Source organism: Protopterus annectens, chromosome 8.part0 (genome assembly GCF_019279795.1).
Source record: "Protopterus annectens isolate FY-2018-M chromosome 8.part0, PAN1.0, whole genome shotgun sequence".
Classification (NCBI taxonomy): Eukaryota; Metazoa; Chordata; order Ceratodontiformes; family Protopteridae; genus Protopterus; species Protopterus annectens.
Window position 1 is genome coordinate 1,268,494,803 of NC_056741.1, and position 72,089 is coordinate 1,268,566,891.

Below are 72,089 nucleotides of genomic sequence, written 5' to 3' on the forward strand. Positions count from 1 at the left end.
AGCATTAATTTTCTGAAGGGTATGAAGTCTGAAACTCAAATGTCTGTCATTGTTTTCTAACTTCAATCTTTAATGATTTGCCTCTAATTTGCCAGAAAGTCACAATTTTATGAAAAAACGGACCAAAAATATAAGGCAAAAATCTGGACATTAGTTTAGTGAGTTTATCTAAAACCTATGGTTCTAGAATATTTGTGTGAGTTGTTATCCTATAACCTTTGTTAGTCTTCCTTTAAGAGTCATTTTTGTTCTATAGATCCCCCTTTCTTCCTGTCCACAAGAAAAGTAGATTATGAAAGGATTTTTACATATCTGTCCACCTAGAAAACAGGAGGCTCCTCTTTGGGATTTTAACTTTATGCTTGAAATAGTAACACTGCTTCTGTTTGATCCAGCTAACCAGCTGATTTGAGGTTATTGACTTGGAAAATGTACTCATTACTGTGACTTCTGCCAGAAGAGTATGTAAGTTACAAGCTCTTATGGTGAGTCAAGCCTACCTCATTTTCCTCAAAGATAGGGTTTCTTTGAGAATACATCTTTCTTTTATGCATAAAGTTTTCCAGAGTCTACCTTGAGCCAGTCTATTAATTTTCTTGTATTCTTTCCAGATGCTAAAAACAAGGGGGGGGGGGTCTTACATACTCTGTATGTCTACAGGCAGCTCAGATACTACTTAGACAGAGCAAATCCTTCAGGGTGGCTGGCAGCTATTTGTTTCCTATGAAGGTACAAAAAAAGGACAGCCAGTGTCAGTGTAGACAATTTCTAGATGGTTGTCAAATGCTATTTCTTTCTGCTGTTCTTACCTTAACAAACCACTTCCAGGCAGGCTTGGGGCTCACTGTACCAGGGCTTTGGGTTCTTCTGTGGATTTTTGGAAAGGAGTGGACTCTAAAAGTATTTTAGAGGCTGCAACTTTCTTTTCCAGGTCTAGAACAGGCCTTGCTAGGACTATTCTCTTGGGGCTCCTGGTTTCTTAAATTCCTTCCACCTCCTTATATAACCTTAAGATTTGGTAATTTGCCCACACACTTTAGGCTACAGTAACAGTGATCTGCAAGTTGAACATTGTACAGTTGTGTAAATAAACTTACCATAACAATACATGTTTCAGTAGCTGTCCCCTCCCAACACCCCTTGTTTTGTTTAAAATTTATTACCAGGGTGTAGATGTATATACTCCTTTGTTTAATTTTGCTTTCGTCTATTTGTGTTCCTTTCTAGCATTTATCTTTCAGAGCTTCTCTTTTTGAGGCAAGAAATTTCTGAAGGTTTTGATGCCCTAACCACTGCTTTTATACCGCTTTCCTCGAACTCCACTATGGTTTGGGTAAACAGAAGTTGCCATGAAACTTTGAATGCTGGCTGGTGGTCATATCCTTGGCAGGATATAATCCATGCAATTTAGGCTATTGCAATAGTGGTCTATTAGAACATCTACTGTTATAGTTACTATATTTGTGAACTTTGGAGTTTATTGGTACAGCCCAGTTACAACTCTATGCATATATGGTTGTTGCTTTTAATTACAAATATATTACAACTCTAACTTAATGTAAAGAGACATACGTACATGTGATGTCATTTTTATGGACAGAATGTTATAAGATTGTATCGAAATAAGCTGATATACGCAATAAAGATCTTCTGTGTTGCAGAGTGTAATAGCATTAGGACAGAAAACAGACTTGCTGCTCTATTGCATCTTCTTACTTAATTTTGTTTTCAGAAAACAATGACTTAGCATAGATAATAAGGAACCTTGTATTGGGTTGGAATTGCACAGCATTCATTCCATAGTTCATGAAGTAGGTTCCTAAGGTTAGTATATGTAATGTTTGGACTTGGGTTATTAGTACTTACAAAAGTTATGAACCTGTTTTTATAAGGGCTCCTATTTGCTTGTAGTTTCTACATCTTTCATTATTTTGGGCTGAACTGCTACCTTATGAACCACCTTCATCTTACAGTTATGTCTGAATAGGGCTTATTGTGGTGTTTACACAGTCAGCCTTCAGGGTGAAGGTTTATAATAACCATGTCCAGTTCATAAATGGATTCATATATTTAAGCCCCCAAGGTAAACATGCATAATTATTATATTAATATTCAAGGAGTGGGTTAGTCACAATGATTAAGGTCTTAACCTCATAGACACAATATACAGGATTTTTTTCTGACCTTGGGTTATTGGCTAGGCTTAAAATGGCCCTTCAGGGCAGTTAGCCTAGTATTCACCTATGAATCTATAAATGATGTCTGATTTCTTCTAGGATGCACAGAGGGAAAGTAAGGCTGGGACTTGCTTGGCTATGAAGGAGCAAACATTAAAGTGAAACCACTGCCTGTGATGCTACTGATTTGTCTTCTGTAGAGCAGTTTGCCAGTTGAGACATTTTTCATATCCCTACAGCAAAGAAAGATCTTGACAGTTGATCAAATAAGGCTACAGTACGCCTGACACAAGTGAAAATGAGGCAACTGGAGGCTCTTATCTGGGTTTGTACTTAATGATTTTTCCAGTATCGATTGTCACTCTTAGCCAAGTTTACCATTTTGTTACACGACTTAAACCGGGAGACTTAAGCTGCAGCCTATTTATAGGCCTACAGCCCTACACTAATCCCTGCGCCCTACATGTGGAACATGCCTTGCAACACTAAATTCAAAGATTCTGGGGACGTCTTTACAAAAATGGGGACAGATTTTAAATATTCCTTTTTTAACCTTAGAAAGTTGCTAGAATAACAGGATTTTATGTTAGCATGCATTTTCTGAAGGATATGAAGCCTACAACTCAAAGGTATGACATTATTTATTTGGTTCAGTCCTCAGTAATTTACCAGAAAAACATATTTTTTTTATGAGGATCAGATGAAGACCAAAAATATGAGGCAAAAATCTGGACATTCTGGACAGCTGAGATGTATGCTATACACCAAGGGAATTGACTATATGGGTAATTTGCTGAGAAAATAATTTTCTTCTCTGTTCATTACCAATGTGTCTGTTATACAGAATACACTCAATGGAATCCACACGGTGTAATACTCGGTGAGGAAGGGTCACATAGCAGTAAATAATGGGGGGGGGGGGGCAAAGGACCAAAAATAGGGACACTTTTTAAATATTGCTTTTACAAACTTAGAAAGTTGATAGAATTTTTACATTAGCATAAATTTTCTGAAAGGTATTAAGTCTGAAACTCAAATGTCTGTCAATATTTTCTGACTTAAACACTCAATGCTTTGCCAACTATTTGCTAGAAAACCATAATTTTATGAGAAATGAACCAAAAATATTAAGCAAAAATCTAGACATTCTGCAAAAATCTGTACAGTTAAGAATATACCTCTCAAGTTTCCAGAACAAGAAATCTGGACAAAGCAAAAATAATGGGGGGACAAAGGCCCAAAAATATGGATACATTTTAAATAATGCTAATGTAAACTTAGAAAGTTGCTAGAATAAAAGGTGTTGTGTTAACATGAATTACCTGAAGGTTATGACGCTCAAGCATCTAATTATTTAGTGACTTCAACCCTTAATGACTTACAAGAAAATCACAAGTTTTATGAGCAACAGACTTAAAATATTTCTTTCGGCTTTTCCCGGTTAGGGGTTGCCACAGCGGAACTCCGGTTCGCTAATGATTGGTAGTTGATTTTTACGTGCCGAGTTACCAGCCCTGACGCACAACCTTCAACAAAGGTATGCCCATTCACGCATGTCTCCACGCAGAAGACGCTCTAGCTGAGAATCGAACCGGACAGCGTCTTACTGTGAGGTGACAATGCCACCGCAGCACCACCACCGTGGGTAGCAACAGCAACAATCTGGACATTCTGTGAAAATCTGAGAACTATGGTTAAGAGGTGTGATTGAGAGAGAGAGTAAGAGTGAGAGACTGTGTATGTGAGAGATTGGGAGAGAGTGAGAGCAATCATGAGTTAATGCATGTATGAATGAGGAAATGAGTGTGTGTGTGTGCGTGTGTGTGTGTGTGTGTGTGTGTGTGTGTGTGTGTGTGTGAGTGTGTATGTGTGTGTGTGAGAAATTGGGAGAGTGAGAGCGATGGGTGAGTGATTGCATGTATGAACGAGGGAGTGACTGTGTGTGTGAGAGGTCGGGAGAGTGAGTGCGATCGTGTGTGAGTGAATGCATGTATGAATGAGGAAGTGACTTGTGTGTGTGTGTGTGTGTGTGTGTGTGTGTGTGTGTGTGTGTGTGTGTGTGTGTGTGTGTGTGTGTGTGTGTCTGTGTGTATGCATGTGTCAGAGATGAGTGAGAGTGCTCCCTGGCAGCAGCATCAAGAGGTTTGCATACCTATCAGTCTGCAACACTCGTTTTATTTCATTTAAATTTGTTTTTGGGGGCAAGTAAACATTTGCTAAAATAATCTAGTCTGCCATTCAATAGACACAGATCGATACATACCTGCCAGCTTATATTTTTCTTCTTGGACTACTAAAGGAGCTCTTCTTATCATGGATATAACTCTCCCACCACCTGCCTTGTCTATATTCTGACTGTGGACCTAACAGAATCTTTTCTCATCCACGAAACTGCCTGAAGTCTTTATTTTGGTTCACTCACTGAAGCAGCACTATGAATGCCGGAAACCATTCAGACTAAACCAGGGCATTTCTGCATCCCAAAGACAACGTTTGGGATTCCAGAACAGAGACTTCCAAACTGAGACTGTCCTGGAAAAACTGGGACCGTTGGTCACCTTGCTCTCAGCTCTGTTTACATTTCCTGCAAATATTTGTAAGGACTGAGTGGTTTTGAGGCTTACTGTAGAAAGGAACAAAACACTATATAATGCTATACACTATATAATGCTGTATAACAAGATAAGGAACAGCAATAAAAATGTATTGCAGGTGTGGAAAATTATTTCATATATTTTTACATAATTTTTTGGCTTACCCTTTCTCCCTCCCACTCACAACCATCAAGTTTTCCATCCCCTAATGCTGATTTTTCCTCTAACTTCTCTGCTATTCTATGGCAAAAGGAGAAGACAAGAGCCTTAGATTACCACTGTTATGCTTTAGGGAGTAGCGATATTTTTGATGTTCCTAATACTCTGCTGTTTGGACAATGCAGTTTGCTGTTTCACTCATCCACTGCAGGTACATCTGCAAACATCTACAGTGGGCATATGAAGTACTGTAGAGCAGGGGAAGGATGTGGCACTGATCCACTGCAGGTGCACCTCCAAACATCTACAGTGGGCATATGAAGTACTGTAGAGCGGGGGCAGGATGTGGCACTGATCCACTGCAGATACACTTGCAAACATCTACAGTGGGCATATGAAGTACTTTATAGCGGGGGCAGGATGTGGCACTGATCCACTTGCAAACATCTACAGTGGGCATATGAAGTACTGTATAGCGTGGGCAGGATGTGGCACTGATCCACTGCAGATACACTTGCAAACATCTACAGTGGGCATATGAAGTACTTTATAGTGGGGGCAGGATGTGGCACTGATCCACTTGCAAACATCTACAGTGGGCATATGAAGTACTGTATAGCGGGGGCAGGATGTGGCACTGATCCATTGCAGGTACACCTCCAAACATCTACAGTGGGCATATGAAGTACTGTATAGCAGGGGGAGGATGTGGCACTGATCCACTGCAGGTGCACCTCCAAACATCTACAGTGGGTATATGAAGTACTGTATAGCGGGGGCAGGATGTGGCACTGATCCACTGCAGGTATACCTCCAAACATCTACAGTGGGCATATGAAGTACTTTAAAGCCGGTGTAGGATGTGAGACACTGGGTATGGCTGTCAGAATGAAGAAGGGATGTAATGCACATTCGAAAAAATAAAACAAATAAAGTGGAAGGCTGGGGTCAGCAGATGGATTTTAAAGAGATAGGTGGGAAGGGGAGGGGCAGCTGCATATATGGCCTAGTTCATGGGTTTAATAGGCTTGGCCATTTTCCTTATTTTGATTCATATGTTCATATTCTTAGTGGTACCCTTATTTCCATGCAGTGTAGTACCCCAGGAAGAACAGTGGTGTATTGCTTCAGGAGAGGTAGCCCTGATAAATGTGACTATATCTCTGTGTGATAGCATTCAGATATATTAATCGCATAAGCTGAAGTGTAATGTGGGTATGGTAATTCACATAAACTAGTAATATGTAGAAAAGTTCACGTAAATGAACTGGCCCTCTGTATCACTATATGTCTTAAATATAAAAGTACAATAACTAAGAGATGAGCGATGCACCATACCATAAAATGTATCTCAACGATTTATTCAGAGCTTCTGTTTAAGAGATTTGACTCACTGAGTCTAAAATGTAGTAGCAGCCCCACATACATTTCCTGGATATAAAAGTACCTGACAGATATTTAACCACTTAAAATGTAGTTTGATTCCTTAGAAATGGTTAAACAAGTATTTGCAGTTTTTTTTTTTAAGAATGGCCTTAAAATATGTAAAAACACAAGAAAGGGAAAAATAATGCATGTGTTGATGAAAATGCTTATGCTCAGAGGCATTCACATTTAGAACTGTTTATTATAAAACTTTTAGTGAGATTATCTGTATTCAGGTGTAAAGAATGAACAGATACATTTAGAAGTCATGCTGCGGTTCATTTGTGGGAAGTCTGACTATGCAAGAAGCATGTCAATATGTTACACTAAGGGTTTTTTCTCCGAAGTCAGTGATGTTAAACTGTCTGATGAAATTTATTCTCAGCACATAGCCAGGTACTGCAAAGAATCCGAGTCTCTCTGCACATCAATCATTTATGAGCTATGTTAACTGTGATTTGCAGATACCAGAAATGGCTGTGGTCTTGAAAAGAACACGAGTCGATATGCAGCCATACTAGAAACAAGCCCTAATATCTTCATTATGTTATGAGTAGTCCTGCTCCTGATTATGGACGTTATGTACAGGCATTACCAGGATGTTTTGATTCATGCCATTATTGTAATTGTTTAATCTTTATCCTTTGAGGACCTCTGATTATCTTAACAGCTATTTATGTGGGTGCTGTAGGAGAGGAACTTGCTGTATGAGTCAGCAGTCATTAGGGCATCACTACATTCTGAAATGAGTCATGTGTTCTGTTATTGATGTGTCCAGAAAGCTATGAGGAAATCCAAGAATAACGTATCATCCATTTCTACTGCTACTCTTTGCATTTCAGCTTCAAAAAAACACATTGTCACCATTTGGATTCCCAAGAAGTCATGTTTCTTTACTCTTTTCCATTAATTGCATTAACTGAGATTGCCATATGGCTATTGAGGATTGGTAAAGGCCCTATATGACTACTACATATCAGCTGTAAGTTCTAAGAGCACATAGAGTCAGATAGGAACTGATGCAGACCAAGTGAAGACAAGCAAAGGCCTAATGCCACAATGTTCAAAATAAGAAAGTGACCAAGCTACTAAATAAGTGTACAGAGTGAAAAACAAGCTACTAGATAAATGTTCAGGGTGAAAAAGTGAGGTGCTATTTCCTCAGTGAAACATCGTATACTTTAAACTACAGCTAGAGTAGACAGAGGTTAGTCCCCCCCCCCCCCCACAATTGTACTGGTCTTTTTATGTATTTTTGTCAAACATTTAAATTTGATGACATGCTGGCTGAGGAGAACCAAGTCTATTGTCCATTAAATGAAACATTTGATCTTATGTTGTCAATCTTCATTGATTTATGACAGATGGGGTTTCCGGTTCCATCCTCTGAACTGACTCAGCTGTTGTACCAAGCTCACGCCAACCAGAAACTCTCGAGCTAAGGTTACCCATAGTGCCTCTCTTCCCTTCCCCCCAGATCTCATTTGCCGTGTAGAGTTTCTAGATGCTCTCAAGCTGTTTATATTTTTCTTAATTTCTCAATAATCTTTCTCCCTTATAGGCTCCCTCTTGATAGTTCTTGTTTGCTTTAATTTATATTACTGAGTTAGTGTGTGAGTGTTGTTTTATCTATCTTTTTGGTATTTTCTTCCTTACCATAGTTGGTATAGGCCCTTCCATTCCCTCTTACCTCTGGTAATTCTCAAATAACTTAATTGGTATTCTTTAGCCTTTCTTCTTTCCTTCTCTTTACCCTTCTAGGTACTATCATTGTTGGTACGTTTAAAAAAAAAAAATCTTTCACTTGCTTTGTTTTTTCCCCGTTATTGGGTAAGTGAGTGTGTGATCACATGAATGGCTGTTCTTTTTCTGTGATTATCTGATAACAGCTGACAAAAAGGGTACCACAGGATTTAAACAATGTGACAAATGTGGCAGGAAGATGTCCAACTTTGATGGGCATCTTTTCTGCTTGTACTGCTTAGGAGTGCTGCACTTACAAATCCAGCCTCCATCCGAGCTCTGTAAGGGATTTAGTGCCCAGACCCTGGCAGAATGTAAAAACAAATTGATTTTAAAGAGGTTGTTAAAGACCGCCATTTTGGAGGCTTTGCCTGAGGCAGAGGTGTCAAAACCTCCTAAGAAAGAAGCAAAGAAGAGGAGGCACTCAGTTCTAGTGGCTCCTCAGTCTCATAAACCAAAATCATCCAAAGGCCAGGTTTCCATGGATCCGAAGCCTAAACAATTAAAATTGGCACAATTGTCTCAGCACCAGAGTCTATGACCCCTTCCATGGTGCTGTCCATATCCATGAAACTGATTAAAGTTGCCATGATACCTCAAACTCTCTTGGCACCAATAATAGTTTCCCCTACAAAATTGCTCACTTCCACCCCAACACAAGTTTTTGGTACAGTGCCGAAGGCCAAATCCCTACCCAGGACTAGATATTCCCCATCCATTGACCCCTTTGTTGGTCAGCAGCTTAGTCCATTTATTGATCATCCTGAATCTCCCTCTGGGATGTCTATTTGTTCCACCAGGAGCCTTTTGGAGCTTGATGTAGTTAGACTGGTGGATCAGGTCTTGGCAGCCAGAGGTATTCCAACCCCATCTAGGACCTCCATCCCACCCAGAGCTGAGGGTTTTTCCTCACAGACTCCAACTTATCTTCCTCCTTTGATCTACCCACAGGATTTGGAGCCCTCAATGCCGATGCTTCTCTTGGTGCCAACTTCTTCAGTATGAATGATGGATCTCACCTTGGTGTCGGAACCCAATCTATGGACCTCAGCTCAGTCTGACCCCCCCCCCATGAGACCATGACTTGGCTGTCGGCTCTGAAATCCCTAGTATGGCACCAATTTTTTTCCACTGCGCTGCCTATGGTTCCGGTTGCTTTGACAGTTCCGAGCCATCTGACAGCTCCTTTTCTGGTGGTGGGCCCACTGGCGCAGGGTGTGACCCCAGCTCCGATGTTGTCATTCTTGGTTCCAGGCTCCCATCCCTATTCAGGTCAGCCTGCCTTTCAGACTGTGGAGAGAGCGCTCACCTCAGCAGGCTCACAGTTGGCACACTTGACGTCAGACTATCATATCTATGTGCCCTCTGGTTCACAGCTGTCACAGTCTACTACACTGGAGTAGCGGGCACAGGATCAGGAAGAAACCCTACTGCAGGGTGCCCTCTTTTTGGAGTCCTCTTCAGACCTCCCCCATGATGAGCCCTGTAAAAGTTCGTGCAAGAGGAAGCACGTTGATTCTCCGGAAAAATCTCTCACCGAAGATACAGACTTTGTTGAAGGGGAAGGGTCCCCACGGTTGCCCCCTGAAGATGTCTCCTTTGGAAACATCCTAGAAATCTTAAAGAAGAGGGGTGACTGGAAGCCCACCAACCCTTCCTCTGAGGAATCTGTTTTCTTGCAGGCTTTCCGTGTGCAACCTTTGACTTCCTGGGTGACCCCGCCTGCACATGAGTTAGTCAAGCTCATCGTGCAGCCTGCTTGGAAGGCCCCTAACACTGTAGAGCCAATCCCCAGAGACCAGACAAAATACTCTCCCCCCAAGAGGATCAACCCCACTATTCCAAGGGTTTAGCGGTAGATGATGTGGTGGTGGCGGCGGCCACAAAGACGGAAGTTGCAGAGGAGAGTTCTACTATCCATCCTCCAAACCAAGAGTCTCAGACATTGGACAGATTATGCAAGTGGGTTTATGCTTCAATGATCTTTGCCATTCGGTCATTGAATTGTCTGGCATATTTTACCTGTCTTCAAAGGGACCTGATCACTGAACTCTCAGGAACCCTAGCAGGAGCAGTGTCTGATGAGGTACGTAACCAGTTTGCTTCCCAGCTTGCGATCCTAGAATCTATCTCTAACATCTCCATTCAGTTGATTGCATATTCAACTGAAGGGGCAGCCAGAGCAGCAGGTGCAGGTGTTGTCATGAGAAGTCATGCCTGGATTCACTTGTGTGACTTTGCAGACCTTTTCAAGTCTTCCTTCATCAATGCTCCCATTGATGCTTCCTCATTGTTTGGCCCAAATGTTAAAAACATATTAGCTAGGTGTGAAAAGGACAGAAAGACCCTTTCTGCTGTGGGTGTACACTTTTCCGTTCCTCAACAACCCTATTCCAGGAATCAGAGGAGTGGGAAGATGTGGTTCAGGAAGTCCCAAGGGCCTTTTCGGGACACACATGGTGAGTTTTTTCCCCGGGGCAGAAGGGGGAACTCGTCAGGAAGATGCCCCTCCTGTGGGAGAGGGGATGAGTGTATCCAGGATTCCAGAGATTCTTTCTCTGGGCAACCCTAACAGCGCTGCTGAGGAGCAGCCTGATTGCTTACCTCTGGAGGCAGTCGGGGGAAGGCTCTCTCTGCACCACTTGGCCTGGCATTCAATAACATCAGATTCTTGGATGCAGACAATAATTATCAGAGGTTACCATATACCCTTCGATCTTTATCCAAGGCCTCAAAGGCAAATCCCCAATGTTCCACCCAGTCAGAGGGATGAAGCAGCTCAAGAAATTCAAAAGCTGCTCAGAGAAAAAGACATCCAAGCAGTCCCACCAGATCAAATAGGATCCAGATTTTACTCAAAATTCTTTTTAGTGCCAAAAAAGGCAGGGTGCTGGAGGCAGATTCTAGACCTCAGTATCTTGAACAAGTTTGTCAAACAGACAAAATTCCAAATGGTCACAGTTCAGAGTATCCTTCCTTTTCTGGAAAAAGACAATTGGATGTGCTCTATAAATCTTCAGGATGCATATTACCACATAAAAATGGACAAACACTCCAGAAAATATCTCCACTTCTGGCTTAGAGCCAGTCATTACCAATTTCATGCACTGCCCTTTGGTTTCACCACAGCCCTCAGGGTGTTCATCAAATGCATGGCAGTGGTAGCAGCTCACCTGAGACTGCAAGGATTCCAGGTGTTTCCACATTTATATGATTGGCTCCTTACAGCCCCCACCAGGCATCTACTGCTTCACGCCTTATACTACACTCTGGAACTAGCAGAGCTCTTATGTATTTCAATAAACAAAGAAAAGTCAAATATGGAACCCACTCAAAACTTAGAATTTATTGGAGCAACATTCGACATGAAATCCTGTCTGGTTGCTCTACCTCTTCACAGACTACAAAGGTTAAGGTCACGGCTCCAAGCGATACTCTCTCAAGACATAGTCCCAGCTTGCTTAGTCTTACAATGGCAGTGACAGTCGCACCCTAGTTACCCTGGGATATTCCACATGAGGCTGCTTCAATGGCTCCTAGCATCACAGCGGTCTCTGTTAACTCACCCCATGTCTTATCCAATCCGCATAACAAATCGATGCAAGCTGGATCTGAATTGGTGGATGAATCCAGAAGATGAGTTATGGAGTCATCCATTTTCACCCCTTCAGCCCAAGGCTGTAGTGACCATGGATGCATCCCTGATGGTCTGGGGTGGGGGGCATTTTCAAGGAAAGACAGTCCAAGGCACTTGGTCCCTCTTAGAGGCCAATTTGCATATCAACGTCCTAGAACTGAGGGTGGTGCTTTTAGCATTGCAAGCATTCCAATCTGCCCTTCCGTCGGGGGCAATTGCTATCCAATTAGACATGTCCATTATCTGGTACATCAACATACAGGGAGGAACAAGATCCTATCTGTTATGTTGGGAAGCCATGAGTATATGGCAGTGGGTGATTGCCTCCAACCCCTTTCTGATAGCAATGCACATTCCCAGGAGCTCCAACATGATTGTGTGATTGTGGATCTAATCCCCCCACAGGGGGAGTCTCTGAGAGATACTCTTCTGTGTGATTGGTCCCCAGGACTGCTTTATGCCTTTCCTCCCATTCCCCTAATACCCCAGTTCTTTAAGAAAGCTCCAAGGTTGAGAAACAAAGAGATCTTCATTGCACCCTATTGGCCCCATCAAGTCTGGTTCCCCTTTCTTTGGACTCACCTAGTTCACTGTCCATGTACACTGGACCCATCTCTGGGGCTCTTGTCTCATCCACAGGGGCTGGTCCATCCCAACTTACCAACTCTCAAGCTGACCACTTGGCACCTCCACTTCCCGTAATTGCCAAGCAGAATAATCTGTCTTCCTCAGTACAAAAGGTACTTCTGGCTTCCCATAAACCATCCACCAGGAAACTTTATCTTAGTTAATGGAACAGGTTTGTGATCTGGTCTCAAGGAGAAGGCCTAGACCCATTTTCAACTTCAATTAATAAGGTATTGGAATATTTGTCAACTTTACTCCAATAAAGAACTTCAACTTCTGCTATTAGAGTTCATTTGCTGGCTATTTCAAATTTCCATAATGGCTTTGATGATTTTTCGCTGATATCTCGCCGCCTCTGCAAAACCTTCCAAAAGGGAGTTATGTATTTAAAGCCACCCTTTAAAGAGCCCATTGAAACTTGGAATTTGAAGTTAGTCATACAAACTTTGACTCGTCATCCCTTCAAGCCAGCAGTCACCCGTGACATAAATTTTTTATCTTGGAAGACCTTATTCCTGGTGGCCATCACTTCAGCCAGGAGAATACCAGAATTGCAGACCTTGTGTGTAAAGTGCCTATACATCATTTTTCATAAAGACAGAGTATCACATAGGGCTAACCCCTCTTTTCTACCCAAAGTTTTCTCCGACTCAAATATTACCCAACCCATTGACTTGCCAGTTTTCTTCCCAAATTTTTCAAACCAAGGAAAATATTGTTTACATTTGTTGGACGTACACAGACAATTACATTTTTACTTGGACAGAACGAAATCCTTCAGAAAATTGGACTAATTGTTCCTCTCCTTTTCAGGTCCTCAACTAGGCAAACCAGTTTCCAAAGTCACCTTGTCAAAATGGTTGAGAGATTGTATCACCATTGTTTATCACCAAAATAAAATGAGTCTATCCGCTAAAGTCAAAGCTCACTTTACCAGGTCAGTTTTCACTTCAGTGGCCTTTCATTCTAGGGCCTCCATGGATGACATTTGAGCAGCAGCAATGTGGGCTACCCCTCATTTCAAATTGGATATGGTCTCCAGGGGAAGAGCATCCTTTGGCTCTATGGTGCTCAGGGATATCCTTCCATAGGGCCTCTTGGGACATAAAGTAGCTAGGGACTCTGTCCCAACTGTCATAAATGAATGAAGATTGACAACATCAGATAAAGAAGTTATGTTCTTACCAGAATATTCCATCTGTGTTGTCAATCTTCATTCATTCTTGACATCTTACCCTCCTACTCCCTCCAAAAGCTCCTTCCTGGTGGTCCAGAACTAGTCCTGGTTTAGTAGTAGGGCAGTTGCTCAGACAAAGCTTTTGCTTTTTGTTTTCTGCAGGCAAACTTGATCTGCAGGGAAGGGAAGAGAGGCACTATGGGTAACCTTATCTCGAGCATTTCTGGCTGGCACGAGCTTGTTACAACGGCCTAGTCAGTTCTGAGGATGGAACCGGGACCCCAACTGTCAAGAATGATTGAAGATCAACAACACAGATGGAACGTCATGGTAAGAATGGCATTAAATATACTGATCCCATGGATATTGCCAATATCCTGGCAGATTGATTTAGTGCCAACTTCACCCCCCCTACCCCCTAAAGGGCCCATCTCAATACCAAAAGATTGCATAATTCTGGTAATCACGACCACACAGGTAGAAACCGCACTCTCCAAAGCTAAGAATACAGCATCCACGGGACCAGATGACTTCCCGGGCTGTGTACTACATGAACTACAAAACGAACTGGCACCTCACCTAAGTGTCATGTTTAATCATAGCCTCACCTCAGGCTTTGTGCCCACTGAGTGGCACACAGCTACAGTTATCCCACTCCACAATGGGAGATCCACCTTGGATCCCGGGAACTACCATCCCATCAGTCTGATGAGCCTGATCTGCAAGGGCATGGAACGCATTATCATGGAACTTATAAACAAAGATATTGGCAACCTTCAAACACTGGACCCCACCCAGTTTGGGTTCATGTAGGGTCGATCTTGTCTCCTGAACCTGATTTACTTCTTTGAATCAGTCCCCAGAGCTGTGGACAAGGGTAAAGCAGTCCACACAGCCTATCTGGACCTCGCCAAGGCCTTCAACACCATCCCCCACTCTGGAATCATAGATAAACTTACTAAGCTGGGCATAAATCCCTACATCATTCGATGGGTTGCCAACTGGCTTACTGACAGAACCCAGACTGTAAATGTAGCTGACTCCAAATCCAGCTCCAGACAGGTGACAAGTGGAATACCTCAGGGTTCAGTCCTGGGACCGCTCTGATTTGGCATCTACTTCTCTGAAGTACAGGCCAACACTAAGGGACTCTGGCTAAGAAAGTTTGCAGATGACTGCAAATGGGGGAGCCATTATTGAAGCCCCAAATGATGTGGATATTCTACAAAAGGGTCTTACAGAAACAGATGCTTGGTGCCAGAGCCATGGGCTCAAGCATAATGCCAAGAAATGTATAGTTATCCCCTTTGGGAAAAAAACATGTACCCATGAATTACCACATAGGTGGCAGTGCACTAAACACCTAAAGTATGATGAGAGACTTAGGGACACAGGTGGACAGTGGTCTCACCTTCGATAACCACATCGCCACAACAGTCAGGAAATCCTTCTATATGGCACACCTCATCACTAAGGGCTTTTCATCCAGAAAATAGGAGGTCATTGTCCCACTGTACTCATCCCTCATTAGACCCATTATAGAGTACAACGCCCCATTTGGTATGTACCTCACAAGTCATCTGCAACAGCTGGAAAGGCCGCAGAAATACCTCACTAAAAGAATCACAGGTCTAAATCAGATGCCCTATGCTGACTGTCTAAAAAATCTCCAGCTATACTCTGTGGCATATCATCTACTGAGAGGCGATCTCTGCTTAACATACAAGGCCATGTCAAAACCTAAGCTGTTGGACATGCTACACTTAAAGAAATCCCAATCCCTCAGAGCCACATGCTCCAGGGATCTAAACCTTGTCATCACAATAAACAAAACATCCTGGAGGGATAGGTTCCTGACACAGAGACTCCCCATACTCTGGAATAGACTGCCTATACATGTCAAGCAGAGCGCCTCCTTGGCCCTCTTCAAAAGGAACCTTGACAATTGGATGGGAGATAGGAAATTCACCCTGGGGATCATGTCAGTCTCCCTGCTAGACAGGGGTCCAGGGAAGTAAATATTGTGGGAAGAAATATCAGGAGAATGGTTTGGCTAGGCTTGTATAGGCCCTAGGGCCGATAGCCTAGTACCAACCTATGAACCTATAAGAACATAAGTTCTTTTTCATGGGCTTTTTCTTCATCTGTTCTTTTAGATATAATCCTGAGTTATGCCAAACTCATAATTTATTTATTTTATTTTATTTTACATTTGTTGACCGGGCTAGTCTAGCTGGAGATATTTCCATTTTCAGTAGAGGCCCGGGGAGAAAAGCTCCACATACTTAATAATAATATAGAAAAAAAGCAATCAGAGGCAATGCCACATACATTAGGAAGGAATTAACATAACATTTTGAAGTAAACCATCGGGTTAAAAATGTGGAAGATAACATTTACATAACATTTGTTGGCAGAGTAGTAATGTAAAGGAAGAGAGAGAAGATAGGTTATAGGCTAATAGTAGAATATTAGTCAGGGTTACAGCAAGGGCATAACCATTGTAGTTTTAGGTGATTTTTAAGATTAAGTTTGAAGAGGGGAAAAGAGGAAATAGAGGTTAGGTTGGGTGGCAGCATGTTCCATTGCTTACCTGTGGTGGTGGAGAATAAGGAGTCACCAGCTAAGTTGTTAGATTTGGGTATATAAGCTAGGAGTTTATTAGAGGAGCGTAGGGAATGAAGATTATTATAGGGTGTTATAAGATTGTTTAGTGTAGGTGTGTTGTTAGGAAGGTAGAAGATTTTGTGAGCAATAGTTAGTTGAGAGAGTAGCAGTGCATTTTGCAGTTCAAGCCAGTCTAGCTGATGTAGGTTAATGCAGTGATGGGTTCTGTAGGGCTTACCAGTTACAAACCTTGCAATACTGTTGTAGGCTTTGGTAAGTTTGTTGAGATTGTTTTGCTTTAAATTGGTGTAAATGGGAGAAGCATAGAGGAGGGTAGAGAGTAAATGAGAGTGGGCAACGGTAGTTCTTGCTTTTGGGGTGAGGAAGGGTCTTATCCTATACAAGGAGCCTAATTTTCTATTAACGTCAAAGTCAAACTTGGAAACTACTCAAAAAAGCAACTGAGACCTCCGATGTACCACTCACCAAAAGCATAAAATAGTATGAGTAAGTTTAAATAAATCCAGTTTAATACAAATTAGATACAGGTTACAGGTTAAGCGCTTTTGGGACGAAAAACGTTTAACCTGTAACCTGTATATAATTTGTATTAAACTGGTTTTATTTAAATGTACTGATACTATTTCGTGCTTTTGGTGAGTGGTACATGACAGGTCTCAGCTGCTTGTTTGAGTAGTTTCCTGAGTTATGCCAAGTCAAAGAGGTATCCTCTGTGTTGTCAGGTCAAGTTGCTTCTTATTCTCTCTTTCTAGGAATAATCCTCCATGTTGCACCTAGTCAGAGGTGGGTGGTCTCTGTGTTGTCAAGCCTGATTGTTCTCTTCTTGTTTTAAGGCCCATTTGCCAGCTTGCAAGCTACAGCAAGCTTACATACAAGAGACTGCAAAACCATGTTAGTGCTTATTCAACTGACAGTTTTCATTATTTTTTATTGCAGAGTTGCTACTTCATTGCCATGCTGCCTCTAGAACATGAATAGCTATTATTTAAAAATTACATTTTGAACAAAACACCAAAGCTAAGCATTTTATTTATTTATTTAACTTTGTTGACCAAGTAGGAGGGCTGGTCCTTGAACTTTTATCATCCATGACTCATCCTATTTGGTTGCAAGCAGATGTAGAGTTACTTACAAATCATGAGTTATTTTTCTGTGTGCTTTTTGATCTTCGGCCTGCTAACCATCAAGCCTCTCCCTATGACATTTGAGCTCATTCATTCCTTAGTCAGGAGGGGGAAGGAATCATTCAAACACTGGGCAGTTCTCTTTGCATCCTCTAATTAGAGCATTGTCTGTAAGTCCCTAACCCTGCCTCTGGTTATGCGGGAGGGAGGCTACCCATACCATCACAGGGACTTACTTAGAGTGCACTCCCCTTTAGCTCACAAGTAATCACTTTGTCCATCCTGAGGCTTGGAGAGCTATAACCCTGCCACGAGGATGCCCACTGGAATACTGCCTCTCTTCTTAAAGACTGTGGCTGTATCTGTCTTGCTCTGCCCTATGTTCCAGTGATGATGGGCATACCCATCATTACCTGTCAGTGCTATCAAGTGGAAATGATCACATCTATAACAATTGCTTCAGATTGTAAAAAAAAAAAAAAAACTACCAGGGAACGGAACATACTAGACATTGTTTGTGTTCCTAAAGAAATTACGGTTACTTCATGTTAAGTTTTACCACCATTGATGTGCAGTGATCATGGGGTTATGAAGGTTAATTTGTTGCTAGATAATTCTGCCAAACTGAAATCTAAACCAATGCACAGAGAATTAGTCACAGATTATATGGAAGCAAACAGTCAGCATGTAAAAGTAACTGGAGTGAAGCATTTAGTGGAAAAACTGCAGAAGGAATGTGGAAAGCTTTGAAAGAGAAATTGTTCATAGGTTCATGCTAGGCTATCTGCCCTAGGGCATTTATAAGCCTAGCCAAAGTGTGTTTGGCTTTTACCACCCATTTTGAATTAACTTTGCTATGCCCTTTTTTGAGGTTAGAATACTGTTCCTCTGTCTAACAGTGACACAGAAGTGATACCCGGGGTAAACCTACGATCTCCCATCCACTCATCAAGAGACTCTGCCTAACCTGGACCGGGATTTTATTACAGAGTGAAGGGAGCCTCTGGGTTATGAATCTATCCCTCCAGCATGTCCTATTTATTGCAGTGCTGAGGTTCAAGTCTCTCGAGCATGTAGCTCGATGGGATTTGGATTTTTTGAGGTGCAGCATGTCCATTAATTCCGGATTGGACATGGCTTTATATGTCAGGCACAGATCGCCTCTGAGCAGGTGGTATGCCACTGAGTAGAGCTGGAGTTTCTTTAACCGGGCAGCATATGGCATCTGTTTGAGCCCTTTGATCCTCTTGGTGAGGTACTTTTGGGGTCTTTCCAGTTGCTGTAGGTGTCTGGTAAGGTACATCCCAAAAGGGGCATTGTACTCAATTATGGGCCTGATGAGGGATGAGTAAAGAGGCACGATGACCTCCCCTGATCTAGATGTGAATCCCTTCATGATTAGGTGGGCTGTATAAAATGTTTTTCTAACCACTTTGGCCTCGTGGTTGTCAAATGAGAGATTGCTATCAACTTGGGTCCCCAGGTCCCTAATTACTTCTTCTGTACTTAATGGATTACCACCTATGTGGTAATTTGTGGGCACTTTGTTTTTGCCAAAGGGGATGACTATACACTTTCTGGCATTTAGCTTGAGGCCATGGCTCTGGCACCAGTTGTCTGTTTCTATGAGGCCCTTTTGGAGGATGCTGGTGTCGGCTGGAGAGTCAATTATGGCACCCAGTTTGCAGTCATCTGCGAACTTGGTCAGCCACAGTCCTTCCATGTTGGCCTGTACCTCTGAGAAATATATACCGAACGAGAGAGGTTCCAGGACTGAGCCTTGTGGGACGCCACTTGTAACTGGTTTGGAGTCTGACATGGCTCCAGCAATTCTAACCATGTGGGTTCTGTCCTTGAGCCAGTTTGCAACCCATCTAGTGACATAGGGTAAGCTGGTGAGCTTATCTATAATGCCCAAGTGGGGTATTGTATCGAAGGCTTTTGCAAGGTCCAGGTAGGCTGTGTGGACCACCTTCCCATCGTCAATGGCCTTGCTGACTGTTTCAAAGAAATCGACCAGATTTAAGAGGCAGGATCTGCCCTTAACAAAGCCGAACTGGGTAGGATCCAGTGTCTGTAGGTCCCCAATATCTTTATTTATGAGGTCCATGATGATCCTTTCCATAGCTTAGCAGACCAAGCTAGTCAGGCTTATGGGGCGATAGTTTCCAGGATCCGTTGAGGCACCACCTTTGTGGAGAGGGACCACTGTTGCTCTATGCCACTCTTTGGGTACATATCCTGTAGTAAGGCTGAGATTGAACAGTAGTTTTATGTTTGGGTTTAGCTCTTCTTGGAGTTCATGTAGGACGCAGCCTGGGACACCATCTGGTCCCATTGATGCTGTGTTTTTTGCTTTGGAGAGGGTGGCTCTTACCTGAGCATCTGAGATGTCAGGGGGGCAGCACTCTGCTTGGATAGATATTTGCCCTTTTGGTGGGGAGGGGGGGAGAAATTTGCGCTGAACCTGTCAGCTAGGATGTTGGCAATGTCTGTGGGTTCGGTGTATTTTTTGTCATTTTGGTCTAATTCTAAGCATATCTGGGAATTCCCACCCAGGTTCCTAACATAACTAAAGACAGCCTTGTGATTATCCTTAGTGTTCTGTGCAATTTTTCTCTCGAAGCTGGCCTTAGACGATTTTATGAGTGCCCGTAGTTTTTTGCTAATACTGATCAGAGATGCCTTCCCTTTTTGGGATTTTGCTCTGTCATGTAGTAGCTTCCTCCTTCTATTGTATAGTTTGTTTACAGCTGGTGTCCACCAGACAGGACGTCTGCCTTGGGAGGATTGGGTTTTGGTTTTATTTGGGATTGCATGATCCATGCATTCCTGAAGGTGTTCATAGAATGCGTTTATAAAGGATTCTGCGATTTGGGCCATATTTTCCACAGGCCTGGGGGCTTTGAAGGATTCCACCTTGGTTTTGAGGTGTGTGAAATTTGCTTTAGAGAAGTTTTTCACTGTGGTTTTCTGCGCAGGGGGTGGGGACGGGATGTGAATATCCAGTGAGATTAGTTTATGGTTTGATCTTACCAGTGAGGGATACACTTCTGGTCTGGAGCATAGAGTCCCCATGTTGGTAATGATCAGGTCCAGTATCTTTTCCCCTCTTGTGGGAGTGGTAACAAGTTGTTCCATAGCATTTGAGTTTATAAATTCTAGGAACCTTTGGGCTAGGGTGTTGGAGCTAGAGTAATGCTCCCAGTCTATGTTTGGGTAGTTGACGTCGCCCAATATAATGGTGTTTGGAGAGACCTTCATATTTTCCAGTGTTCTCAGGAAGGCTGAGTGGGGTTCCTGGGTTTGGGAGGGTGGTCTGTAGCAGGCTATAAACTGGAAGGCAGTTTTACCCACTGTTAGTTGCACATGGATAGTCTCTGATGCTTCGTGCTGTGCCACCAACCTGGAGGTGTGGGTATCTTTGACGAATATTGATACTCCTCCTCCTTTTGTGGTTCGGTCCAAGTTTTGCAGCCGAAAAGCATGGTATGAGGTATAACCTGGTAGTGCTGCGGTGCTCTCGGGGGCCTTGAACCAGGTTTCTGTTACTGCACAGATATCGATGTTCTCCATGCTAAGGAGAGTTTTGAGTGCGTGCGTCTTGAGGTTTAGACTTCTGGCGTTGAGTAGCATTACTTTTAGTTTCTTATCCCTTGTGATACCTATGGAGGTGGGTTTGTCTTTTGAGGCTTGCCTAAAAAAAAGCACTATGGGTGTAGCAAGAGCCTTTGCCAATATCCGAAAGCCCAGGGGTGACAGGTGCAAGCCGTCCCTAGTGAAGCATCGTGGCTTGTCGAGCATGTCATCCCAGGCTGACAGGCATTGGATCCCCTTTGAATGACACCAATACTTAAGCCAATTGTTGAAATTGATCATCTTGTCTTCATATTGTGGCATCATTCTTGGTGAGGGTAAGATGCTACTCAAGGTCAGGGTCATACCGGCCTGAGCTACATGCTCAGAGAGCTCCTCTATGTCTCTTTTCATGTAGTCCAGGGAGGTACGTCTCAGGTCATTCACACCAGCATGGACAATGACTGAGTCATATTTGTACTTGCCTTGGAGTGCTTGTGTTATGTGGTGGATCCTAGCGCCTGACAGGCAGATCACCGTGACCTTCTCCTTATTCAGCCTGGTGAGCGGGACGTCAGTGTGTCTGACGATAGAGTCACCTATTACAAGTATATCAGGTGTGTTGTTTAGCCTTAAGGGCTGTGACTGTTCGGCACACTGGCTTTGTGAGCTATGTGCTGCACGTGTTTTGTTTTGGCGTAGCGGTTGCTTAGGTGTCTGCTTTGGAGGTCTCTGCTGCTTAGGCAGATTTTTATTTAGAGCCTCTGAGTATGTTTTTGTGTGTTTATGTGTTTGGTTTGCTGTCATGGTAGGTCTATGTGAGACTGGAATTGTAGTGAGTGTGGTTTCCTTCTCCTCCTGACTGGTTACGCCAGTACTGAGTTGAGAGAGCTTAGCCTCCAGTTTGGCTATATGGTTGCATCTCTCACATGTGTTGGAATTTGCTGGGAGGAGGAGAGGGTTGTCTGTGTACATGAGGCAGTTGTAACATTGCCTCAAGATTCCCAGATTCACCAGCTGGACCGGAGAGGAGATTGACAACTGACCTTTGGACATGCTAGAATAGTATTGGGAATTCCTTTATAATTGAAAAAAGGGCCAATGGGGAACAAGGTACTCAAGGGGAGTTTGTGAGGGTGTAGTGCTTTTAAGTTTTTTTAGTGCTGACTTATATAATTGCTTTAGTGAGCAAGTGCCAGGTAACTTAAATGCAATGTGTTACAGGTAACTTAATGCAAAAACGACAAACAGTAACTTTCTTTCAAGTGAAATAAGGAAATAAGTACAGTAAGCAATGCAGATATCATTAGGGATCCACAGAAGCACTGAAAGGCCACATTTTAGGTGGAATTAGCATTTCAGGGAAATAACAAGCAAACAAACAACAAGCATACAAACAAAGCTAGATTCAGCAGGCCTGGATCTAGTCTATGCTACAGCAAACAAGGTGTACCAATTTCAGTAAGAAGCAGTTCAAATATGCAGGCACTATAAGCCTTTAACCAGAAATTCCCAGCTCAGAAGGGCAGAGTCCAGCCTCTCCTCCCACAAGAGTGCAGACCATGAACCCTCTTAATGTAAAATAACTGGCCTGAAGCCCAAGTGCTTAAACCAGAATTAATACACTTTTAGAATAACAGACACTGAGCCCTCAATCAGCAGTTCCCAACTTAGAAGGATGTAAGCTACCTGTTCTGCCACTACAGTGCAGACCACAAACCTTCTTAATGTGAAACAACTGGTCTGAAGCCCAAATGCTTAAACTAAAAGGCTTAGAATGAGTTACACCAAGCAGTAATAAATACAATTGAGTACTTTTAAGATGACACAAAAGGAAAATAAAGTAGGGAGAAACACAAATATAGTAAAAGCAGATAACATTTTTTTTTTTTTTGAGTGCAAAAATTCAAAAAATGTTTAACATCAAGATCTAGGCATACAACATCAGGGGGATATATTTCCATAAGAACAAGATACTCAATTAAGGTAAGAGACAAAAAATATAAGAAATGGTAAAGACGTCAAATTACAACTTTGAAAACTGAAATAAACAAGCTAGACAAACAAATTAACCATAGTGTGAGACAAAATCAAGACAATTTTGAAGAAAATGTATATAAAGATATTGAGCATAATAGGAAACCTTTTTTATAGATATATAAGATGTAGAAGGATTAAAGACATACAGATTGATGTGTGTAGAGTCTAAAATTTATTCTCATACACAACAGTTTATAGATATATTTACAAAATCTTATGCACAACAGTTTGGCTCCACAAAGCGGGTGATAAGTTGTTCTAGTAACATTCAGGTAACCTAAGATACGGGAATCAAATTATATCATATTGAAAAAGAACTATAAAAACCTGATACATACAAACAGCAGAGAGGAGTTGGAATTGGTAATACTGACCTGAGAACACTTCAGCAAGAACTTATATTACCATTATATCTATATTATTTTACTAGGTAGTATAAATATGGGGAGATTCGTCAAGACGGAAAACATGCACTTTTGAAGGAAAGGGCAGTAAGACAAACACAGAGTCATATAGACACAAGTTTACTTTCACGTTGTGGAAAAATAATGGAGATGGTAATATTGGGTAAGTTAATATCAGAACTGGAAAGGTTGGGACTTGAAACCATATATCAACATGCATTTGTTGAAAATAGATCAGTTATATAAAACACACACCGCTGTCCGGTTACAATAAAGGCTGTCCTTCACCTTATTAATTCCAAGGAACGAGTGAAACTGAACGAATGGTGAAAAAGTTTTAATATAACTCATAAAACAAATACAACAAAACAAGTAAGCAGATTAAGCGCGCTTTCACCTCTTAACCTGAGACTTCATCAAAATCATCTGTTTGTTTAAAAAACTTCCATATTTAAATAACCTTCCACTCTTTTCCATTGGCTAGTTTTGGCACTCAAAAGCCTAGATATATTTTATTGTGTTATATTACAGCGTTGGTAAAATGCCATATTAAAATACTCTGTTTATAACACTTTTATAAGAATGTTAAGATCAGAATACAAGGATGAAAGTAATGGAGAGTACCATAATGACTATTCAGAACTTAGGGACCCTTTGGGGGAAGGGCAAGGACTAAGAAGGTCCGAGAGAATCAGGAATCAAAACCGCAAACAGACATATGCAGAAGTAATGGGCAATCAATTTGGAAGACAACAGGGAAGAGGGAGGTACAAGAGATAGACAATGCTATCTGCACATGCATTCATTCTAAAAATTTGGAAGGGGTCCCACCCTGTAGTAATGCTCATTTACCCTGGTTAATCAACCAAGAGAATGCTGAATCTCGATTAGAAGATACCACAGAAAAAGATTGTTTTAGTGAAATAAATATACCCAACAGTAAAACTATAACGTATATACATAATAACTTTAATGTATATAATTATACTGATCTAGAGGTGACAGAGGGATTTTTTGGACTATTTACAAAAGGATTTACCTTTGCGCCAATAAGGAAACCAAAAGTAGTTGACATAATATTGGATATCAAACTTTTTACTAGGAAATTAAATTTAGCATTACTATTTCAGGATAATCCATCTATTGGAGAGAATACATTTTAGAAGTGTAGTTTATATAATCCCCCTTTGCAGCAGGATATTTACAATTTTGAAATGTGTACTATAAATATGATTAGGGATGAATATGGGAAGAGAAGAAAGCTGAGTTGTAACTTAAATAAGCAGGAAAAGGAAATTTTACAACTACTAAATAATAATGGAATGACTAGAGTTATGAAGCCCGACAAGGGGGGAGGGGTAGTCCTTATGGACCAATGGGATTATACTAATAGGATGTTAAAAATATCGGATACAGAAAATAAATATTGTATTATATCCAAAAATGAATTGAATATATTCTATAGAAGAATTGACTTAATATTAGAGGACAATTTATTGCAAGGATTAATTGATGTTGAGTTATTTAACTTTTTGAAAGTATCCAAACCAGTTATACCTGCGATTTTTGGAATCCCAAAAATACACAAACAACTTGAAGACCCCCCATTGAGGCCAATAGTTATGTGAAAGGAATCCAAGACGCAGCCTTTAGCAATATTAGTTGACACTAAATTAAAAAATTTTCACTTGAAATATTCACGTATATTGGTGGACTCCTGGGACTTTTTAGGTAAATTTAGTACTACTCCATTCAATGAGAGCTTTCTTTTCTTGACCATTGATGTAAAAGATTTGTTTTCAGTGATACCCCACAAGAAGGGCCTGGAATGGTTTGAAAAGATGCTTACTGATTTCCAAATGTTGAATCCAGATGAATTTAGATTGGTACTAGAAAGTATGGAATTAGTTTTGAAATATAATTTCATTTATTTCCAGGGTGATATATACCATCAACTTGATGGTGTAGCAATGGGCTTAGCATGCACCCCAATTTATGCAAATAGAATCATGCTATACTGGGAATTAACATATGTTTTGGAGTCAAGGTTTAAGCAATGTATAGTGAAATATTTTAGGTTCCTTGACAATATTTTTCTTGTCTGGGAGGGTATATATGAAATTATCAAAGAATTTATTGAATTTTTGAATAATAGTACTAATTTCCTAAAATTTACATATGATTGTAATGAGAATGAAATGCATTATTTGGATGTTAAGGCGAGTAAAGACTATGAGAAAAGGAACTATAGGTCCAATATTTACAGGAAGGAATGTTATTCCAACTCTTTGTTACATTATCAGAGTGACCATTCCCATTACTTAAAAAGGAATGTCATTAAAGGTCAGATGATTAGGGTGTCAAGAAAGACATTGGACCCAAATGATTTTACTAGAGATCTTGACTTGGTCCAAGATATGTTTAGGGAAAGAGGGTATCCCAAAAGGTTGATAGAGAATGTTAAAAAGGAAATTATTAAGAAGCGTGATACAGAATATGGACCATTATTAAAGTATGGAGGGTCAATGGATATTAGTAATACAGAGCATATAGATAGTAAGCTAGACAATATGAATAGGGATAGAATTATTATAAAATCTAACTTGAAAGAGAATGTTAGTGTTAAATATGGAGTGGAACTACCACGGTTGATATTAACCTATTATTCTGATATGGGATGGTTGAGGAAGTGTATTAATGGGATTTGGAACATGTTCTGGAGGATGCCCACGAGAGTACAGTTTTTTCAGGAACCCTTAAAATATAGCTTCAGGAGTAATATGAATTTGAAAAACATCCTGGAGATGAAGAAAGGTGAAAACAAAGGAGGGGCATAGCGGAAAACAGGTACACACAAGTGTGGAAGGTGTACCCAATGCCCGTTTATGGCAGGTGAGAAGGAACTTTACATCCCTAGCATTGAGTTCAAATTGATGAGTCACACTTACTCTAGTTGTTATACAAAAGGAGTTGTGTACCTGGCATATTGTTTAATATGTGGGGGATACTACGTGGGGAAAACCGAAAGGAATTTAAGAAATAGGGTGTACGAACATGTCAGAGACATTAATAAAAAGAATGACAACAATGCCCTTTACAGGCATACCCTTAAATGTACGAATACAAACATTAAATTTTGGGTATTAGAAGAGGTTAAACAGAAGGACAGGGGTGGGGATTTGGAAACATTCCTGGAATATCGTGAAATGATATGGCAAATAAGACTTGATTCCTGTACTCACCCAGGAATGAATGATCATATCTCTTGTGTCATTATTATTTTTATTATTTTTTTACGGGTATTATATTTACACATTTATATACTGTTTATTTATTTATATAGTTCTAATATATAGGTTAGTATTGAATTATTTTTGAATAGATTAGATAGGTTATGTATTGTATTATATATATTTTTATTATAGTAAGTATGAAGTTTTTATATTGTATACATTTATGTATGTGACATACATTTTTTAACTTTTTAAGCATTGCTTTTCAAGCTATACCACATTCTTATAAAAGTGTTATAAACAGAGTATTTTAATATGGCATTTTACCAACACTGTAATATAACACAATAAAATATATCTAGGCTTTTGAGTGCCAAAACTAGCCAATGGAAAAGAGTGGAAGGTTATTTAAATATGGAAGTTTTTTAAACAAACAGATGATTCTGATGAAGTCTCAGGTTATGAGATGAAAGCGCGCTTAATCTGTTTACTTGTTTTGTTGTATTTGTTTTATGAGTTATATTAAAACTTTTTCACCATTTGTTCAGTTTCGCTCAATCCTTGGAATTAATAAGGTGGAGGACAGCCTTTATTGTAACCGGACAGCGGTGTGTGTTTTATATTGTTGGTCGTTTTTGCAGTTGCTGCATTTCTTTTGGAAAATAGATCAGTTGCCACTCATAACATGATGTTCTATAACAATATAATAACAGCTATGAATGAAAAATTGTACTGTGATGTAATTTTTATAGATTTAACTTCACCATTTGACAGGGTCATACACAAAACAATGATCAATAAAGTACAACTAGATTTTGATTTATACTTGATAGGATGGATATCTGCATAGTTTACAAATAGGACATGGCAAGTATCATACAACAGTCGGACAGGTGAAATTCTTGGTTACAGTGAGTTTGTCCCACAGGCCTCTGTCCTAGGCCCTTACTTGTTTAGAATGTATCTTTCAGACCTATCTTTTTCATCTGAGGTGTCCTATAGTCTGCATGCAGGTGCCCTGAAATTGATTAAAATGATAACATGCATTACAGAAAGGGCATGTCTGCAAAAGAACTTGACTAATGGACCATTTGGGCACAAGAGAATAATATGCTGATAAATACATCAAAAGCTAAGCATATGAGATTCGGGAGACATAAACTGAAAGGTTAATATTTAGTATAGCACACAGTGATTGAAACTTTAGATTCATTTAAGGACATGGGTAGAACCAGCTTTGAGGTTTTCTAATCATATCAATCAATTGCTTAATGATAGCTATAGAAGTATAGGTTGGATACAAAGATTTTTAAAGTCTACAAAATCAGAAATGACAAAGTCATTGTTTGTTATTTACATTAGACCCAAACTTGAGTATGGAATAACAATATGGAAACCTTATAAGAAAACATGCATGAGCAAATCTGAAAATGTGCAGAGGAACTATGCCAAGGACATCCATGTATGTGAAAATGTAAGTTATTATGAAAGACTAAAATACCTGAACTTGTACAGTGTCTCTTATAGATATTTAAGAGGAGATCTTATTCAGGTATGTAGGGCACTTAGAGACAACTACCTCTGGAAATGTTTGGTGTTATCCAAAAGTAGTAGAGAATTATCAAACAACTTCCTTATAAAATTCTAAAGGAAAAAGAAGTGTACTTATTGGTTCTCTGAGAAGCAGCTGATGCATGGAACACCCTATCAAATTACATTAAAACAAGCACTAGTTTAGATATTTTTAAGAATAGTCTGGACTCATTATGGGAACAGCTATTTTGGTATATTGCAGGCTAGAAGGACATCAATGCCAGTGCTTGAAATGTTTGTATGTATGTATGTAAGATGTATACTCCATATATAAAAACAAAATGTGAGACATTTGAAAGACTTTAACTTAGTACATTAGACAATATGTTCAACCTCTGTCAGTTACTCAAGTTTGAAAGGTATGTTTAAAGACACACAAAAGTGAGAGTATCAAAGCGCCATTACTACAGTAAGAATTTAGGGAGGTACCTAGACGTGCAATGAGTAATGCAGTTTAGTGGCTGTAAGGCAGTAGTTGTATTGGATATGTTCTGGAAAATGTTGTTGCATCTTCTTCATGGGCTTCTATGTATTGCAGGGGGGTAAGCCACTCAACACTGAGTTTAATTCATTTGGATTCAAGGGACATCTTTTCACAAAAGGGACTACCATGGCTGTAACCACTGCATCAGAAGTAAACAAGAATTAGAGGCAGTTGGTCCACAGATGACCCAGGCACAATGAAGATAGTAAAACAGTACACCATCAAATTCAGGTGGTAATCTGAGGGTTTTTGGTTCTTTGAAGATATCCACTGTGGGTCTTTTGTTTAATTGTTTCTGATTCATTCTAGATGTGATCATAGCCCCCACAATATTTTTGTCCTCTAGCCTTCCTGGATGATTCCACAATGCCACATTAATTGTTTAACATCCACTGTACATTACTTAAGACAGTTTTGCATTAAACTCTAAATACAGCATATCCTGCAACATTTTAAAGATCTAAAGGACAATAAATTCTCTCCACCTGATGTTGTAGAGCTAGGTCTTCTGCCTGTGATGCCAACAACCAGTGCTCAGTTAGCAGCTCACAAGCCAGAAGTTTGGCAGGAGGACTGGATAGATTGAATCAGATGCAGTTCAGTGGAAGGTGCAAGGGGTGACCACTGCTTCATTGCCACGAGGATAATAAGCAGGTCTCCAAAGTGATCAGGATCTGTGAGCAGTCATTCAGTATTTTAGCAAGTTAGGTAGAAAATTATGCCAAAAATATGTGCAAATAGGTTTAAAATAGAAACAAATTTCAATACTTTAAAATACATCAGCTCAGACTGCAAGGGAATTCTAAAGAACTCTGGTATGAGGCAAACAACCTACTGGGCGAATGTACTTCATCCCACAAGCTTAACTTGAGTATGATGACAAGATCATTTCTAGCCACACCACCAAGTCAGTTTATTTGCTTACCATTTCAAGCAACCAAGTGACACACATTGCATTTACCAAGATATTTATTAAAAAAGTGACTCCTTCCTCCCACATTAAGTTACAATCTATCTAGTAGGCCAACAGGTGGCTAAAAAACTATCAAATTATGGTTATATTAAATTTGGCTGAATTCTAGTATACCATAAAATCTGTCAGTATCTTCTGGTTCATTCCCTACCATTTATAACTCTTTCACAGCAAACCTCCTTGAGAAGGATCAAGCTGGAGCTAGAGGGCATTTGAATCCCATCACTGCCAACCAGCTATGATGGATAGGCCATTGCCACCACTATATGATGGCTTGTCTGCCAGTGATTGGGTTTAAATCCCACCACTTCCAACCACTGTGCCACCTGGTTATGTGGGAGACAGGAGCTAAGGTCTTTAGATCTTATCCTCTGCCTCAAATGGGTCTGATGCTTCCAGATGGATTCTTGAGTCACATTATCTGTACTTAAATTGTTAAAGTAAAGTTCACACAAAGCTGATTCAATAGCCAAATCACCAAATGCAACTTGATCCTAAGATCATAAAGGGAATATGTACTACTGTCCTGGGTATGGGCATCTAACATCCACTCTTAGATTAGGACTTGCAGAGCTATTTATGTTAGCACCCAAGGCCCATTTCAAATCACTCTCTTTGTAAAGCACAGAGTCTTCCAGTGCACCTTGTCCATGTTAACTACCTTTCAGGTACATTACTTTGTACACACACACGCACACACTCACACACACACACACACACATCGCACTAGAATTATTGGACTAGAGACTTGACAGTTACCAGAGCAGTCAGGATTAGTCAGCAAATATACATTATAAAAATAATAATAAACACAAAATAGTAATGGGGTAAGTGATCTGTACTTGCTCACCTGTGGTACCACAGCTCAATAACCTACAGTGCTAAATACTGTCATCATTTCCTTCCTCAGGTAATAAATAACAGAGACCCAACAGTTCCATAGCACTCTTAATTAATCATCAAATATAAATTATAAAAAGAATGACAACCACAAAATAGTAATGGGCCAAGTGATCGGCTTTATGGATGGGCATCATATCTTGACAACCTACAGTGCAAATAATATCCTAATATCTTCTCTGATAATAAGTAATACCTAAAAATGTATGCTGTGTTGATTTATTAATCTCCAAAGTATTTGACTCAGTCCAACACCTTAAGCTTTTGCCAGAATTCTCTTGTTTATAATCTCTTTATAATCTCTGTAGAATGAATTAGTAACTACTTCTCTAAAAGAGTCTATCTTGTAAGAATAAAGAACTTCTTCCACACAAAACAAGTGGTCACTGGCATTACAAAAAAGCTAAGCTTGGTTTTAGGGACACTCATATTTATTATTTTTGTTAATTCTTTTAGAATTGCTCTGCACAGCCCCTTTCTATTCTTTTACCATAATAATAGTCACGCGGTTACATGAGAAGTCTACTGGCTGTGTCAATAATTCATTATGCAACAACCTTGTCAAGAATTAAAGATGGCTTATCATTCAATCTCCCTAAACTTGAAAAAAGGCTATGCTGCCCACTATAACCAAACAACTCTCTACTGTCCCCTGATAGCTGTGTTATGCCCTTATTAAAAGGAAGACTCCTTCCCTTAATAAATCACTTCAAACACATGGACATCAGATTTGACCCTCCATTAAACTTTTAAGTAAATCTAGTTAAACTCTCAGTCAGATTAAAGGAACCAGTCATTATAACAAAAGGATCTTGAGTCATACCTTAGAATATTATTTACTACTAATCTCTGGAATTTGTACTGTGGTGGTGGTGCTGTGGTAGCGTTGTCGCCTCACAGTTAGACGTTGCCCGTTCGATTCTCGGTTAGAGCGTCTTCTGTGTGGCGACATGCGTGAATGGGCATTCCTTCATTGAAGGTTGTGCGTTAGGCCCGGCAAGCTAGCACGTAAGACTCTACTGCCAATCATTAGTGGACCGGAGTTCCGCTGTGGTGACCCCTAACCGGGAAAAGCCGAAAGACACAAACAAACTAATCTCTGGAATTTCTTTTTTGTGTATGTTATGCCACAGGTGACTGAAAAAAGAAGAAAAATAAGTCAGCCAAATTTATTGTTTTAAGCTCTCAAGCTGGAGCACCAATAAGCAAAGTCATTCTGTTGCCACTTAGAGGAAAAACTTCTCTCTCTCTTCCCTGATCTTCAAAACTCTCTTCTTGCCCCACTCTTAGTTTGCTTTGTTTTAAGTCTTTTATATGTAACTTATGCACTGCCCCATGAAATAATTTTACATTGCTACCTTAATCTTATTCCTGAAAGCGTTTTGCAAAATATTTTTCTTTTTAGGGGTCCAAAAACTTGGCATGCATTATCAGTGTCAATCAAGATTTTACCAACAAACCAGAAATTTCAAACCTGTTTTACTGATTACCTTTAGGCAAACACTGCATGCAAATGTGTAAAGTGTTAGTTGCAAATAGTGTCTGTTGTTTTATATCTTTGTGTATCATGATACTTGTACTGGCTGCATAATACTGCAACTGACTTGGTTTACTACATCTTTATTTGGCCACATTTACTGAATTTATGGGCTGTATATCCGTGTTTTGGTATTGTAGTCAGGTCATAGCTAAAAAAGGGCTGGGATCCAATCTGCTTACCATAAACAAATAAATAAATAAATCTTACAAAATGCACAGTTGTGGGATGCAGGCATACTTATGGCATTTCTTGCTCATAGCCAATAAAATAAAGACTAAAGCATTCAGAGAAAAAAAAACATGTTATAGTATAATAGAACCTACATGTTTCTGACTGTTACCCTAATGTGCAGGGTTATCATCTTAATAGCTATAGAGGCTTTCTTCCCTGATATGGCACAGCCAACATGGCAATGGGCTACTTGCTTATTTTTTTCTGTGAAATATGTTGCTAGTCTTTTTTTATTATTATTTTTTTACTTTTTTCACCTTTAGTCTCGTCAATCCTGCCATAATTCATTACTTATTGTCCCTCGTCTTTTCTCCAATATTTTCTTTTTTTTTTTTTTTTTTTTTAGAAAATACACTCTGGAAATACTTTTTTCTTTAAAGATAAATGCTGCTGATTAATTTACTCCTTGCTATTGCTTTTGACTAAATATCTGAACATAATATAACAGTTATACCTTTTTATATTATGTAACTATGTAATATCATATGTCATTTATTTTTGTATTTTATCATTTATGCTACTTTGTGTAAGCTCTGTCACTATTTAAATGTTTGCCACATCTCTTTTTATTCTTACTGTTTGCCTCTGGCCGAGGTCATCACACAGGCAATCTACTTTGCTACAAATTAAATTAAATTAGAGGATTATGCAGGAAACACATGAGTAAGGAATGAACAGTTTATCAAAAACAATTAATGTCTATGGATCAGCAGGATTATATAGCAACAAACATTTAAACAATCTGCTTTCATTGTAATTACCTACCTGTGGCACTTTTTCATGTTTTTAAACATTTTTATTATGTAATCAAATTCTAAACTATAACATGGGATTACATGCATAATAAAGAAGAGAAGAAACCATAATAGTTTCTGTTGTTATTTTTATATACATGTATTTTCTTTTTAACAATTTCTATTCACTCCAATATTACATATGTTGCTCAATTCCTGTCTTCCCTTAAACCACACTCCTCTCCCAAACATTATTTTGCATGCACTGTGTGATGATGTGAGGTATTGCCAGCTATGCCAGGAGAAGTAGGACAGTGGATGCATAATATATGCCAGCACAGCTAGCTGGAGTTTTGTAAAGAATTATATGTTGAAAAATGTATTTGTAAAGTTGCTTATGTTAAAAATGTACCAACAGTGTGTCCTGCTGGACAGAAATAAATATAATTTATATCAGACTGTACTGTTGTAACTGAGGAAATGTATATATTGTAACAGAGGATACTGGAAGAAAAGAGGTTAATCTCAGTTCAGCTATATGGGCTTTCCCATATGGTCTAGCAGTTAGGATTCCTGGTTTTCACCCAGGCGGCCTGGGTTCGACTCCCTGTATGGGAATGGGTTACATTTTTGTTGGGAGGGTGGCCTAATGGTTAAGGTGTTTGCCTTACAAACACAAGGTGCAGGGTTTGAGTCTCACAAGGGATAATTGACTAGGCTTAAAATGGCTTGCAAGGGCAGTTAGCTTAGTACTAATCTATGAACCTATAACTTTGAAAAAATAGTTTGAAATTAAATTACTTAATTTAGGCCATAAAGATTACATCTCATGGGTCCCAATGCAGCCAGAGACAAAAAATTATACTAGGAAGGCTTCTTTATTGTCTTTAGCAGTGAACTAATTGCTACTCTGGAAGGTGGAAGTTTGAAATTATTTTATGACTTCCAGAAGCTGCAATACATCTTAGCAAAGCTCTATGTGTGTGTGCAGTATTGACACATATATGCTAGATTCTGGTTCAGTTGCTAGTAAAGGAAGTGGTATGGGAACCAGAAGCCAGATGATGAGATGTGTGTAATGACATTCTTAATCCAGCACTAAAATGATGTTTTCATACTAGATGAGACTGAAGTCTCAAAGGAGTCTGTTTTTTGGAACCAGACAGAGAAGGATCTCTCACCTACTTCATCTTGCCTTGCTTTAGTAAGTAACCAGGGAATAGTACTTCTTTAGATCAGTCAGAGATTAGTTAAGTACTGTTTTTCTGTATCTGTGTGAATTTATTCATCTGTGTTATTTAATATTTTGTGTGATTGAAACTTCAGTGTTTATTGTAAATAGGTATTTAGTATTTTCATTTTTTTATTATTTATTATTAAACATGTTTATAATTCTCATTGTGGCTGGTCATTTAGAGAATATTTTAACCTTTGAGAGTACTCATATTTATTTGGTGACACTGTGGCCACTCCTGAAAGCCTTGGTGTTTGGTCAGCATTACCATTGGTATTAGTATTAATTTCACTCAGTATAATTGGGTACGCTTGTCAAAGCTTTAGAGTAGCTGGCTTTGGAGTATTTTGTGGCAGTAACTACCTTATAGTCTGGGCCGAGGGGCATCGCTAGTACATCTGTGCCAGCCTTTCCCAGGTGTGTGTGTGTGTGTGTGTGTGTGTGTGTGTGTGTGCGCATGTGCATGCGTGTGTGTGTGTGTGTGTGTGTGTGTGTGTGTGTGTGTGTGTGTGTGTGTGTGTGTGTGTGTGTGTGTGTGTGTGTTTGTGTCTGTGAAAATCAAATCTCAAAGAGTGTGTGTGTCAGAGAGAGAAACCCAGGCCCCAGATTGTGTGTGTTCCCTGTGTGCTCTTAAGAGAAAAATGTGCTTGATGCAGAGAGCTGCATCTAGAAATACTGTGTTTATCTATTTTTGTTCCAAGTGAACATTCCTTCACTGGTGTTAGTGGTGAGGATTCAGGCTTCTTGATCACTGGCCCGGAGGAGGGACATCACATACTGTTCCCAAGAATTCCATTTATTTGTATGATATTTGCTCTTCCCTTTTGTAAAGATCATGCCTCCAGTTTATTTATCTCATTTACAATATCTACTACTTCCTTTACACTGGCAATAGATTTTGAATTTTGATTGCTTTTTTGGCACCCAATAACGTTTAGGCAATTCAGATCCTATATTCCAGACCAAAAGAATAATTTCCTTAGTTACAACCATTTGTTATCCATTTATTTCTGCACAAGTACTATGTGTAATTTTTAAAATCTGCCAACTCATTACATTCTGAAAAACATGTTCCCATTAACCTCTCTGTCTTTCCTATTACACCTACAAATATTGATATCTACCTAATGAAGAATCCTCTGCAGCATACTTAGGGTATAAAAAGACCTAAACAATTCCATGCAAAAATCTTAAACCTTCTGGACTTTGTTGCCTGCTTAGGAGTCTTACAAATTTCTGCCCATTATTCCTCTGTAATTTACATTTCCATTCTCTTTTTACAATCTTTTCTAACCTCCTCTCAGTGAGTCATGTAGTTATCATGCAATATGTTAAACACTTTACTACTGATCATTGTTTTAACAGGAGCTTCTGCTCTAGACTTAGCTAAAAACTCTACCAGAGCTTCCCCTCTTGGATTTCCCCTATCCCATTCTCTTTGCCTATATTATTATCAATCAAAAAAGCATTTTAAATCCTGCAGTACAAACTTCTGCTTAGTATCATCACACTCTGTTACCTTTCCCTCCCAAGTAATTTGCTCGCAACACCTTTTTTAATTTTTGTTAATTTTTTTCCAGCAAATTCCAGTCAATTCTTGGCTATTTTCTATACCACTTACAAGTAGAAGTAGCTATTGGTAAAATCTCCTATCTCCATTTCCCCTCTGGCATAGTTCTTAGAATCCTTTCTGTTATTTCGTGAATACAGTATTGTATATAGTTATCCGTGGTGGTGGTGCTGCGGTAGCGTTATCGCCTCACAGGAAGACGCTGTCCGGTTCTATTCTCAGCTAGAGCGTCTTCTGCGTGGAGACATGCATGAATGGGCGTACCTTCATTGAAGGTTGTGCATCAGGGCTGGTAACTCGGCACATAAAAATCAACTACCAATCATTAGCGGACCGGAGTTCCGCTGTGGCGACCCCTAACCGGGAAAAGCTGAAAGATACAAAGTATTGTATATAGTTGATGGTATTTTCCTTATAGACTTGCATACAAAATCCTACCATCTCATTCTCCTTCAAACTCCTTCATTTCATCATTATCCTTTTCACTTAGATCTGTAACACCCTGCTTTAGTTTTATATATATATATATATATATATATATATATATATATATATATATGATCCGTACAGATGCTCGACTGCATCTTTCACCGAATTCTGATTTGTTGAGCATCCTTGCGTGAAAGTGCTGTTCACTGAAGGAGCACTTTTGCATAAGTATGCTTGTTGTTCCGGTCATACTACGGTACAGTAAGGGATAATTCCCTTTTCTCCACTGTAGTGTGAACTCAGAGTGAGAATATTAAAGTAGGTGGGTATCGGGCTTGCCCCCCCCTGCATTCAAGTAGATCTTGTGTTTTTTTTTTTTAACATACTTTAACAAAAGCACTTTTTCAATGAAAGCGCTTTCGTTAAAGTGTGTTCGGTGGTAATGGATTTGGGCTTTTGATCTTTCGATCAAAAGCCCTAGATCTATATATATATATATATATATATATATATATATATATATATATATATATATATATATATGTGTGTGTGTGTGTGTGTGTGTGTGTGTGTGTGAATGAACCATGCGTGTCTAGCTTTAAAAATACTCTTATAAATCAAGTAATACTAAACCACCTTGCTTATTCTATAGGGATAATCAATCTGTCCTAATTAACTGCTGCTCTCTTTCATTGACCAATAAATTCAATTAACTCTTTATTATCATCCACAACTTCTCTGCTGACTGGTACAAATATTCCCGACATACATATAAAACAAAGGGAACTAGAAACATTTCTACTGCTTGTATCTTACTAACCATATCCATCATTAAATGGTTCCAGTTTCTCAGTTTTTGTAATATTCTTGATTTAGTTTCTTCCCAAACATCCTTAGCTGCCATAGCAATCCTTTTTTAATCTATACATACTTTATCTTACTTGCATAGGTACATTGTTTACTGCTACAGCCTTTATTTTATTTTCATTTATTTTATATCCTAAAAGACTTGAAAGTGTATCTTAATTTTTAACACCACCAAAATATTATTTTCTCGATTTATCATTTACAGAATAATATTATCTCCAAATTAAGCTAAATTTTCTTGAGTACCGTCCCAGTTATATCCTTTAATTTGCAAATATATTATTTTTTGTAGGTTCATAGGTTGTTACTAGGGATGCAGTCCAAGAGACCTTTAAGGAACTTAGCACAAATTTCCAATTATCCCAAAGTATTGAGTGGATAAGTGACTTGTTCAAGATCTCACAGTAGGCAAATGAAAACTGAGGCAATCAAACCCCCTATACCACAGGAAGTAGCTCATTAACTTTAATCCAATGTGCTATCTAGCAGACTTGACAGTGGCTCTACATAAAAAGCAAATAACAGGTGGGAAAGAGGACATCCCTGCCTGGTTTCTTTGTTCGTACATGGCTTGTCAGAGAGGTACCCACCCACCTTAATTCTTGCATCTGACTCCTCATATATATGTGATTCTTATTAATCAAATTCTGTCATGGATCACAAATGCTCACATTGCCCTCCTCTTAAAACCTCAGATGAGTCTGTTATTGAGTGTGTTCTCTGCATCAAGACCCAATAAAATTAGTAGTGTCTTCTTACACCCTTCTTCTCTTTGGATCACCATTGCTTTGTTAATGTTGTCAAATGTTTGCCTCCTCCCTCATAAACTTGCATTGATCCATATCTATCAACTTTGGTAACACCTTTGTCATTCTCTTAGCTAATACAGGCATAAATACTTTATAATTGTGGTTTACAATTTAAATGGATCTTTTATGATGTTACATCTGAAGAATCTTTACACTGTTTGGATAATACAACCACCACAACTTTCTTCCAAGATGCTGGTACTCCTCCCCTCTACCCCTTAAAATGCTGCTAAACAAAACAACACTTTCCAGATCATCATCTTTTTCTTCTCTCCTAACTTCAACATTTCAACAGGAATACTATCATTCCTGGACACTTCCCTGTTGAGTATGCATCACAGCTTTTATCTCATCTCTTCCTGTCTTCACTATTAATTGTTGAGACACATCTTCCACTAACCCTGCCATAATTACGTTTTCCATAAATATTTCCACTTGCACATTTTCTCAGTTCCCCATTTCTCTGCTTTATGCATTTTTTCATAACATTTCCAAAGTATCTCTAATACCTCTATAGGATCTCTGTTTTTTTATCATAGACTCCTTAAGTTTGGCTGCATCTCATTTTACTTTCTGTTAAGTCACTGTGTTATCAAAATAATTACTTAACAGAAACTTTTCTAAACGAATGCATGTTATCCAAATGTTCCTTAATGTTCCCTTTAGTACTCAGCATTTAATCCTCTTCTTGTCTGTGTGATTCCTTTTTTTCTGCAATACTTTAACCTTTGTCAACCCCTCTAAATAATTCCAATTACTTCTTTAAAATAGCTGTTTCTGTTTTATTTCCACCATAATTTAAATTCCCATTTTATCCCATCCACTAGAGAGCCCTCTTGAAGTAATTTCTATCTTTTCTGATAACTCTTAAACCTTACCTATTAACCATTCCTTAAATCCCTCTCTTATTAACAGATAAGTAGAAAAGTACAGTTGTTCATTTTTACATTCTTACCCTGCATCATCATCTTCATTTTATTCGTGCATGATCTGATATAGTTATAGGGTGAATCTCAAAGCATTCAATTAAATGCACAAGTTACTGTCAAATGTAATGTCTATCCAGTCTAGGCCAATTATTTTAAATTGGAAAATAATATATAAATATTTTGTCTGGGTTCCATCTCCAATATTTACATCTTCCATACCAAATATTTTCATATATTACTTCAGAAATCTATCCTCTTTTATTATATTTTCCCTTCTACATCTTCCTGATGCAGACTTACTATTGCAAGTCAGGTTCCAGTCCCCACTGATAAATAATATTCCCTGCTAATAGCTCTTTAATTCTCCCAAGCCCCATAATAGTAGTTTTAGGTGGAATAAAAATGCATGCAAGCATAATCCTTCCTCTGACAATGGTCCCTTATTACCACAAACCTAACATTATTGTCTTTTTCCTCCTATAATTTTTATTGCCCCTATCATATAGAACATTAATACTCATGATTTCCTCTTTACCTGATACTTTGTTGAGTGTCTAGCTTGAAATCCATTTTTTGTGAAATTTACATATTAATTTATATCCAGGTATGTCTCCTCTAATAATTCTATTTGGTCCAAACACTTCTCAATATAATTTAATACTGTTTGCTTTTTGTATATTCCTATAAGGCCACTAACATAAAATGTTCATGTTAGCAAAGCTGTCATTCTGATAAAAAGCTGTTATTCCCACATATGATACATAATAGTTCTTTTGAATATATATTTCTAGCTTGCAGCTTATTTTTTGGCAAGCTGATCTTGTTTATAGTTGCTTTTTCTCTTATACGGTTGAACCTATATCAATTTCCCAGGCCTTTTGGTTCATTAAAGACTCTCAAGAAACAGAAAACAGAATACCTTTTCAGACTCCCTCCAACATCTTTTACGTCACAGCAAGCACATGAAGCTACTTACACTTTCAAGAAAAAAAAAAACTTTACAGTAGCTGTTGCCTCAGATTGGTGGCTGTAGCCACAGGTATTGTTTTCTAACATTACGGTTAACCATTGTACAGCACACATCAGAGCTTATGTGTCCACGTATGCAGATTGCTGTCTATTCTTGTTTTATTCCTATTCCTCTTTTAGATGTATAAAACAACCTCCATGCTTTCAGTAAACATTAACTTTTAGACCAAAGAAAAAGTACACTGGCTACCCTTAAATAAATAAACAAAATTGTGCTCTGGCATATTTAATGCATTAAAGTAGTAAGGCAGCTGGGTAGGCAACTACTTGTATAACTATTCACGTCCCACAGTCTCAAACATCATTTATTTTCATTTAACTGTTTGCCAGTTTCAAACCACACTGTTTAGATCTATCATGATTAATTGCTTGCACCTGCAGATTTTTTGTCTTCAGCTTAAACATTTGCTAATCGGGGAAAAACAGCTAGTAACTTTGGAAATTTAAGAAAGAACCATTGCATATTTCAATTAGAACACACTGAACTGACCTCTCATGATTAATTGCTTGCATCTTTTTGCACCTTGAATCAGATAAAATCAGTTTCCAATTGAAAAATAGACAGCTAATAAGCTTGCAAATGCAAGAAAGAGCTACCATTTCATGCCATTTCATCAGTCTATTGTTTTCCAGCCAATTTGCTTAAAAATAGTTTACAGCTTACAGCAAGGACATTAGTCTAGGCACCCACTGCTATAAAACAGGGGAAATTATGTTTTAATTCTACATATAATATGATAAATATGCTTTTATAACCCCCACAAGACCAATATCACAACATTGTAGTAACTTTCCCTTTGCTTATTTTCAGCCTGTCTTATCTTGTTGCACTATTCTTATCTTGCTGCATAGTAAAGGCTGGATATATTATAGTTAAGAAAAAAAATACTTTTTCCTTTAATATCACTGTAATATCTCTGATAAAATTGGTATGTGGCTCAAATTTAAAATACACCTGACTGTATAATCTATAGAACTACTTTACAATATTGCATGCAATTTATATCATGAAATGATATGTAAATAATATATTAGAACAAAAACTATTTTATTTATAGTTTCTTTTTCAGTCTCTTCAGTGTCATTTTAAACAATAATGACATAAAGTAGGGGTTATACTTTATGGTTATCCCACCTGACTAACAAGGTCAACAAACTTCCAGTTCACGTCTAAACTACATCTAATATGATTAATGCTTTAGAGTTCTCCCATTCATTCAATTATTTCACATAATTACTGATCTTCTTCCTGATCAATGTGACCTCCCAACACTGGTCTTTGGTTCAAACCCACAGTACTCCTAATTCTATTCGTCATTTATTTGGCTTTTTTCTCTCTCACTGATGCATTTTCCTTTGGAGCAATGGAAAATATTTTGTTTGTAATATCTATGAACTTTGTTATTGTAAGAAGATTGAGAAGCACAGTTCCCTTCACCTTGCTGTCTTGCTCTTTGTTGGCTATTTTTTTAAACTCCTCCTTAGCCTTTTCTGTGTCCAACAGTGTCTGATCTTCCAAGAAGAAATTTTTTGAAAAAGCTGGATATTGTTACTGGACTCTCAACCTGCTTCTTGCCATCCCCTGACAACTAGTACTAACTTGCTTCTCTTCTGTCTGGTGTATAGTCAAAAGTCATTTTCCACAAACAATCTAATTTCCATTTTGTCACAGTACTATTAGGAATAGTTCTTTCTGTTGGCATGATTATGTCTTTACTAATACAGGTCTTGGCTGCTTTCTGGTGACCGGATTGGGAGTATACACACAATGTGCCTTCTCAATTAACAAATCCTGCTCTGGAGGAGCACCAGTTCAGTTGCTTAGCTGTACTTTCATAAAATTAATGTACTCTATTCCTTCCAGTTTATGTGTTATAGCAAAATATCTCAGGTTTTCTCTGCATGCTGTGCTCTGTCTTCTGACTCTACTATTTTAACAGTTCTTGAGAAGCTTCATGTTCAACTGGTCTTCCTTTCATTTCATTGTCTTGTTGCTGCAGTTTTATCAACTTATCTGAATAACTACTTAAAGATCCCTCGATTTTCAGACTTATCATTTTACTTTAGATTTCCCTCCAGTGTTTTACTTGTTTTAAACACCTCTGAGTGCATTTAATTTATTTTCCTCTAAAATGACTGAAAGTCATCTCCTGTACTAAAGCTGAAATATGAACTCATTTTTGATGAACAGTATCAATGTTCATCCCATCCAGAGCTTTTACTTCTCCTTTTCTGTTTACTTTTCCCTTCCTTTCTCTAAATGCCTTTTCGCTGATATCCAGGTAGTTTAACTAATGGCCAGTAACTGAGTTTTATGTAGATTGATAAATTTACTGGCATTTTTAACAGTTTGGCAGTTTTCACTCTGAGAGAGCACTAATCAACTTGTTGCTCAATGTATAATTTTTCAGTTCTTTTATATAAAATATATCTGTTTATTTAAAGCATACTTGTAGAATGTGAAAAATAATTGTGTTTGCTTAATTATGTATTACTTGAGTATTGTGAATTGACCACAGTACATTTTCAGCCATAATCAGAACCAAAATGACAAGGGTACACTTAAATACACAGTGAATCTCTGGGTCTTTGTCTTTTCTGAAAGACATCAAGCCTGCATAAACTAAGAGAACTGCCATTGATCCCTGCTGGGTGAAGAAAGTAAATGTATATTTTGTTTTTGTCTGAGTTGCTTAAAGTGATATAGCTGCTTTCTGTTTTACCTTCTCCATTTTGTTTTCTGTTTTAAGAAATCTGCTTGGCCTGGTGTTTTTCTTCTGTGTGAGAGATAGGCACTTCCATTTTCTAGGCTGCACATTTCACATGTTCTTTTCATTGGTTAAATTGTTTCTTGAGTGATACTTAAATACACAGTGAATTTCTGGGTCTTTGTCTTTTCTGCTGCTGGTGATTCCCATTTGGGTGATGAAAGTAAACCTATATATTTATTTTTTGTCTGAGTTGCTTAAAGGGATAGAACTGCTTTCTGGTTTACCTGCTCCATTTTGATTTCTGTTTTAAGAAATCTGCTTGGCCTGGTGTTTTTGTTCTATGTGAGAGATAGAGACATTATCTAGGCTGCACATTTCACGTGTTCTTTTCATTCATTAAATTGTTTCTTGTGGGATACTTAAATACACAGTGAATGTCTGGTTCTTTGTCTTTTCTGAAAGACTTCAAGACTGCATAAACTAAAAGCATGGCTGGTGATTCCCTGCTAGTTATTTTTTCCACCCATCTTCCTTTGATGCTCTGATTTTTAAACCTGGTGATTTTAAGCTGCCCACCCTTACTGTAAATTGAGCTTTATAAGCTCCTCCCTTTCTATACTGCTGTTGATATCTTGAATTATTTGTTTACCTTTCCGTATGCTAATTTGAAAAAAAAAAGTGTATTTTGCTTCTCATTGTCTGATTTACTTGCTCTGAATTCATTATTTAGCTAGCTGTTGGATAAAGTAGTGTATTTATACAATCTAATAAGCACTTTTCTGTGTTTTTACATCAAGACATCAGTAGACTTTCCATCTAGTGGTAGCTGTGTCTGTTTAAGGTGGGGAAACACTTGAGATTTCTGCATGTTGTTTTATTGGCTGAAAGGCCTGTTAATCAACTTACTTTGTTTTAGTGCCCTTATAAATTCCGACAATTGAGTGGCTTTTAGCTCATTTCTACAATGTGAAGTACTGTTATTGAATAATCACACTTTTATAAGCTGTTTAAAGTACACTGCTGTACCCCTATCTTTAAGTTTGTTTGTGGTAGCATTGCACTCTGAACACTCCTTTACTACATTAGGAGAACTTGGATTATTCATCTAGTATGTGTTTACCTGGTCTATCTGAGCTGGGAAGCACACAAAAGGACTCTAAGTGTAGTCATTGTATTGACCAGGGCTCAGTCAGTTTTTTGTATTTCCAGTGTTGGTATAAACTCACTACATTTTCACAGAGCTGTTTGCTGTGCCAGTGCCTGTATAGATGCAAACATCTGAAACATTGCTTATTTTCATTATATTGTGAAAGTTTACTGTGCTAGTTACCTTATTATAGCATCCGGGACTATTGCTGCCCAGAGAGTATGCATCTGATTTGGTGTTGGGCAGCCTCAAATGTTAGGTTAGCTGCAGATTATGACACGTAAGCACATGTCCCTCATCTAGTTACAAACACCTTCAACTCTTATTCCTTTCATGTACACATTAGGACCTGCACCCATGGATGGGCACTTTCCTACTATCTCTGCATCCATCTTGGTGGGCATGAGTATCCTGAGGCAATGTAACAATTGCCTTATGTACACTGACTTAATTCTCAAACAGGCAAATACAGTATGTGAGAGATGTGGCTACACATTGACATTGGAGGCTAGACTCTCACATACAGACACAAAAAGCAACAGGTAGGTTGTTAGTGACTCACATAAATCACTCTCCACACCCACAAAGGACAACACACACACACACACACACACACACACACACACACACACACACACACACACACACACACACACGCACGCACACGCGGAGGTTTTCACTTGTAACTTTCCCAAACCTCAAAGGCCTCTCAGATGCAGTCCTCAGAAACTCCACATGCACACAAACAAGACAGTTCCTATCACACCCTATCACAACACATACAGCCAAATCTCATGGTGTCTCACTTAGCAAGCCCATAAGGCAAAACACTCCACAGCCCAATGTTCTGGTCATAGGAGACACCATTGTGAGACACACTGATATTCCTGTCACCAGGCTGGATAAGAGGAAGGTTACAGTTAGTTGCCTGTCAGGGGCCAAGATTAGCCAGATCACACAAGCACTCAGATCACTTACCCCTAAGTACCAGTATGATCAATAGTCCATGTGGGCATGAATGACCTGAGACATACCTCCTTGGACTATATGAAGAAAGACATGATTGAGCTCTCAGAGTATGTGTCACAGGCAGGTATGAGCCTAGCATTGAGCAACATTCTACCGTCTTCAAGGATGATGCCAGAATACCATCAGAAAATGATCGACTTTAACAATTGGCTTAGGAACTGGTGTCATTCCAAAGGGGTCCAATAGTTGTCAACCTGAGAAGACATTGTTGACAGGCCACACTGCTTTGCCAGGGATGGTCTTCACCTGTCACCTCTAGTCTTTCAGAAATTGGCCAAAGCATTATCCACCCTATAGTGCCTTTTTTAGACATTGCCAAACAGGCATACCTTCCAACATAACAAAAGGTACTCAGGTCTAGTTAAATGTGTTTGCTGCTCAATGCTAGGAGCCTCAACAAGAAACTGCACTCCTTGGAAGTTCTCCTCACCCTGGAGAATGCTAATCTCTGTGTAGTTACTGAAACATGGTTCAAAGTCACAGAAGGTACTCGGGCTGTGCATGGCTATAATGCCTTCCATACATTCGGACCACCCACTGAGCATGAAAGATCTAAAGGTGGAGGTATATCTATCTACATAAAGGATAAGCACACCTCAAGGCTGGTCAAACAATATGACATACTTGAGCTACTCCATGTCCAACTAACCATGGGAATAATCCATTATCATATTCTTGCTAGCTACAGGTCCCCGACCATGAACCAGGAAACCCATACATCATACCTGAAGTTACTAAAATCACTCACTGTCTAGCCCAACACCATACTCATGGGTGATTGTAACCACCCCTTCATTAATTGGGAGGCATATACAGCCACTAGCATGCAGACCCAAAGATTTCTCAAGTTTGTAAATTCAAATGCCCTAGAACTGGTCTGTACTCCCACTAGGAGAGCAAATATCCTAGATCTGATACTTACAAATATCGGAGAATGCTGCTCCCCACTTGTGTTATGTCCTCGCTAGTAAGATCAGATTGCAAAGTGGTCTCCCTTGAAATAAAGGTAAAACTAGCTCCCCCACCTAACCCCAAAAACTTTAAGAACTTCTCTAAGGTAAATTATCCCCTATTAAGGGATGGCATAGCTAGTTTTCAAGCTCCCCCAAATCCAGAAAAAACAGAAACCTAAGCAGAGGCATACACAGTTGCCCTGTATGACCATATAATCAACTGCATAAAAACGGCAGTACCAGACTGAAATAAACCCAGGTCAAACTGCAAAAACAAGCCACCCTGGTGGACCCTAGTATTAACAGGTTCATAGGTTCAGAGGATGTTACTAGGCTATTGACCGAAAGGTCTTCACAAGCCAAGCTGTTTAAATCCCAGTATAATACTATACGAGAGATATTGTCTATGCCCAAGGTTTTTCTAGCAAGGACTACCCATGTCCAGGAAAGAAGCAGGGGCAATCCCCTGCAGAAATTTAGTTTCCCATCCATTCATCCAGGTTGTGCTTAAACAGGGTCATGGAGGTGCTTTGCTATGGATTGGAAGTCTATTCCAGAGGGGTAGCACCTCTGAGAGAGATATCTGTCTCTCGAGCAGGTACTGTTTATGTCATAGGCTAGACTGAGGTCCCTGAAATGGGTGACTCTAGTCCCATTTGACTTACAGTTGTGCAACAAAAGAAAGAATATCCTGTGGCGAAGTAAGAGGGAATGTGAACAACAGAGAAATAAGTCACTCATTCATCTAAACAAGTGAGTCAGGGTACTAGTCAAGTCTCTGAATGCAGACTTTGAGGTAAAAATAACCTCCAAAGCTAAGGATAACCATAAGTCATTTTTCATTTATGTCCACAGTCTTAAGGACAGCACCCAACAATGTGTGGAATTAGTTGTAGATGGCATCACCTATACTCAGCTGGAAGACATAGCAAATTTGCTGGCTGACAAATTTAGCTCAAATTTCACCTCCCCATCACCACCAGTTCTTCCTAAAAAATACCCTCCACCACTCCAGTGCCAAATATCACCAAAGAAGAAGTTGCCACTGTGCTGTCTCAAGCTAAAACCATGGCTTCAGTGAGGCTGCCAATATACCAGTTTGCCTATTAAACAGCTTAAATCAGGACTTATCAGGCCCATTATGATCTCTATTTAACCACAGCCTCAGGATTGGCTTTTTCCCAGTAGAGTGGAGGACAGCAACAGTCATCCCTGTGCATAAACGGGGGCCATCTACTAACCAAGGAAATTACAGACCCATAAGTTTGACTAGTCTTATATGTAAGGCTATGGAAAGCATAATCATGGACCTGATAAATAATGACCTAGGAAACCTCCAAACACTGGACCTGACCCAATTACATATGAAACCTCCAAACACTGGACCTGACCCAATTACATATGAAACCTCCAAACACTGGACCTGACCCAATTACATATGAAACCTCCAAACACTGGACCTGACCCAATTACATATGAAACCTCCAAACACTGGACCTGACCCAATTACATATGAAACCTCCAAACACTGGACCTGACCCAATTACATATGAAACCTCCAAACACTGGACCTGACCCAATTACATATGAAACCTCCAAACACTGGACCTGACCCAATTCTACTTTGTCAAAGGCAGGTCATGTCTACTGAATCTTGTGTATTTCTTTAAGAAAGTCACTATGGCCATGGATGAGGATAAAACAGTCCATACAGCCTATCTGGACCTTGCCAAGGCATGTGACACAATTTTTCACTCATGTGTCATAAATAAACTCCCAACACTGGGCATAAATCCCTACATCACCAGATGGATAGCCAGTTGGCTCACAGAAATGACACATGGTTAAAGTGAGTGAATCCAGATCCAGCAAGAGACCAGTTACTACTGGTGTGCCACAGGGCTCAGTACTGGGATCACTTTTGTTCTGAATATACTTCTCTGAAGTCAAGACAAATTTAGAAGGCCTCTGGATGACAAAGTTTGCCCAAAACTGCAAGCTGGGGATAATCAATGAATCCCCAAACAATGTAGATATCCTTTAGGGGTCTAGATCAGGCAAATGATTGGTGCCAGAACCATGGCCTAAAACTAAATGCAAAAAATGCATTACCATACCCTTTAGGAAGTCAAATACCCCTGCAAATTACAATTTCAGTAGCATGCCCCTTACAGTGTACTCAGAGGTGAAAGATACAGGTATGCAAATAGATAGTAGCCTGAACTTTGACCACCATTTGTCCACAGTGGTGAGGAAATCCTTTTATGTGGCACAACTTATAAGTAAAGGCATGGCATCCAGATCCAATGAAATTATAGTCCCTAGTCCCTAGTAATCTCCTATGAACCTATGTAAATCAAATATATGTGGATAGCTTTAATAGCCGTCAACATGCATGTATTTATGTAAATCACCTTCTGGAGAGTATAAAAATAATTTTAGGTCAGGATGGTTCTAAAAAACATCAGTGTCCTATCTTGTCTGTACTACCAGTTTATTTATTTTTATTTTTTACCAGCCTTATTCATGTTTTTCATTGGCATCATCAGCAGAGAGTATGAAAAGAGAGTTACATCCCTGTGCTCCTTTAGTTTTTTCCCCACAATGAAATAGAGCTTGCTTTGCACAATCACTGCCCCATTTCATCTAGCACACTATAATCACAGTCCTTCTTTATTTTACTTTTTATGTTCTGATGTTACATTTTTTCACATGCAGACTAATTTCCTCAGTAAAGCGCTAATGAGTACAGCTGAAGGCATAATATTCCTCCTCAGTCAAGCATGCAGAATGTTTCTTATGTTACGGAGAGCATCATGACACCAGATATTGCCCTCCTACAATATGTGTAATCCTGTTGTCATATAATTCAACATTCTAAAGACATGTCTGATGGAAATTGAACTGGCAAGAATGCATAAAGAAAAGTCTTCCTCTTTAGCCATGTACCTTTTAGACTGTTACCAAAGTCAAGGGGAAGAGTGGTAAGGCTCTCGAGAGGCAGCATAGAGGCATGTATTTTTTGTCTTAGTGAGAAGAAAAGCAACACAAGCATGACTTCCAACAGTAAAGGTAGTACTAGATGCAGTGCTAAGACTATCTCTGCTGTGTCCACAAATATTTTTGTGGCAGGGTAGCTGGACTTTATTACAGATATGAGCCTGAGCACTACTGTCAACATTCACACCATCTGAGGCTGCATTTATTGGACCAAAGGAGGCTTTTCAAATATTTTGTTTACAGTGAGTGGCCAAACTCTGAATGTGAGGGTACTTTGATTTGAGACCACAAAATGCATCTTCCTTCATTGCAGGCGCCAACACAAAGAATGCTAAAAATGTTGTTAGACTTGACTATGGTGTCACCCATGCTGGTGTCTTCCATCATTGTAGCTGAGCTAATTCTTCTTTGAGGGACTTACCACCCATTTCCACCAAGAATGGAGTCCTAAGGCCATGTACTCATCTAGTAATCTGGGCTTGCATTTCTTGAATTTCTGTGGATCCAAATTTAGCATGCTGCATCCCTCCTTCATCAAACTATTAGCTAATAATGTTCTCAAATCCCCTTACAAGTATTTTTAATCCCCATCTCTCTCTCTCTCTCTCTCTCTCACCCACCACTGGGAAGGTCCTATCAGCAATCAAATATTCTGTAATCATACCCCTACTCAAAGTGCCCAAACCTACATGCTAAGACCTATATCTAACCTATGTTCAATTACCAAAATCTTTGAAAGCTACTCTATAAACAACTCATTGAATACATAAATAAATGTGGCCAGCACCCACCACTTTAGAAGTTCATTCAGGTTTCATTACTACATTTCCTATGGTAATTAAAACACTTTACAACATTATAAGTAATGGTCTCACCTTTGTGTTCTTTGACATAACTATGGCCTTGGAGATGGTACATCACAAATTATACAAATTAACCTTTGGTAGCAATACAAACAATTGGTTTCAAAGCTACCTAAAAGAAAAAAAGCATTCCAAGTTTTTGCAAATAATACACTTTCTGATATTCATACTCTTAACACTGGAGTTCCCCAGGGTTCTGTGCTAGGGCCTCTATGCTTCTCTATTTTTATTAATGACGTCTTCACGATCTCCAAAACCGTAATCTGGTTATGTATATGGACAACATTTTAATAATAGAATCCAGCTCATCTCATCAGTCCCTACAGCACAAAACGCAGCCACGTTTCTCAAAGTTAACCTTCTGACTGCATAATAAACTCTTGCTAAATGTACTTAAAACTAATCTGATGCTTTCTTCCACAATTATGAAACTAGCTTTATGCCCACCTGTTCTTCTGAAAGATGATAAAGGAAATAGCATACCAAATGTCACTCAACAAAAATACCTTGGTTTAAAGCTAGACCCCACATGCTATACTTAAAATATCACTACTAATGAAAAATAAAAAATCCGATATTAAAAAACCACAACCATTTTATTACACAGAAATAAAACATACTCAGTAAGCGCTTTCATCTCTAAAGTGAGACATCATCAGACTAATACTAAATTACATCCATCCTTAAATACAAAGAATGTCACATGTTCAACTGGGTCTACCTGAAAACGCTGAAAGTGCACAACGCCGATGATGAGAACACCGACACCAGAAGATCGACAATGGAGAAGACCAACAGCTGAGAATCCCAATGCTGAGAACACCATGTTAAGGTAAGTGTGTGATAGGGATGGACGTTAGGGACAGGGTGTGGGTAAGGTAAGTGTGTGATAGTGACGGACGTTAGGGTAGGGTGCGGGTCAGGTAAGTGTGCGATAGTGATGGACTTTAGGTTTAGGGGCAGGTTAAGTGAGTTAGGGTGTGGGTAAGGTTAGTGTGCAATAGTGACAGAGTTAAGGGTTAGGGGTGGATTAAGTGGGTTAGGGTTAGGGTGCGGGTAAGGTAAGTGTGCGATAGTGATAGACCTTAGGGTTAGGGTTTGGGTTAAGGTTAGTGCATAGATAGTTGTGTATGTAAGGTTTAGTGTAGGTTTGTAAGGTTTCTGGTGTGCTTGTGTTGTGTGTGTGTTTTACGGGAAAGGTATTTGTTTTGTTGATTGTCGGGATTTTGGTTTGTCGGGCATGTAAAGTTTTATGTTTTTGAACTTTCTTTTTTTATCATTTTTTTTGTGTCGGTTATTTCATTGTCGGTGTTTTGGTGTTATCAAGTAGACCCGTTTAACTACATTAATTAATGCCGAACCCTTTTCATTTTAAGGTTAACAATAAAATCCTCCTTATTGTTTAACCCTGGGGCTAGTTAGCATTTAACCCACTTGCCAAGTATATTCTAACCACCCCAGTTCATCTTCTGCATTTAAAATGTAGTCACAACCTTGTAAATCCTCTAAAACTAAAAACTTAAAATCAACCTTATATTTGTCCAACATGTAATGTTTCGCTAAGGCTTTTTTTTTTTAATTTCTTAATTGAGCAACATCCTTATGTTCATATATTCACTTATAAAATTCCCTAGTAGTTTGACCTACATAAAATGCCATACAAGTTTTGCAAAACACTAAATAAACAACAAATTTGGATTTGCATGTAAAACATCCTTTCATTCTAATACAATATCCATTAATCATTACTTCACTGGACTCAGTGTACAAATATTCACACATATTACAGCTATAACATTTTATCATACCAAGCTTGCCTCACTTGGGTCTAGGCGTTTTTAATTTAGCTTAAAAATAATTCTTAAAACTTTTCCTTCTTTTTTGCACAAATACAGGACCATCACCTACTAACCTTTTGATTTCAGGACTGCTGCTTAATATTCTCCAATTATTCCTTATAATGTCTTTTATTGCTTTGACAACATTACTATTACCTATCAACATAGATACTAAAATCTATAATTTTAGGTTGTTCAAAAACCACTTTACCATGTTTTCTAAGATCACATACTTCAGTAAATCTGGTTAACATTAAACTCTCTGGATAACCTCTATATGCCAGTTTTTGCACAAATTCATACTTTCATCTACAAAATCTTGATCTTTCATAGTAAGATTACTCACTCTCATTAACTGCCCTTTGACAATATTCTCCTTAGTTTTTTAGGATGCATACTCTTGTGTAAATATGAATTATTTTGTACTTTCTTTTTATAAATTTCGGTAAACAAGCTATTATTTTCTTTGAAAACAATTACATCCAAAAAATTAACACTACTTGTACTGTATTCTAATGTAAAATGTAGATAAAAATTAATACCATTTACATTACTTTAAAAAATCCTCAAGCAATTTAGTTCCACCTCTCCAAATTAAAAAAGTTATCAATAAAACATTTAAACAGTACTGCGGTGGTGGTGCTGCGGTAGCGTTATCGCCTCACAGTTTGACGTTGCTCATTCGATTCTCAGTTAGAGCATCTTCTGTGTAGCAACATGTGTGAATGGGCGTTCCTTTGTTGAAGGTTGTGCGTTAGGCCCGGCAAGCCAGTACATAAAAATCTAAGTAAGTGGCGAATATGTACGGATGCAACTACACCACCAGGTATCAATGATTACATCAGTTTAAAACCTTTTCTAGCATTGAATTAGTAATTGCAATATAGAATGGTACTCTATTGTTTACACTATTTCCACATTCTGCATCCACTTTGGTGTGTAGTATTATGAATTATATTACTACCATTTACATTAATGTATATTTTGTGTATCTGATTCAAACAGGTTTTTATAATGTTTAAGCAATAGCAGCAAGCATCTATTATGTATTTGTTAACTTTGCAGATACTATAGTTTATTTTAGCTTACTGTTTGGTACATTAATATGTAGGGAGAATTTACCCCATATTTTAATTAATTTACTACATAGTACACTATGTATGTATTATATATACAATTTATTCATTTTACACAGTTTTAAAGATATGTAAGAACATATAGTATTAAGTATATAAATTAATGTAAATTAATGTATATAACTGATGATTATGGTCAAAAATGTACTTATTGGATCCACCTTAAGGAATTTTTGGCGCCAAAAATGTTTTAAATGGAATGCATTTTAGGAGCTAACTGGTTCTGAAGAAATCTGGGATTTGTCAGATGAAAGCGCTCAACCCTGTACTAGAGCTCCGAGTGTTGGCTTTATTTTAGTACAACTTTGTGAATAAATTCTACATATTTTACTAAACTACTGGTATCCTGTATTCAACTATTACTGGTATCCTGAGTCTCGAGTCTGGGGATCCGTACTCTGTTATTTTGGAGTTTCTTGTCGAGTGCACATAAAAATCTACTGCCAATCATTAGCGGACCGGAGTTCTGCTGTGGCGACCCCTAACCGGGAAAAGCTGAAAGACACAAACAAACAAACAATATTGATAGCAAAAGAACTTTCAAATATATTGGTTTTCTCCCATCCACTCATAAAATTATTGGCATAACTAGGAGCCATATTGGCTCGCATAGCTACAACTTTCACTTGTCAATACATTTTACCATTAAATTCAAAAAAATTATAACTTAATATCACATCAAGAATTTCCATCAATAAACTAATAGTGTTCTTTGAAAAAAGTTTAGAATGCATTAGTTCCAATCTGACCATTTCCATCCCATCCTGACTGGGTATTACTGTTATAATGACTTAATATCCATCATTAACAACAAATCATTTTCCTGTATATTATTTTCTAACTTCCTTAAAAACTTTAAAAATGTCCTTGATATAAGTATCACTTAATTCAACCACTTTCTGGAAATGCTTATCGACAAATATTGCCATTGTTTCAGCTTTAGTTCCATTGCTAGCAACAATACGCCTTAGTGGGTGGTTATCTAAGTCCTTTTGTATTATTGGTAAGCCAAAAATATGACTTAATTTAGGACTATCAACCCTTAAATATTTCCTAATGTTATTTGGTATTCTCCAACTATAAAACCATTCTTCAACAAAGGAATCTATAAAAGAATATAACTTTTTAACCTCAGATGAAGAAACAGTCTTATAAAAACAAATATCACACATTTCAGACATTTTTGAAACATATATATATCTATCCATCAACACTAATGCATTCCCTTTGTCAGACTTTGTTGTTAAAATACTACTATTATTGAGCAAACTATAAAGTAATCTTTCCTTTTTAGATAGATTATAATACTTATGCAAAGGCCTGTTGTCTAACAATTCAGTAATCTGCAACTCTAAAATGGTCAAAAACATTTCCAATTCTTTTTTAAGTGATGGATTATAAATGCTAGGCTTAAAAAACTATTTTTTTGTCAGCAGAATCAGTCTTGAACACAAATTTAAAATTGAGTTTGCATACATAGTCTCTCAAATAATTAATAACATCACATTTATCAGCTCTGCTTGCTGGGATGAAACTTCATCCCTTGCTTAACAGTTGACAAGTTTCTTGATCTAAGACAAAAGAGGAAAGATTAGTAATTTTAAAGTCACCAATACCTAAAATCTCTTTCGATAATTTCTTCCTTTTTTCCATCTCCCCTTCTGGTAACCCTTGTTCCATGGCTCGTTTGATGAGACCACTACCTCTGCCTACGTCTGACCATCTCTCCCTTCTTGTTGATAAACTCGTTTTGGCTGCATTCCAAAAATGTTGTTCCTTAACTGCTACTTTGTTTTACATTGGATATTTAAGTTGCTGTTTGCATTCCTTTGAGTTAAATGCTCGGATCTACATACTGTGCTGCCTTCCTCACAAATCTGGGTAACACTACTTCTTCCTGCTTCTCTTGCAACTTCTATTTCAGGTTGCAAATTTGCTATTGGCTCCATTCTTGGATAGGCAATGTCCCCTTTATAATCAGCATGATCTCTGCTGAATTTCTTGATTTTACATTTCTTGATTGCCTCATTTTCTTTGATAAGCTTGTCTTGAATAAGACAAAACTTAGTCTCAAAGTTCTCAAATAGTCGTATTGTTGTTTAGAGTGACATACGTGGTTCTGATTTTTTCTTGCAAAGCCTCAATTTTCTACTTATTGAAGTTGGCCAGCATTTCAGTGTACTGTAGCCCTATTTTCTGATTTAAAGCTAACCATCTATCCACAAATTCTTTTGGAAAATTGTCCGCAATAGGTGTCTTGGTAATTCTTAAGCCTTTGGGGATTCTTTTAAAATGCAAACAACCTTCAAAATAAATATCGCACTGTAGATGCTTCAGTTTAAATAAGTCTTTTTCAAATTCTTGAAATGTTTCTGTATGATTGGTATTAGAAGTACCTGAAATAGACAGTTCACCATTGCTAAACGGATCCAATGGTGGAGCTAAACATCCCAACAATGCTTCATTACTCTTAGGTGGCATCACATTTCAAGTAGAATTAACAGTCCTCTGCACTGCTGACCGACTTATACACCCTTCTTGATTCAGTACTACAGAGCCCATTGGAGTGTAAGTTAGGGTAAAACCAGAAGGCAATATCAAGAAACAGGATCCAGTTTGGCTATCCATCTTGCTGAACAATGACTTCCACAACAAAAAAACAGTAAAAATCGAATAGCTGTTCACAATGAAAAATAAAAAATCCGGTATAAAAAATGCAACCTTTTATTATACAAAAATAAAATATAATCAGTAAGTGCTTTAGTCTCTAAAGTGAGACTTCATCAGACTGATTAATACTAAATTACATCCATCCTTAAATACAAAGGATAAGTCACATGCTCAACTACATTAATTAATGCCGAACCCTTTTCCTTTTAAGGTAAACAATAAAATCTTCCTTATTGTTTAAACTTGGGGGTAGCAAGCATTTAACCTCACTAGGCAAGTATATTACAACCACCCCAGTTCATCATCTGCATTTAAAATGTAGTCACAACCTGGTAAATCCTCTAAAACTAAAATTTTAAAATCCACCTTACATTTGTCCAACGTGTAATGATTTGCTAAAACATTTTTTTAAGCTCTTATTTGCATGTAATAGATATTATAAGGAATAATTGGAGAATATTAAGCAGCAGTCCTGAAATCAAAAGGGTAGTAGGTAGTAGTACATTGCTACATTTAATTATTATGTCCCAGAATTACTGCTGCTAATTGTTTGCTCATTTGTTAATTATTGTATTGCTCACAGTTTGACTGAAAATGGTCAACAGAGCAGCACAATTATCCTGTTAACAAAGTAAAAGTAAATAAATTACCATTGCCATAAGGCCCATTTCACCAACATTTGTTGCAGGCATTTAAGAAGGTGGGAAGATTATGTTTCCAAGCTTCTCTAATGCTAGGCTGTAAAAAGAGTTTTTTAATGTAGCAACCAAGGTCAATTTCCATGTTGCCAGTTGCAATTTTGACAATGGTGATGTGGTGATACTGTCCCTTTGGCTCTCCTGTCTTTCTCCATGATGCTATGAGACTGGACATCCTGTGTGCCATGTTTATAGACATTATCCTTTCATTGTCCCCCACAGGAAATTGTGTTTGATTTTGGTTAAAAGCAGCAGGCATATGCTTCTCAGACTGTCACCATACTGGCCTGTTTGTTACACAAAGATACCTTTAGGCAGTAGTCTGTTCCCCAGGGCTCCTTGATATAGATCCTAGGAAGTAAGTGGTTTTGGACATGGCCTGTCAGTGGTCCTTACTGCAGCACCCTAAAACAGGACTTCCAATCAGAAGACAATGCTGGTTTAATCTCAGTCTTGCAGTTAGTAAGTCAAGAATCCTGGGTTTTGGGCTTAATTTGCAAGGTTAACACCCATGAATAATCCAGGCTGTCCTAGGTACCACTGTTACATTAAACAGTGCCACAGGAAGTTGTGGCCTTTTTCATATCCTTGTGTCTGAAGAGGCTAAAGACATGCACTGGGGAATGGATTTTTTTCTATACATTTGTCTTTATGCTTAAGAATTTGGGATGGATGCTTCCATTTCTGGATATCAGTACATTCACTGTCTGCATTGTGTCTGTTATTCTAGTGATATAATTTGACATGATGAATATTTAAAGTTTAGAGTCTGCATAAAAGATATGTTTTGCTTTTTACTGTGGGGCCACAACACTTCCAGTAAAGAGATACTATCCTCTGGTTTTACTCCATGCTTTCTATCTTCAACAAGTACTTCATACTAGTTACTGTATCCCTGTAGCCTCAAGATCATTCAGTTTTCTCATACCTTGACTATGAGCTCTTTGTAAGTCATAATCAGCCATATTCTTCTGCAAGAGCTTCAGCGGTGTCTACCATGTATTCAGTTCACTGTATTAAATTATTCGTTCCTGAGCCCAGCCCACTCATAATAGCAACTTTCCTGGATTTGATAAGCTGCCAGGCTATTCTTCCCATTGAGAGCATCTGGGAGCTCAAAGAGCTTATTTTCTACATCTCTGAATGACAGAACATCTAGGAGATTAGCCTTCTGCAGCTATTAAGTCTCACTGCATCAGCTCTTTTCATTGCCTCATTTGGCATGCTTTCAGCTGAGAGTCTGTAATTGTGCAGTTTAATGGCAGTGGCTTTAGCAACATAAATTCCTCTTGGAAGAGCTGCTCATGTCGGACTCCTGCAGTTCTTTGCTTTTCAGGCTGTGTACTCAGGTCATGAACCAGGGTTTCCCTTTCCTTCCCCTCTCTTTTTCTGTGAAGCAAGTCCTGACCTTGGAGCCTTCTTTGGGGGAAGGGGAAGCCTATCAAGAATATTTATCAAGACATTCACGCAATAATTTTTTACCTGAACAGGCTTGGTAAATGGGCTGTTCTGCTTGTGGAGGAAATCCATGTACGTAATATAAGTAGACCATCAGAATCAACATTTTTTTTGGTGGTGGTATACTTTCCATAAGTTCTCCATAATAGCAGAATGAACGTCCTTGTCTGTCATTTTCTAGATCTCAGGCTGAAGATGGCAATACTGTAGTCCACTTTTTGGCTTTAAGGCCAGTTATGGGTGAAGTAATTTACCTTGTTTAAAAATGCATTAAAAGACTGGCACCCTGTATTAGAAGAGTTGAGACCTAGGAGGAAAAAGAAGATTTTTTTTCACTTTGTAAAGATAGGTTAAAGTGAGCAATGGGTGTATCATCTGCAGTTTTGTAAAAGCCGTTCACATATACTCTCTCCATCCTTCCATCTCTTAACCTATGTTTTGGCCAAGGCTAGCATGGGTAAACTAGGGCTTATGCTCATCACCCCTCTTGTAATACAAAATACTTTATTTGCAGATTCTTTATTCAGGTGTTATCTAGGATATTTTCTGGTAAATGCACGAGGACTCATATATATGGACGAAGGGACACCATCACAGAAGGACTGACTACATCGGTGGCGTTTGTAGTGTTTTAAGAGTAATTTGATGAGATATATAAAATTCTAGTTGTTACAAAAAGCCCTTTACTAGAAGTATATGCAAATCTACATAAATTAGTTTCCCCGTTTGGTCTGTTTAGCTTTCCATATCACCGACAAGATATAAATGGCAAACTAAAACTAGGTGAATGTGGCACAGAACACAGGTGCAACCAAAAGATGCTCTGAAAAAACATCACAGTAAAATACATTGGCTTTTATTGATACGAGCTAAAATTAAATTTGTAAGATAAGCACTTTTGTCTTCTAAAACTAGAAAATTTCATCAGATAAAAGTATTTGAAAAACAGCCCTTTTTATAGTCCAGATTCAGAGTTAGTAGAGTAATCACATGATTGCCTAACCTCTGTTCAAAACCAAAAATATTTAAAGAGACAATGCTGTAGCTAGCAAACTAGAGGGCACTGTGGCATATAGTGTGTTATACTAGAACCAATATAATGAATATTAAGTACAAAATCAGAAAAAATATTTTTTGTAAAAAATATATTAAGGGCGGCCACAGTGGTACAGCAGTTAACACTGTTGCCTCACAGCAAGAGGTTCTTCGGTTCGATCCTCGAATGGGGTGCCTTCTGTGCGGAGTCTGCATGCCCTCCCTGTGGTCATGTGGGTTTCCTCCGGGTGCTTCAGTTTCCTCCCACATCCCAAAGACATACTGTAGGTGGATTGGACACGCTAAATTGGCCCTAGGTGTGAGTGTGTGTGTGTGTGTCTTCTGTGGAAGGTTGGGCGCCAGGCTGGCAACTCGACACTGTAAAAACTCCACTGCCAATCATGAGCAGATGGGTGATCCGTTGTGGCGACCCCTAAACGGGAAAAAGCCAAAAGAAGAAGATATATGTTACATTTAAAGCACTTGTTCGTAAAGTGCTTATTTTTCAAAATCCAATATAAACTTTGAAACAAATTGAATAAATGTATTTTATGTAAAACAGTATTTTTATTTTAAATAGTATGCCAATAAACTATCTCTCAGTTGCCTTTAATTGTAGTAAGCAAGAGATCAAGACCTGGTCATTGAGACCAGGCCAGTTTAGGGCATTGAGATTAAGCTGCCAGTAGAGTTCACATTTTTCTAGAACCAAAGACCATGGTCCCCGGATCGTTCAATGACAGAAAACTTGAAAGTGTGATCTGGGTATTCTACAACATGTTTGACCAGGGCATTTGTGTATTTTTTGGTCTTCAAATTGTACGTCTGCTCATATAGCCTGTCCTGCAATCTTCTCTCAGTCTTTCCAATATAGAACCCGGGATAAAACAGTACAATGGGCACAACAGACAACTCTGAAAGAGTTGCAGCTAAATTTGTTTTTAGGTTTAAGCAATGTATTTTTGACAACAAAGGTAATACCTTCAAGTCTACATCTGCAATAAGGGCAACACCCACATTTCTTCATGCCTGCATTTGTGTTTCATGGTGAGTAAGTACTTTCAAAAATGTTCTTCAGGTTCTTGCCTTTTTTTAAAAGCAAAATTGGGAGTAAGACCCACATGGTCTCGTATATTTCTTTTGTTCATGAGAATGCACCAGTGTTTTCTCACAATGTTTTTTATGAAAAAACTGTCCAAACTAAATACTGTGATGAAAGAATTCTTGAATCTTTCTGTATTGCTGGCGTTATTAGTAATAGTAACAGTACCAGTTAGGTTGGTGGGTGCTGAGACCAAAATTGGAAGAAAATATTTTTGTTCGTGTTTATTTATAACTTCGAGCATCAGATCATTGATGAAGGTAAAAGGATATCCACATTTAAGGGACATGTCTTTGAGCAGGCAACATTCATCTCAGAAGCACTCATCATTGGTGGTCATGCAGGCAGCTCAAAAAACTAGCCTTTTATGAGAGCTTTTTTTGTGTATGGAATTGGACACTGGTAAAATGAAGGAAACATTTGGAATAAGTTTCTTTTCAAAATTTTTTTGAAGTAAAACGTTTCTATATGGTATCTTTTGTAAACCAAATGTCAAGGTAGGCAGTATGGCTGTCATGAGTTTGATGTGTAAACTTCAAAAAAGAAGTGGTATTGTTGATGAATTCAATAAGTGAGGGAATCTTATGACGCGTTGTCCCATAGGATAAAAATGTAATCCAGAGAGCGTGTAAATATTTTACATGGTATGAAAAAAGCTGAATCAAAAATACATTTTTTCTCCTTTGGATCACAACTGTATTAGCAAAGAGACCCCCACATGCTGTTTCATGCCCTCATCTGCCAGGAATTATGTATTTTCTATGATTCTATTCCCTCAGAGGACTTTCTTACATGACATATTTGTTTGACTTAATTTCAGCTATTTCACAGTTAAGGCCTTAGCATAATACAATTGCTTAAGCAGTTCCTGTTGAAAATCCTTCATCTTAGGACTCCCATCAGGGATCGACCCCAGGACCCCCCCATATACACATGCTGATAAAAGGCAACATATGGTCTACTTCCATTTGTTGCTCCTCCTTTTACCCTGATATTTTATCCTGCCTTCTCCCATCTCATGCCTTCTTAAAGACATTTGCTGTCTTCTTTTGGCAGTGTTTTCCAGTAGGTCATTCCAGTTCCCCACTACTGTTTCTCTGAAATGTGTATCTTAAAAATGCCCCCCCTGCGCTACCTCTTTCCTTCTTTGCTTATTTTGATTTAGAGTCTGTTTTCAATCAATCTTTACTATCCTGTATGTCTAGTTTATGTATCTCCTTTTTGTTCTTTCCTCCAGCATTTTTATCCTGATTTTTACCATGTTTCCCTCAATTGCCAGCCCCTATGTTTTTGTGATCATCTTGACGACCTTTTCCATGTTGTATCACACTAATAGCATGTTTTCTTAAATAATTTAATGTAGCACCTGACACATGAGGCATTCTATGTGCTCTATACACCATGATAGAATAACTGTTGAACCCCCAAGTCCATTCCACAGGCTGTGTATCCCACAGTCTTGTTAACGTTCATCACTATCTTCTCATGCTTTTACTTGTAATACACCTTTAATGTGTTTTAATTTTAGGTAATTTTCTCCAGTATAACCATATGCAATTTTTTCCACTCATTCTTGCTACTTTGCTCAGATACGCAGATGTATATTTTCTCTACTGAACACCAAATCTTTTTTCAACCGATCCTTCCTCAGGCTCACCTATCGTCTTCTTTTACCACAGAACTTCTCTTTGTGTCATGATTGTTATTTTGCCATGCTAGACTTTTGAAATGGTTGCCTTAAGAGACCTATAACTAGAGCCCTAGGAGATTGTGCTGGCTATTATGATTAATTTCAGAGTTACAAAATTTTGTGCGAAGAACCATAGTTTACATTTCAGAAGGGCAGACTGTTCTGCATAGTCAGCCTCTAAGTTGTGCCTAAAGTAGTGTCTGAGGTGTTTCTGAATTAAAATGTCCACTTTAATGACATTTTTGTAATTGTGAATATATTGAACACTCTGGATGCCCAACACCAGCCAGTTCTACTTCAGAAGAATGTGTAGCTTTAGGAAGAGGGATCATTTGTTTCCTGTGCTTGAGTACATAAGGATACTGCTGTTCCTGAGTGGCCCATTCCCCAGACAGTCCAGTACTCTTTATTGCTTTTTTCCATCAAAGAGATGATGGACACCTGAATAATGCTGTCAAGAGCCATTATACTAAAGAGGGTGCAGACTCCAGTGTTTGCTTTCATAATGGTTTTATAGGGGATGTTTGTGTTTGCTCTACGTATTACTGACATGTAATTGACTATTTCCCTAATGTTATTATTCCCTGACCATCATTCCCATTGACTGAATGTGACAGTAAGATCACTATTGATGTGGCAGCTGCTGTCATATTTTCAAGCTATTTCTTTTTCCCAATAGCTGTATGACTGTTCAGTTTATGTATATAAATAAATGCCATCATGCCAAAGAGTGCATTGGGCAGGGTTGACCCTTAAGCCCAGTAAGTGTCAGGTAGGTAAAGCAGAGGTCTCCTACCTGGGACATAGAGTGGGGCATGGTAAGATCAGGCCAGAACCTGCCAAAGGGGAAACCATTCAGGCATGGCCTGTCTCCATTACCAAAAAGCAGGTGAGGGCATTCTTAGGGACAGTGGGGGTACTATAGAAAGTTTGTCCCCAATTATAGTACCATAGCTGCTCCCCTCACACACCTGACAAGGAAAAACAGGACAGATATGGTAGTGTGGACCGCAGCATGTGACCAGGCATTCCAGAAACTTAAAGTAGCTTTGGGATGACCCCCTGTGTTAGCCAGTCCAGATTACAGCAAAGAATTTGTTGTGCAGGTGAATGCTTCAAACCACAGTGTGGGGGCTATACTTAGCTAGGATTCCTCAAAGGCAGAAGAGTACCCAGTGGTATATCTCTGCTGTAAACTCCAATCTATGGAGGAATGCTATGCAGCTGTAGAAAAAGAATGTCTAGCTATAGTATGGGCACTGCAGAAACTTCAGCCTTATCTGTATGGAAGGAAATTCACTGTAGTTACAGACCACAATCCCTTAACATGACTACATAGAGCCAACCAACAAAATGGCAAGTTATTAAGGTGGAGCTTAGGATCGCAGGCATATGACATGACAGAACAACGCAGTAGTGGCGTCAGCAATGCCAACGCAGATGGGCTAAGACAGGGACTGGGGTAACATATTCTCAGATAAGCTTATTTCTCTCAAGCCATGTTTCTCAAGGGTCACTTGAAACACTATCTTGAGTCTTCGGGGGGGGGGGGGTGATGTGATGACATGGACAAGTGCCAGCATATTCAGCTGGAGTTTTGTGAAGAATGATAAGTCCTTTGACTGTCAAACTGATTTATACAAGATGTTCATGTTACAAATGTATTAGAAATGCATGTCATTTGTATATCAAACTGATTTGTACAGATGCTTGTGTTGAAAATGTATTTTTGAGGTTTGCTTGTGTTAAAATGTATCAACAGTCCACCCTGCTGAAATGAAAAGAAATGTACATGTATTACTGTACCCGAATTAAATGTATATGTTTTAATACAGAATACTGGGACAGCAAAAGGTTAACTAGCTGGCTAATTTTAAGAAAATAAGGAAATGTAAATGAGCTGTTAAACCATTAAAATGTCACCCCACAGTGCTGAATAGGACTGGAGATGTTACATCTGGGAGAAACCTTTGTTCATCAGCTCAGTAAAAGATAGGAAGCTCCAGGGCGCTGTCATATACATTTAGATGTGTATTGTAGCTGTCTATGCTAAATTTCTGTCACAGTTTCAAAGGGAATACTATGAGAACCTAGAGCCAGGTAACCAGATGAGGCCATTTTGCCAGCCCTCTTGGAAATTATATTTTAGATATTACAAAGAGAAATCTCAGAGTATTGAGTATTCTGTTTGGGAAGCCTGACTCGAAAAACTCTCACCCACAGCATCTTCTTTGCAGTAGTAAGTAGCTTAACTAGGGAACAGTAAAATTCTCTTAGATTCAGTCAGGAATATAGTGAAACTTAGTTTATAGAGTGATTTTCTTTATTTGTATGAGGCTGTCCATCAATGTTAATTTCAGTATTTTCTGTGATTTGAACTATGTGGTTTACTGTAAATATATATTCAATATTTTCAGGTTCTTTTATTATTATTAAATACATTTAAAATTTTTATTATGGCTAGTCCTTGTAGAAAGTATCTAACCTTTGAGAGTAGTTATATTTATTGGGTGACACTGTGTGGGCCACTCCAGAAGGTCTATCCATCTTGGTGAACTACTACCATTTGTATCAGTATTAATAATACACAGTATAATTGGACACCCTTTGTTAAGGGCCTTAGAGTAGCTGATTGTGGAGTGTCTGGTGGCAGTGATAACTACCTTATAGACTGGGCAGAAGGAGGCATAACTAGTAAACTTGTGCCAGCTTTCCCAGGTGTGTGTGTGTGTGTGTGTGTGTGTGCGCGCACACACGTGCACCCAAATCAAATCTCTCAGTGTGTCTGTCAGCTATTTGGGGCAGGGACACTAAGCAGTGGGGTTACAGAGAGGGTGCTGGAGGATTTGGCTTGTACACTCGGCTGAGGACCTAGCCCTACAGCTGTACAAGTGGGGAGTCTTACTGGGGAGGGAGATATAGAAAAATCTAGACCCTGGCCTGAATGTGTTCCCTGTGTGCTCTTAAGGGAAATCATACTGGATGCAGAGAGGTCTGCATTTGGAAATACTGAGTGTATCCCTTTGTATTCCAAATGGACATCCCTCTCCAGTGTCAGTGGTGAGGATTCAGACTCCTTGATTACTGGCCCAGCGTGCGGACAACACATATTGGTTAGTTATCACATATTAGTAGAAGTGGTGGGCATCAAAATCCATTTTTGTTTGCCTTCTTTCCATGGCAAGTTTATACCCTGGTGCTTTGACTGTTCCCCAAGTAAAAAAACTTAATGATATTATGGAACACTCATCATATCAGTGAATTTTTGAGAGAGCCCTTTATAGTGGATATCTTTTTCTCCACAGTCTGTTTCTTTTTTGGAGGAAGGGGTGATGTATACTGGCACATAGATTCCAATAGTGGACCCATTGCAGGTGTAGTGGAGGTAGACCTCCCTACAAAAATATTTGTTTTTGTGTTTCTGTTTCCACTGACATTTGATTATTGTCAACATTTTTGCAGCTTGGTGTTCACACATTCTTAGTTATGGCATGATTCCCTCACACATCTGGGCCCTTGACTTTTTTTAGCATCTCTAACTCATGCCTCTTTTTTTCTGTTTCTGCTTATGATTTTTCTGAACCATTATTTGCAGAACAGGATGCCTCAGACTTAGATATATATAAAAATATGTGAGTACTTATTTTAATATCATTTTGTAAGAAGGCACTTTCTATTGTTTTTTTTTTTGCCATCTCAGCATGTCTCCATACCTAAAGGAGTTCCTAGTAAGTCTGGCAAGTTTTTAATTTTACATCATTACTTCTTCATGTCTTACTTGTTTGCTTCCCCGGTTTTAGTGGGGGTCAGAAGATGAGAGATGAGGGGAAGGACATACCCTCCTAGATCCTACATGAGGCATCATGGAATGGCATGTGCTATGGGAGCTGTGTGCATATCTTAGCAAAGTAGCAAGACAAGGCAAGAATGTGAGGTGAAAACTAGAAATCCCAACCATTATCTATTGCAAAAGATCCTTTTAAAGATGTACTGATAAGGTGCATATTAACTTGTCATTTCTTAACACTTCACTGGGAAGGCCATTCCATAATGTTATGATATTCTGAGTAGGTCAGCATTTTGAATAGCTGCCAGCACAGAATCTATTGTGAATTTGAGTACCCATACTCTACTGGCCAACCATTATCTTCATATGGAGTTTAATGCTGTGTGTCATTCCTTCTAAATTATTATATGATATATTCCATCCAGCCTTACTCTGCCACAAATGTCCCACCATTTCATCCCTAACCCAATTCAAGAGTAACCCGGACAGTTGGATGTGGAAAAGGAAATTCATTCCTGGTTTGGCACCTATGTCTCAAATGGACACAGGCAGCCTGTAAATGATTCATCTCCCAAGCCCCTACTTGTAAATGTTTCATCTCCCAATCCTCTGCTTACATTACCAAGGGTACTAGAACTTGTCAGAGATTTGGGATGCATGGCTAGGCTTAAAAAGGTCCCTGTGGTCATTAGCTTAGTAAACACCTATGAACCTATATTTTATGAAAATGAGCTCACACTAGAAATTATAGTTTCTTAGTGAGCTCCTCATGGGATCCTTCATTTAGTGTAAAAACATGCGGAAATACCAGTGCAAACACATTTTTTTCTTTGCAAAGCTGCTTTTGAGATAGTTTGGCAATCAGTGTTATAAAAGTGGTATAAAATGCATCATGTAGTAATCCATTGTCATTGACATATCCCCAGCACTGAACATTGTGATCTAACAACGTTTGAGTAATGACTGTGGTCATGTGCCTCAAGACATGAAAAAAACACTGTTTGTAATTACAGTGTTTTAATGTACTTCCTATACAAAGACATTTTAAGATTAATGTTCAGATGGATAAATTAAATCTTTCTTAGCTAGTCACGACTGTCTGTATCATACCACTCTTCTTACATATACAGAAAAGGAATGTTACTTTAGTATTTCTATTCCAAACAAACAGTAGAATAAGACTTTTGAAAACAGAAGAAAGTGACACAGAAAAATGAATCATATTAAATTTACTGTTTTTATTTTCTTTAAATTTTGAGAACTGTTCACACATTTAACATTCCTTTTTTAATTTAGAGCAGATCTGGACAAAATTTGCTACACAAAAATAGGGGCAAGAAGGAGCAATGACATCACAAAGTCACACATTTTGTTTTTGTTTTGTATGAAAAAGATACATCTTGCACTTTCGGGACCTGATGTCCCATTTACAGTGACGGAGGAGATAAGATCCCTCTAACCATCTCCTAAACATGTAGTGGATGGAAAAGGAATCTCTGCAGTATCTCCTCTTCCTGGATGAGAATGGATATGTGGAACCTTTCACACTGGGAAAAATCTTCTCACAGGAACAAATTAAAGGACAGACAGGAAATGAGGCTACATTGTGAGGAAGACCCCCTAAAACAACTCATCTTTTAAAATGTTGATCTTTCACTTACTCATATGTTTCCCTTATTGTTTTAAATTCATATTTAGTTACTTTTTATTTATTATTTTTTTTATTGTAAGCAGGCACCAGATGAGTAGTGGCCACAATGACACACGTGACTGGGCTGCCCATATCATCTGGAAAAACAGTTACAAATATATACCCTTATCTTTGTAACCACAAAGAATGGTGACAAACACTATATAACCACTGAAACTTGAAAATGAAAAAAAAAAATGTTCCATATTCAGTTTTTAGCTACAGATGGCTTTTGTGAAATATGGATTGCTAACTTGATTCTAAAATCTGTAAACAGCATGCTTTGATCTAATAGCAACAAAGCAGTTGTGCCTCCTGGAACCCACACAGGCAGATCATGAATGCAGTTAACTTCCGTGACTGAAGCATAGCCTATAAGACTGACATTGTATACAAGATGTTACTTAGAGGACGGATATAGTTTGACATATTGCCTGGTCCCTTTCCTCTACCCAGCCACTAGGATACTTGATGTAGGCTAGCCAGTCCACATGGAGGAAGAAGATGAATATGGACTCTTTTTAACTGTGCTTCATCTCCTCTGATGGCTCTGAGTCTTTGCATTAGCTTTAATGGGGTCAAATGGCACAATCATGCTGCGTCGCATACTGATACTTTTAACAAACTACTACAGTTTTGGTGTATTTCTGAGAGGCCTTTCCTGGCCTATATTCTGTCACTGTACATATGTAAAATTATTTAAATAGTACATCAGTTTATTTATTTTGACTAAATTACCTAAACATGAAATTTCCCTCCCCTTATCTCAATTTCTCAGGATAAAAAGAAAACCATTTTATCCTCATTAAAAAATTAAAAATCACATCCACACTCCCATTATTAAATCAAAATGCTAGGCAGATGCAGGGCAGCCCGCATTTCTGCGCAGTTCACTGGTCACCTTTGGTCAGCCAAAGTTCAAATAAAAAATATCTTCTCTAGTAAAATTTACAGAAAAATATAAGATGACTGAAACTAATGATTCTTTACAATGAATATTAAAAACAAAACAACAAAAAAAAAGTGCAAAACCGAAGCCAGGGGCATATCTGGGGGACTTTTGAAAGGTTTTGTTCTTTTTCCCTGTGGCATTTCCTGGTAGAAGCACTATGGAGCTGTGAGTTGTAGTAGAAAGAGTGGATGGTCTCTGAAAGAAGTCGATGCCATGGTGTTCAGTAGTAGGTTTCCTTCTCCACCCAACCTGGAAAATCAAAAATAAAATAAAAATGACTTAGAAAGGTAGAGCAAACCCCAACACATTCAAGAAATACATATTTCCAACATCAGCATTATAATGATTGAAAATGCAGCAGTAGCATTGTCCTGCATAACATAAGACTGTGTGTAATGGCAGTGCTTTCCATTAAATAAGAGGTAAATGCTAAATCTAATATATATATATATATATATATATATATATATATATATATATGTGTGTGTGTGTGTACATATATATATATATATATATATATATATATATATATATATATATATATATATATATGTGTGTGTGTGTGTGTGTGTGTGTGTGTGTGTGTGGATTCACGTCAGAATATCAAAGTTTGAAAACTTCGAATTTCATATGGTCAAGACCATATAATTGAAGTTTCAAAATGTCAAAATTCTGAAATGAATACAAAAACAAAATAAAACTATGTTCCTCAACTTTTTTGCAGGGGGGCAAGCCCCCCTGCACCCCTCACACCTATAAATATACCAACTCCAAGATCACACTACAGCAAGAAAAAGGGAAAATTTCCCATTCCGTGCTGTATGGAGATCTCCGTTCAGAATGTTCGAAGTTTTAAAACTTCGATCATATGATCTCGACCATATGAAATTCGAAGTTTTCAAATTTCGACATTCTGAAGTGAACCTATACATATATATATATGTCAGGCACCAAGGTAGGGGAATGAGTGTCCTTCTAGGCAGGACAGGCACCAAGGTAGGGGAATGGGTGTCCTCCTAGGCAGGACAGGCACCAAGGTAGAGGAATGAGTGTCCTCCTACCAAAGAGGGAACATGGTCAGTATTGGTGATACTGATGTTCTCCTCCCTTCTCCACTGTTCCCTTCCCTGTAGATAAGAGGTAACTGGACTTCATAGAAACCTGGTTTGAGATGAGTTCAGACTACTGGGTAAGAGAAAGAATTGGTACTGGATACAAAAAAATGTAGAAAATTCCTCTCGTTTTGTAAAAATGACCCATCTACTTCCCAACCAGACCAGCTTAGCTTTACAGGCGTTGGGACAATTACTACGCAAGGAGGCCATAAAAAGGTCCTCAGTCTGCAACAAGTAAGAGATTTCTACTTCACGTTATTTCTAGTAACCCCCAAAAGAAGGCTTTTAAGGCCAGTCACAGATCTCTCCATATTAAATGAGTTCCTAAGAGTAAAACGGTTCAGAATGTTAATCTTGCAGGTCATTTCTCCTCATTGATCACACATCATATACTAATGGTGTGCCAGGATTTGATGGGTTCCTACCTACACATTCCAATTCACAGGAAGCAGTGGCATTTCAACTACTTTGAGGTTGAGAAGGACAATACCAGTAAATCTCCTTACCATTTTATTTATTCTGTATGCCCAGTGTGTTGATCAAATGGTTGGCTCCACTATTTTCCCACGTTGGAACAAAAGAGAGCAACCTTTACCTCTAAATGGATGACAACACTGCCTGTTTCAAACCTGCAGTAGGAGCTCTGCATGTTCATCTGTAAAATATTTACCAGCTTTGGAATCTCCCTGAACCTTCAAACAATCCATCCTGACAGTAGCACTCACCAAGATATTTTTTAGGGGAAGAACCAAATACTAAAACAGACAGACTCTCTCTGTCCCCAGAAGACATGCTCATCCTAATCAACACTTTGGCCAGGTAGCACAGAAGATACACTGGACTTGAAGGCAGCAGGTTATAATTCTGCCTCAGTTCTCTTGGTGCCTTTAGCCAGACTTCACACAAGGAAAATACAGCAATGCCTCAGAAATCTATGAAGGAGCACTCCCATCCTCTAGAGAATTATATCTGCTTGATCTCTGCATTCATAATGGAGGTCATGTGATCAAGGATGCCATTAGTGACCCCAGACTGTGCTCAAACTCTGATTGCAAATGCTTTTGATTTTGTACGGGAGCACACATGAGCTACCTCAAAGTGCAGCAGAAATGGATCAGTAATCCTGAGGGTAAACATATACAAGAGCTGGAAGTGATGGTTCTGATTTATGCAGTGCATTTATTCAAGTCAGTCTAGCATCCAGCAATATTAAAAGTAGTGACAGAAAACAACTGTGTCATGCTGTACCTTACTAAACAGGAACCAGCTGTTATCCACAGTTGAAAGCACTGCCATAGGATTAGTTTAAGGCAGTGCATCCATCTTCAAGTCATGTAGGTCCCTTTCAGTCAGAACTTGCTGGCAAAGTAATTGACTAGGGCCTCATCAAACCCACCTGAGTGGAAACTAGGCAGACAAGTCTTCCTAAGGGTGGCACAAAAAGAGGGTTCTTTGTTTCAACAGATGGACACTAGTTAGAACCTGTTGGTTGCAAATACTCATGAAGTAGAACCTGCACAGTACAGCTATCACACAAGGCCCACTTAACCTGAAGGTGGTAGGTTACCATCCTCATCGGCACATATACGACTAAGCTCTTCAAGTGCTTCTGTGTTGCATCAAACTTGCAAATACACTACATGTGTGCTTTCAGTTACTGTACTTCTTAGATGTGGGTCTGTTGCATTTGAAAACTTCAGAACAAGAAACTAATATGGGCAAATTCTCCTTACCCCTGGAAAAAGTGCTTCTCCTAAACCAATGTTTCCAGCTCGTGGACACTGCACAGGCATACTTCCTTTCAAAGCAGCAGCATCAAGGTATCATAAGTAAGGAGGTGGTTTAAGGTGCTTACAGAAGAATGGAGGCTAATACATGGAGCTTGTATTCTTGGTAGAAGCAGTTGGCCTTCTTGTGAGTATGACGTTTGTTTCAACACATTTCACTTTGATGTCATAGCTTTTTAATTCAGTTCAAGTTTTTCTTAGTGATGGGTTAGCATGACAGAAATCAGCATACAGGATACTACAGGGCAAAAATACTGATCGTTGACTGACATGTTGCTGGAGATCCAGAAGATACAGTATGGCAACTGCAAGAAATATTTACTCATCTAACACTATGGAAACAGAAGCAACAAGATGGCTGACATCAGTGGTGGGTCAAGGAAAAAGTGTATTCATCATGAGTGCTGACGGACAGTTTAAAAATATGTATATATTGTTGGTTGTGCAGCAAAAAAGATACAAGATAAAAAAGAGTTCACTAAAAAATAACTGTACTGAGCAGCAGCTGGAAGACAGTGTCAGAAAAAGCTTTGAAGCAGGCCGTGGTGTCAGCACATTGTCTGCAAGCCTGCAAAGCATGCCATAGTGTCAGTACACTGTCTGGAATCCTGCAGGGGACAGCTGTGTTTCCAGACTGAAAACAGTACCCCACCTAAGTTGACTACTAAAGTTGTGAAGAAGTACTTCTGGAAAAATGTTTAAAGGAATGGATGATGGGCACTTAGAAACTAGGGTACATACATATGGAGCTTAACAGCAACCTATGCTTGTATGGTTCCAAACTCTTTGTCCTGGGCTTTGGAATTCTGTATATTCCAGGGGTACACAAAACAAAGGGAGGAATATTCTCCAAATCTTTCTACCTATTCCTTACTGGTTAACTGGTATTTTTAGAATAATTGAGATGGTGTCCCTTTAATCCCATAATACACATGTATTAAATTAGCATTTGCTGCATGAAGAACTCAGAGGTTCTACTGTAGTGGAAATCTGAGGAGAAAGAAGGCATTTTAATCAAGTAAAAAAAGGCAATCGGCTGAATTACAAAGTCTCTCAAAAGTTGGGGAAAGAAAACAACTTGTGGCAGAGTGTGATTCCTGCCACATCATAAGAAGGGTGACTGTTGCAAGGACAGCTTTTAAAATGTCTACACAAAATGGCTCCCACAGTACTTTGTCACCTGATTGTTAACTTCATATATGTAATGTCATGTGGAATATTAGACTTTCTCTGGGTGGTTAACAATTTTAATGTCTCTGCTGCAGTATGAAAAGTTTTTTTTTTTCTAAGCTCAGGTTTAACTTGTAGTTCCAGTGATGCTACCTTGGATGTAATATACTTCAGTTACTAGCCTGTCATTACTTGGCGAAACTGTGATTAAAAACAATATTCTTCTGTCACTTGGGCTACATATCTTTTTATGACACGATACAAATCATTTCCTTATGATGTCTTAATTATCCCTGTAATAGAATATCAGTGTGTGGGTGACAATGCCACATGCAGATATGCAACCAATAGAGACTGAAACGGAAGGACTGATTTAAGATGTAGTCTTACAT

At 38.7% G+C, this 72,089-nt stretch overlaps 1 protein-coding gene and 1 non-coding gene across 3 annotated transcripts in view; one reads left to right on the plus strand and one right to left on the minus strand.

The window, feature by feature from the left end:
* Positions 1-33,545: 33,545 nt before the first annotated feature.
* On the plus strand, positions 33,546-33,617 carry TRNAE-UUC. The gene has a single exon. It is a non-coding gene; the product is annotated as a tRNA-Glu (tRNA).
* A 32,584-nt stretch (positions 33,618-66,201) lies between these two features.
* The window catches only part of ATP1A3 (ATPase Na+/K+ transporting subunit alpha 3), a 769,164-nt gene continuing 763,276 nt past the window's right edge, over positions 66,202-72,089 (minus strand). For both annotated transcript variants that reach the window (XM_044080787.1, XM_044080788.1), the window contains exon 23: positions 66,202-67,874. In XM_044080787.1, coding sequence (XP_043936722.1) covers positions 67,846-67,874 — 29 coding nt within the window. In that variant the 3' untranslated portion in view covers positions 66,202-67,845. The remainder of the gene's footprint in view (positions 67,875-72,089) is intronic.